This window comes from Cheilinus undulatus, linkage group 12 (genome assembly GCF_018320785.1).
Source record: "Cheilinus undulatus linkage group 12, ASM1832078v1, whole genome shotgun sequence".
NCBI lineage: Eukaryota > Metazoa > Chordata > Actinopteri > Labriformes > Labridae > Cheilinus > Cheilinus undulatus.
The window spans coordinates 1,496,028-1,568,116 of record NC_054876.1 but is presented as its reverse complement, the minus strand read 5'-3'; the positions used below and the strand labels follow the sequence as shown (position 1 = coordinate 1,568,116).

At 40.6% G+C, this 72,089-nt stretch overlaps 3 protein-coding genes across 3 annotated transcripts; 1 reads left to right on the top strand and 2 right to left on the bottom strand.

Moving 5' to 3' along the window:
• Nucleotides 1–11,597: 11,597 nt before the first annotated feature.
• On the bottom strand, nt 11,598–12,348 carry LOC121518751 (histone H2A). Its single transcript, XM_041801315.1, has one exon. It carries the CDS (start codon nt 12,291–12,293, stop codon nt 11,907–11,909), a length of 387 nt encoding a protein of 128 aa, XP_041657249.1. The 5' UTR covers nt 12,294–12,348; the 3' UTR covers nt 11,598–11,906.
• A 9,469-nt stretch (nt 12,349–21,817) lies between these two features.
• LOC121518366 (histone H2B 5) lies at nt 21,818–22,588 on the top strand. Its single transcript, XM_041800623.1, has one exon. It carries the CDS (start codon nt 21,870–21,872, stop codon nt 22,248–22,250), a length of 381 nt encoding a protein of 126 aa, XP_041656557.1. The 5' UTR covers nt 21,818–21,869; the 3' UTR covers nt 22,251–22,588.
• Nucleotides 22,589–30,651: 8,063 nt separating this feature from the next.
• Nucleotides 30,652–59,029, bottom strand: si:ch73-261i21.5 (zona pellucida-like domain-containing protein 1). Its single transcript, XM_041802005.1, has 11 exons — nt 58,936–59,029; nt 55,696–55,922; nt 55,432–55,616; nt 44,837–44,909; nt 44,646–44,743; nt 44,392–44,472; nt 38,221–38,392; nt 36,006–36,120; nt 33,222–33,224; nt 31,929–31,945; nt 30,652–30,795 (listed from the first exon to the last, which is right to left on the bottom strand). Exons 1-11 carry the CDS (start codon nt 59,027–59,029, stop codon nt 30,652–30,654), a joined length of 1,209 nt encoding a protein of 402 aa, XP_041657939.1.
• Between the last annotated feature and the right edge of the window lie 13,060 nt (nt 59,030–72,089).

Here is a 72,089-nt window from a genome sequence, read left to right as displayed (position 1 = left end):
AGCACACTCACTCTGAACGGAGTTTGACACTTTGACAGTTTAGAGGGTTTGGGCTGTGCAATGAAATAGTTTGGAGTATATCACTCCTCTTCCTGTTAAACTCTAACCTTTATCACAGCAGTCTGGTACTCTACATTTAGTTTGTTTCTACTTCCTCTTTTTTCTCCCTGAATACCTGCAGTTTAGTTCTGCTTAAATCTCCCAAAATATTTTCTAAGTAATATCAGGGTGTATGACCAAACTCTAAGAATTACTGTCTATTTTGTTTGTAAAATAAATCGACAGTTTAAAGCAGGGGTGTCACACTCAATCACAGAAAGATTTAGGTCTGACCTGAGGGTCTAACAGGGTCCACATTAAACTGTCAGCCTCATTTTTCACTGGTAGAAAAAGTTAGCAGTGACGATAAATGATTTTGAGATTTAGAAAGTCAAAGATAATCAGTTAAAAGACTCAAAATCTGAGATAAAAAGTCAAACTTATTTGTTCAAAAGGTCAAAACACAAAATTAGATGTTAAAATAATGCTTTTAATAGGAAAATATATGATATAAAGTCACAATCATGGCTTTAAGGCAAAAATATGACTTAAAATTGAAAATGTTGCATTTTAAAGGTTCAAATATGATCTAAAGGTCGAAATATTAAATTCAAAAGGTCAAAATATGAAATAAAAAGTCAAAATTATAAATTGAAAAGGTCAAGATATAAGGTAAAAAGTCTAAATAATCAATTGAAAATGGTAAAAATATGAAATAAAAGTCTAAATAATGCAATGCAAAATTGAAAATACAAAATGAAAACACAACTGAACTTGTTGTCCCATATTTCTTTTAATGTAGTTTTTTTGTTGTTGTTTTGTTCACATTTTTATGTCTTTACAATATTACATATCATCATGGCTAAGTTTACATTTTTATACTGGAGGAAATCTGCAGATCTCATATAATATTGCTAAGAGAGATTGTCAGGGGTTTGGTTTAATGTTAAATACATTTTAAATGTCATATCTGATCTAGCTGCATGCAGCGAGTCAGTACAGACTACAGACCTGCATACATGAGCTCAGACCTTTACTGAATAAAGGAGTCATTTCATTCAAACTGAGCTGTATGTTACTAAACTGTCAACCAACGTGGTATTTTCATATATCCTGTTTAGGTAGAGTTTATAATGAAGTGAAATGCAGCAGCTGAAGAACATGCACAATAGAGAGCTAAACAAAAATTCACTGATTAATGAGTAAAATTTATCTCAGTTCAATCAAAACAAACAAAACAATAAACAAGGTCAGAGGGATGTTTCTGAAATTCCTATGTTACTTTTTTGTTTTTTTTTAAGTAGTAAAATCTTAAACGTCCAGTAATTCAGAGACCACTCCCATCTATTAAGAGACCACTCCCATCTATTCAGAGACCACTCCCATCCATTCAGAGACCACTCCCATCTATTAAGAGACCACTCCCATCCATTCAGAGACCACTCCCATCTATTCAGAGACCACTCCCATCATTCAGATACCACTCTCATCCATTCAGAGACCACTCCCATCCATTCAGAGACCACTCCCATCCATTCAGACACCATAGCCAATAATACAGAGACCTCTCAAATTCATTCAGAGACCACTCCCATCCACTTAGAGACGACTCCTATCCATTCAGAGACCACTCAAATCCATTCAGAGACCACTCCCATTCATTCAAAGACGACTCCTATCCATTCAGAGACCACTCAAATCCATTCAGAGACCATTCCCATCCATTCAGAGACCACTCCTATCCATTCAGAGACCACTCAAATCCATTCAGAGACCACTCCCATCCATTCAGAGACCACTCCCATCCATTCACAGACCACTCCCATCCATTCAGAGACCATTCCCATCCATTCAGAGACCACTCCCATCCATTCAGGGACCACTCCCATCTATTCAGAGACCATTCCCATCCATTCAGAGACCACTCCCATCTATTCAGAGACCACTCCCATTCATTCAAAGACGACTCCTATCCATTCAGAGACCACTCAAATCCATTCAGAGACCACTCCCATCCATTCAGAGACCACTCCCATCCATTCAGGGACCACTCCCATCTATTCAGAGACCATTCCCATCCATTCAGAGACCACTCCCATCTATTCAGAGACCACTCCCATCCATTCAGACACCATAGCCAATAATTCAGAGCCCTCTCAAATTCATTCAGAGACCACTCTCATCCATTCAGGGACCAGTCCAAATTATTCAGAGACCAAACCCATTCATTCAGAGACCACTCCCATCCATTCGCAGACCACTCCCATCTATTCAGAGACCACACCCATCCATTCAGAGACCACACCCATCCTCTCCTGCATTTGCCTCTGCCCTGAGAGCTCCGGCTTTAGTTATGCTGGTGCTGGAGCCAACGGAACAAACAGGTAGTGCTCAGGACCACTATGGTCCACCACCCCACTACAGCCTGGTTCAGGACCCTGGAGGGGAAAATCCTCCACCTCTAAAGACCGCTCTGAGGCAGCAGTACTGTGGGAATCTGTGTCACTTTCTGGCAAGGGTAGTCACTGTCACTTCCACTTCATCTGGAAACCCCTGTCCTTTTCCCCTCCCTCCTCTCAGTACCAAACTGACCACTTTCTGTGCATTTTTTGAAATCTTGAAGTGGGTGGAGTTAGCTCTGAGCTGGGGGTTCACCTACACTTAAAATCTATTTTTAGCTCATGATTTGTACGATTTTCTTTAACAGTAGAAAAAAGAGTTTGTGTTTGTTTTATAGCTGTTTCCCCAAACCTTTTCAGAGTCCTTCATGAACGGGATCACAAGAGATCTGGTTTAAGAAACCAGAGCTTTACAGAACTGCACTGGATTGTGAGATTTTGGCTGTGACATGGTTTATGTGAGATTTCTAGCATAGTTTTCTGCCAACTATTCTACCTTAAACTGTATTTTGACATACAGTTTCAACTTATTTATTCTAACTTACTGTTAAACGCCTTGTTTCTGAAAATGACACCTTCTGTTTTACCTAATGATAATTTTACAGCCTCACACCCTTTTATTGTCTGTCAGGGTTCCTACACACTTTCAAAAACACAACATTTGACTTTTTAAGTCCTTTTAAGACCTGAACTCAGACAGATCCTAACCTCTCAGTGAAGGGCTTTGAGGCTGAATTTACTGATTTACTCGGTTGTTTCTGAAATGCCAAATGATAAAAGACACAGAAGTTTGGGACACTTTATCACATTTTCTCCATTTAGAGTAACCTGAAAGGGCCTTTATTATAATGCATGCAGGCAAAGGGAAGAACCACATTTTGTCCCGTGGATGGGCAGCCTAAAGGGGACTTTACCAAGTCACATAATAAAAACAAAAATAAAACCAATAATCTGCTGCCAAAGGGAAACTATTGTCTATTTACATCAGTGGGATTGTCAGTAGCTTTATCTCAAATCAAACATGCTTGACCCACTGTTGTTGGCCCTGTGACCTATTTAGGGTCCTGACTCACCAGTTTAGCACCACTGTTCTATGAATCACCAAGTGAATTAGCAGGAGATTAAACTGAATGTTAGAATCAGTGAACGTTTATCCAACAGTGACAGTGAGACAGTAAATCTGGTGTTTCTGTTCACCGTCTCTCACTGATGCCTGACCAGCAGGTCTATTAACTCACATTAATGGTTTACAGGCTGTCAGGACTCAGGAGAACACGTGACCCCATCCAAAACTGTTACCTAATCAGCACACTGCATGCAGACTCCACCTCTGTTCATGTAACAGTACTGCCCCCTGCTGGAGGGATGTTGAAGTCATTGTGTTTTCTGTTTTATTGCTCTGGGCTGTTAGTTTATTCTTACACTCTAAAAAACAACACGTTAAATCTACTCAATAAAACTGAGGTAACAATTGACACTCAGTTTAACTGAGTAAATGCGAACCAATATTTGGTGTACATAGCACCTAAAATTTACAACTAGATCAGCGTTACTCAACCCTGCTCAACCAAAGAGCCAAACTGTTGAAAAACACATTTGCAATGTAAAATCGAAGTGGTGAAAAGTGGCAAATAAAATAAGTGAAAGGTGGCAACAGTGGTCAAAAAGCAGCAAACACTGGGAGAAAAGTGGCAAAAATGGGGAGAAAAAGAGCAACAATTGGTTGACTTACAGGTGTCAAAAATGGTCCAAAAGTGGCAAAAACAAAAAAAAAAAAAGTGAAGAGTGACTTAAATAGGCAACAATCAGCAAAAAGGTGGAGAAATGGGCAAAAAGTGGCATTTAATTGCCAAAGGAAGCTTAAATGGGCTAGAAGTAGCAAAAATAGGCAAAAAGGGGCAAACACTGGGAGAAAGGTGGCAAAAATGGGGAGATAAAGGGCAAAATGGGTTAGAAGTGGGAAAAATAACTTCAGGTGTCAAAAAATGTCCAAAAGTGGCAAAACCGTGACAAAAAATAGTGAAGAGTGACCAAAATGGGCAACAATCAGCAAAAAGGTGGGAAAATGGGCAAAAAGCATCAAAGAATGGGGAATAGGTGGCATTTAATCGCAAAAGGCAGCTTAAATGGGTGAAAAGTGACAAAAACTGTGAAAAAAGGTGCAAAAATTGCCGAAAGCAGGATAAAAGTGTCAAACAGAGGTGGCAAGAATGGGCTAAAAGCAGTAAAAATTGAATAAAAGTAGCAAAAAATGCAAAATTGGGCAATGGAAATATATAGACTAAAACCAGAGGTTTGACAATGAAAGCCGACTGTTTAAGTGTGGGAAACAAACTGATGTATGTGACCTGCGGTCACATTCTGAGGTCGAATTTCCTTTTTATGGTTTTCTGGGGGAATAATGTTTCAAATGAAGACATAAAAGAGCCACAAATCATCACAAATGAGCCACACGTTGAGTTTAACTGAACGAGAACATACTATAACAGGGTGAATGTCTCCTTAAAATTCTAAAATGATTTTACAACTTAATAAAAATTAGCAATAGTTACGGGGTTTTTAGTACCACGAGGGATCTTCTGATGAGTTTGTTACTCGTTAGGTTTACACAATAATATTTGTTTGTCTTTTCTGCTCTAATCAGATGTAGCTGTGGTATAGTGGTAAACCTGACCGGCTCGGACTGGCCCCGGACTTGGAGGTGCTGACCCTCACCCCAATCACTCCTAGTGCCAGGTGGAGGTCCCCGGTTTAGAAGCTAGCAGAACCACATCATCTGCAAAGGCAGAGCTAGAATTCTGAGGTCCTAACTGATGCCCTGCTCCTCCTGCGCCTCAAGAACCTGTCCATAAAAATCACAAACAGAATCCAAGGGGCAGCCCCGGTGGAGGCCGTTATCATCATCACCGCCATTATTATCAGTAACAGTAGTAGCAATAGCAGGAGAAGATGTAGTACAGGTAGTTTTGGGTGGTTTTAGTTTTGGCTTCCCATGAAAACAAGATTAAATAACTGCGATGCAGCATTCCATGCTGTCCACAGGTTTTGTCATGTGCAGAAAATCGAGACTCTTCTTCCATGTCTTTAGTGTGCTCTTCCCTTCCCATCAAACAGCTCTCACTGAATTTAAGTAAGGAGCAGAGGGAGTCACAGCTCATGCTTTAGTTAGTTTGAACAGTGAGAGAATAGCAGGAAGCTGTTAGTAAATAAAAATATAAAACACAGACAGATGGTTGGTTGGATGGTTGGATGGATAGACGGACGGATGGATGGATGATGGACGGATGGATGGATGGATGGATGGAAGGATGGATGGACGGACAGTTGGATGGATGGATGGATGGATGGATGGATGGATGGATGGATGGATGGATGGATGATGGACGGATGGACGGATGGATGGATGGATGGATGGAAGGATGGATGGACGGACAGTTGGATGGATGGATGGATGGATGGATGGATGGATGATGGACGGATGGACGGATGGATGGATGGATGGATGGAAGGATGGATGGACGGACAGTTGGATGGATGGATGGATGGATGGATGGATGGATGGATGGATGGATGATGGATGGACGGATGGATGGATGGACGGACGGATGGACGGATGGATGGATGGTTGGATAGATGGATGGATGGACGGACAGATGGGTGGATGGATGGATGGATGGATGGATGGATGGACAGATGGTTGGATGGATGGATGGATGGATGGATGGACGGATGGATGGATGGTTGGATGGATGGATGGATGGATGGATGGACGGATGGATGGATGGATGGATGGATGGACAGATGGTTGGATGGATGGATGGATGGATGGATGGATGGATGGATGGATGGATAGATGGATGGATGGATGGATGGATGGACGGATGGATGGATGGATGGACAGATGGTTGGATGGATGGATGGATGGATGGATGGATGGACAGATGGTTGGATGGACAGATGGTTGGATGGATGGATGGATGGATGGATGGATGGATGGATGGATGGACAGATGGTTGGATGGATGGATGGATGGATGGATGGATGGATGGATGGATGGATGGACGGATGGATGGATGGACGGATGGATGGATGGATGGATGCATGGATGGATTTTGAGCCATTAATTGTGTATCTCTTTCTAAATTTAAACATCGTAAATGAACCCTGACATCGTAGAAATATCTTCAATGAAGGGAGAATTAAGGCTGTTAGATGAGGCTGTTTATTGCCAGCTCAATATTCTCCTTGGGGGTGTCCAAACTATGGCCCAGGGTCCACATGTGCCCCTCATGTCCAATTCTGATTGGCCTTCAGCAAATTCTAGAAATTAACTGAAACATGGCTCACATCTGAACACTGAATCTGTGCTCGGCTGTACTGCACTTCATAGTTTCAGCAGAAGACGGCGCTATCATGCTATTTCTGTAAACAAACATCTCAGCAAGAAGAGTTTATTGATGTGTTTTTTTGTGAATAAACTAAGACAACACTGTAAAATTCAGAATAATAACATTTTGTTTCCTAACTCCCTGAGTTTTGGCAGCAATAGTAGCACCAATAATATTCCAGGGGCTGAGCCAGTGGCAGCTAGGGGCCAAACAGGGCCCCCTGAAATCTGACTGGCATCCCCAAAAATCTGGAATTGTCTATTGGCCTTGTTAGCCATTAAATCAAGTGTTTAGCGCTAGTTCAGGCAGGCTAAGGAGTGGAGCTCTGCCCTGATCAGCTGAGGCTAATCATTCTCATGCTGCCCACTTAATCAATGTCACATACCTCACCTTACGGATACTAAAGTGGCCCCAGCATCCTTTCATTTCTCTTCATGTGGCTCTGAGTTAAAAATGTTTGGACACCCCTGTCCTGAATGAAGACAAACACAGAACCTGTGGTGCAGGTCAGTGCTATTTTACTCATAATTCTGGTTTTAGAAAGGTTCCTTTTGCTGTGACTTCAGTAAAATAATGTCCAATGAGAGGATGTCAGATGTTTAATCCCTTATGTATTTATTTCTAACAGACTAGAGATCAGAAACCTGATGTAAACTCTCAGTAAGTCCTGGTTCACATCATATCCTGGAGCAGAGCTTCATAATTCAAGATTCCTGATGATTTAACAGAGGATTTAAGAAGTCCTGCTGCTCAGCATAAACAGAACATCACCATGACTGACTGAGGTTAGTTCACTGTTAAAGTCCCTGTAAAGAGAAACAAAAAGTTTTTGTCTTAACACTCTAGAAATGTTGGAATCTGGTTGCTGTAAACATGTGAAAACTCCGAGATCTACATGAGACTGAATTCTGGATTTAGGCCATTTCATCTCTTTCCTGGCTTGGTCTCATGTGGGCGGGGCCAATATATGGGCTCACGATGTCATGAGCCCACAGTAGAGAATGACCCCGCCCCTCTAACACTTCAATATTGTGGAAGGAAGCAGTCACCTGGAGCAGGGACTTCTGGGAATATTTTGTGCAAAGGAATTCAGTCTTGTACTCTTGTACCGTTCTATAATGTTCATGTTTCAGTTCAAAGTTATAGTTCTGCATGTTTTGTTTATTGGTTCATGTTTTTAGGGGAAAATATTTTTCCAAGTATGACACCATGAGTGAGGGGGTTAATGCTGCAGACTACCCTGCCTCTACGTGTCCTCCTCTGTGATTCTAATTTAAAGATAGCTGCTCATACATACAGAGAGAGTGCTTGTTAAACTCATTTCACTCATCTATGAGCCACTCCTCATTGCAGTTAGCCACAATCTAAAATAACAGAGCAGTTTATTTCAGTACAGTCTGTTGTCACAGTGGTCTATGGACCATTTAAAACATCATAGCGGAGATTTGAACAGACGTTGTCTCTTCACCTAAGGTCAACAAAAGGTCATGAGACAGGCTAATGGGATGAGTGCTTTCCTCTGTTCAGATTGTAACATTTTTAAAACCTGAGATGATCATACTCCTCCTGAGTGGGCGTGGCTTCAGCTCATTAACAGGCACGCCCACACCATCCTGGAGCAGATTTTACTGCCTCATTTTTCATGATTGGAAGCTTCATTTTAGAAACTTGGAGATACTTTATGTGACTGAAATTTGACCTGGGGGTTCATAACACAGTGATCTATCATACCACAAACCTAAATACAGATTTAATTTTACTTTAAAAGGTCTTTAACCCTAGGAACCTTTGATTTTTATCAACTGTGACTGTCAGGTATACATTTACTGTCCATCCACACATATAATTCCATAAAACCATGATTTTCAGAGGTAAAAAAAAAAAAATCTAAATCAAGGTTTATAATGGTCAAAATATGAGATTTAATTTGAAATCATGAATTTAAAAATGTAAGATAAAATTTTAAATTGTGAGTCTAGTAGGTAATATAGGATTAAAAGTGAAAGTAAGGTTTTAAAGGTCAATATATGACTTAATATTTAAAATTGGGACTCTAAGCTCAAAATATGACATTAAAACCTAAAATTATGAGTTAAAAAAGTCCAAATTTGAGATAAAATTCAAAATCATGAATTGAAAAGGTCAAAATATGACTTAATATTCAAAGCTGTGAAATTTAAAGGTCAATATATGAAATAAAAAGCCAAAATCATGAAAATATTCCCTGAACACAATTTTTTCCCCACATTCCTGACTTTTTATCTAATTATTTTAATTTTTTCTACATTTTATGACAAGGATATTTCAAATTTATATATATATATACTGAAGGAAATGTGCAGACCTTACTGGGCCAGGTAGAGCTGGACCAGCTCTTGAGTTTGACAACTCTGTTCTAGAGAGTCAGCCTCTACTTAATGACATTTATGGACCTTGTTCTGGTCAGTGATCAATAATTAATGATCAATAACATGCATCATTGGTGGTTAAACAGTTTGAAATACCTCTGAACATCTCATCATTTCCTCTAGTTTATGAAAATGATTCAATAATGTAGTATCAAACCAGATCTGATTATTATTACTAAACATTCTCATGTTGGGATCATTTTTGGATGTTGACCTTTTTTAACCTTTCTCAAAGCTGTTTGGTGATAAAATGTTAATAAACGTGATACAGTGCTTAACAAATGTAGTAGACCACCTGTCATACCTGTCTCAGAGACCATCCAGCATCATGAAGTGCTTTAATGCCGACTCTCTCATTTTCAGTCAGCTCTCCACGTTTTACCATTTTGAACAGGAATGAGGAATTTCAAACTGAATTCACCCAAATTTGAGCCGGCTCACTGGACTTCTCTGAGAAGTCAGAAATGAATCAAGCATAACATTCAACCACTAAAACTCATTTTTCTGTTCAGGAATGACAGTAAATAACTATAATTTCACATATTAATCAGAAATATTAATGTGCTTTACTATTTTTCAGGGTTTTTTTGTAAATCAGTGAATTTAAAAATTCATGGATAACAATAATAATTCTATTTTAGCATTAAAAATATCATTTGGGTTAAAGAGCTTCTACATATTGGTGTATTAACCATTGCAGAAACATAAAAATGATTTTGGTAATTACCAATGCTGTTAATTTAGGGCAGCTGTGGCAGAAACCTTACTCTGGTTAGGGTTAGGGTGGTCTGATACATTTGTTAAGCACTGTGCATGAACATGTCAAACATGAAATAATTCTTTTGTGGACCAAAATATAATAAAAATAATTATCTTTAACCAAAATGAAGGAATGTCTTTAGTTTACATCATAAAACACATTCAGTCAAAAATGACCCCACTCATGGACGAGTGGAGGTGTTGGTAGTTACTGGTTATTATTATTGGTAGGTCATGCATCTAAGGGTTAATAATCATTTCACTGAGAATCAGGCCTGCACAAACTGTCCAGAGCTGTTTCTAAAGATCAGTTAGATTTATGAACTAAGATGTTAATGCTCAGCCTCATGAGCAGCTCTAAACATGAACTATTCATTCATGCAGCATCAAGCACTTGAGACAAATGAAAACTCCACAGATTAAATATCTGAGCGTTATCTGAGGAGTTCCTACATAGTTAATGAATCATTATTTAAAGTAATGAATGTGCATCCATTCATCCACTCTTTAAAGCTCAGCTCTCTGTTGGCCATCCCTGAGGTTTAGCTAGAGCACAGGTGTCAAACTCAAGGCCCGGGGGCCAAATCCGGCCCGTGGAACAGTTAAATCCGGCCCACAAGCTGATCTGATATTTCTGTCCTAACTGGCCCATCAGTCTGAGGTCTGCAGATTTCCTCAAGTATAAAAATGTGAACTAATCCTGGTGATTTAAGATTTCCCTGTTAAGTCAAAAAATCTGAAAAAGTAAGGAGTAAAAATATTTAGATAAGAATACAAGAATGAGGAAAAGACATTCATTTGTATTTTAATTTCAGATTTTCAATTTTGCATCTCAGTCAGGACTCAAACTTAGGACTCTGCCTGTTCATTTCATACTTTGAGCATTTACACTCATGATTTTGACTTCTCATAATATTTTGAGCTTTAAGATTCAGAATTCTGATTTTTAAGTGATATTTTGACCTTTTTTTACCCAATTATTTTGTATTTTACTTCATATTTTCAACTCCAAACTTTGACTTCATAGTCCCATAGTTTGACCTTTTGGACTCTCAATTTAAAATTTTGAATCATATTTTGACCTTTGAACTCATAATTTTGACTTCTTTCTAATATATTTGCCTTTAAAAAACATTAGTTTTCAATTTCAATTTCATGTTTTGAATTTTTTGAACTAGTAAATGTACTTTTCTCAGACTGTGAGCCTTTTAACTTATTTTTTTTAATTTTAAACGTTAAATTGTAAATCATCAGGACTAAGTTTGTTTTTTTTTTTTTTACAGGTGAAACAAGGTTGACAGTTTCTGGTTAAAAGGTGACCCTGTTAGGCCCTCAGGTTAGTCCTGAATCCAGAACCCGGCCCCTGCTGTGACTGAGTTTGACACCCCTGGTCTGGAGGAACATCACACAGACCTGCAGACTTCCATCACACACATTTCTGTGCAGAGAACAAATATGATCACGTGACTGATCAACGTGGACCCACCATGACCGAGGAGCAGAAACCCTGCTCCACAAAAAGCTGCAGCCCATTCATTCTCCTCCGAGGCCAGAGTCCCCGGATGTCAACAACAGAAAGAAAGAGTGCTAGTGAAGAGCTGTGCCAAAGGGCTACAGGACATTTATTGAACAACAGCACACAAATATCACAACAATGGAACAATTTAGCACGTTTGTAGCAGCACTGTGCATCTAAAACAACCTCCGCGTCAAAAATTGGTCCGTACTGAGATCAGCTTTTTTCAGGCCTTCATCAACCCAGCCTCCATTTTCACAGTGCAGTCAAAGATGAGTCCGGATGAGGAGCCAGAGTCTTCATCATGAGAACAACAACAGCAAACACGGCCTCCTGTGTGAGAGCGCGTTTATCCAAAAAACGAACACTGATATGAAAAGGGGGGCCGGGGGAGTCTCTACTTGCTCTTGGTGGGTTTCTCGGTCTTCTTGGGGAGGAGGACAGCCTGGATGTTGGGCAGCACGCCTCCCTGAGCGATCGTCACTCCCCCCAGCAGCTTGTTGAGCTCCTCGTCGTTACGCACGGCCAGCTGGAGATGCCGGGGGATGATTCTGGTCTTCTTGTTGTCCCTGGCTGCGTTACCAGCCAGCTCCAGGATCTCAGCCGTCAGATACTCCAACACAGCCGCCAGATACACCGGGGCCCCGGCGCCGACGCGCTCCGCATAGTTTCCTTTACGCAGCAGTCTGTGGACACGACCCACCGGGAACTGCAGCCCTGCACGGGAGGAACGGGACTTGGCCTTAGCGCGGGCTTTTCCTCCGGTTTTTCCTCTGCCAGACATGATCACGCGACTAGAGCTGATAGAAACTGGACACAGTGAACCCGAAGGGAAGAGCTTGGACCTTTACGTAATTTTTTTTGTGCGTAAAGGGGTATAAAGCGCACCGGCTGCTGTGATTGGTGGATGGACTCTGGAAACGCACGGGCCAATGGAGCAGTGTGTCCTCTCCTAATGACTGTCCTCATGTCCACGAAGCTCCAATCACAGAGAGGGAATGGCACACTCTAATTAGCACAGGGGGATGGGAAGTCCAGCTGGTTTTGGAGATCCGGGTCATTGGACTCAGCTCAGCAGTGAGACTCAGGCAGGGGTGTCGGACTCAGTCACATCAGGGGCCGGATTCTGAACTTGGGTCTAACCTGAGGGACTAACAGGGTCTATATTTAACCATAAACCATATTTAGCCAATCTTATTTTCCCAGAAATTCATTATGGGTAAAAATAAATAAATAAATAAATAAAAACTTTTGATTTTGTGATTAAAAAGTGAACATGGTAAATTAAAAACTCAAAGTCTGAGAAAAAAGTCAAACTTATAAGTTTAAAAGGTAAAAACATGACATTTAAAGTCAATATAATGTTTTTAAAAGGTAAAATATGAGTTAGAATATTAAAACCATGAATTTTTAAAGTAAAAAACTGAGATAAAATTAAAAATCATGATTTTTAACAGCCAAAATATAAATAAAATTAAAAATCCTGAGTTTTTAAGGTAAAAAAAAGAGATAAAAGTTAAAGTTAGGAGTTGAAAAAGATCAAAACATGAAATAAAAGTCAAAATCATGACTTTAACAGGACAAAATATAATTTAGAATTTTAAATTATGAATCTAAAAGGTTACAATATGAAATAAAAAGTCAAAATTATAACTTTTAGTCATAACTTTGAGATGCAAAACTTAAAATAAAGAGAAAACACAAATTCTTTCCCATGTTCCTGACTTTTCATCAAATTATTTTTACGGTCTATTTTTTCTCATTTTTATGACTTAAGAAAATTATAGATCATCAGGGTTAAGTTTACTTTTTTATACTGGAGGAAATCTGCAGACCTCATACTGGTGGACCAGTTCTAATAAAAGTATCATGATCTGGTGGGCCGGGTGTAACTGCACCGTGGTCCGGATTCGGCCCCCGGGCCTCGAGTTTGACACCCCTGGTTAGAGTCTGCCCTCTCAGCTCCCAGGCAGCTGCTCATTTCTGTCCCAGAGAGAGACTGGATTAGACTCAGGTGTTTTATTTTGGACTGGAGCACCCACTTCAGAGAAAGTGGAGAATTTTTAGTCATTTCCTGTTAGAAGACGTGATAAATACGACCTCTTCAACTTTAAGAGCTCACCACGCTGCTCATCATAGGGAGTTTTATATTCTAGATTTATGAATTATTATGAAACATTTCCCCATAAACGCTGTGACTGAATGATTGTCCCACATCTGTATTCCTTTTAAAATTTAATTTTATTATCACAGTAATGTTTTTAACGCTTTTCTTTTAATGTTCCTTATTTTGCTTTATTAACTGAATTATTTAATTTGTTGTTTTTTTCCTTACTCATGTTTTGCAAATGATTCCTTTCTGGCCCTTCTGTTAATTTTCCCTGAAGTCTTTGTTTTTATTTCATATTTCAAATTCAACATTAATAATTAAAAATTAACACACTCTTTAGCTGTTTGGAAAAGAAAACATTTATTCAAAATATTTTAGAAAAATATTTTTCCCAAATTATTTGGGTGAATCCACAACATAGGGGAGAAATACACTATATTGCCAAAAGTATTCGCTCACCTGCCTTGACTGGCATATGAACTGAAGTGACATCCCATTCTTAATCCATAGGGTTTAATATGATGTCGGTCCACCCTCTGCAGCTATAACAGCTTCAACTCTTCTGGGAAGGCTTTCCACAAGGTTTAGGAGTGTGTTTATGGGAATTTTTAACCATTCTTCCAGAGGAGCATTTCCTGGCTCTCAGTCTCTGCTCTAATTCATCCCAAAGGTGTCCTATGGGGTTGAGGTCAGGACTCTGTGCAGGCCAGTCAAGTCCATCCACTCCAAACTCTCTCATCCATGTCTTTATGGACCTTGCTTTGTGCACTGGTGCACAGTCATGTTGGAACAGGAAGGGGCCATCCCCAAACTGTTCCCACAAAGTTGGGAGCATGGAATTGTCCAGAATCTCTTGGTATGCCGAAGCATTCAGAGTTCCTTTCACTGGAACTAAGGGGCCAAGCCCAGCTCCTGGAAAACAAGCTCACACCATAATCCCCCCTCCACCAAACTTTACACTTGGCACAATGCAGTCAGACAAGTACCGTTCTCCTGGAAACCACCAAACCCAGACTCATCCATCAGATTGCCAGATGGAGAAGTGTAATTCATCACTCCAGAGAAGGCGTCTCCACTGCTCTAGAGTCCAGTGGCGGCGTGCTTTACACCACCGCATCCCACGCTTTGCATTGACCTTGGTGATGTATGGCTTGGATGCAGCTGCTCGGCCATGGAAACCCATCCATGAAGCTCTCTACCACTGTTCTTGAGCTAATCTGAAGGCCACATGAAGTTTGGAGGTCTGTAGCCATTGACTCTGCAGAAAGTTGGCGACCTCTGTGCACTATGCGCCTCAGCATCCTCTGACCCTGCTCATTTTACGTGGCCTACCACTTGGTGGCTGAGTTGCTGTCGTTCCCAATGGCTTCCACTTTGTTATAATACCACTGACAGTTGACTGTGGAATATTTAGGAGCCAGGAAATTTCACCACTGGACTTGTTGCACAGGTGGCATCCTATCACAGTACCACGCTGGAATTCACTGAGCTCCTGAGAGCGAGCCATTCTTTCACTAATGTTTGTAGAAACAGTCTGCATGCCTAGGTGATGATTTTATACACCTGTGGACATGGAAGTGATTGGAACACCTGATTTACATTATTTGGATGGGTGAGTGAATACTTTTGGCAACATAGTGTATTTTTATGCAGTCTACTATGCAGATTGTTTACACATTTTTGGGCGAAGAATTGAGGCTGAAGTAAGACGTGGTGAGAGAACATCCAGGCAGGAAGGAGTGGTCGATGTCCTTATCCAGGTTCACAGTAAATGATCTGTTGAAAAAAGAACAACGTCTACACCTTTAGGACGGGGTAAGGGGTGGATGTGGCAGGGAAGCTTGGCCTGGCAGGTATGATTGCAAGAACACTTGGTCATGCTGTGGATGATGGTCTGCACAAAAGAGATGCCATCAAACCCGACCTTAGCTGCAGAGCAACACGTGTTTGTCCACGCAGGGGCGTAGAAATGGATTTTGGGCCCCCAGAAAGGATGGGGCCACCCTTAACCAGCTAAGCAACATACGTTGCATCATTTTTACAAATATCTGTGCATTTTCATGTATTTTGAGTCATAATTTCCTCATTTATGAGCTTTGATTAAATTAAATTTATTTGCATTATTTTGCAGCGCTGGACTATACCATTTAGACATCTATGGGGGGGAGCAGGGCCCCCTCAGTATTTTATTCTATTCTATTTGATTCAAATTTCAGTCTGCTGACCGATTCAATACTGACACTAGTTAAGAAGAAAATAAATAAATGAAAACGCGCTTTTCATTGCAGGCTTCCCAAGAGCCCCTCCCTACTTGGGGCCTGGGTAGTCAGTCCAAGTGTCCAGCCTGAGCCCTCCACATCCAGTCCCTGGTCGTGACCTAATTCACATGATAAATCCTTTCAGCAGCGATACTCAACTCATGGCTCATGGGAAACTAACACCAGTAGCTGTCATATCATTTGTTTTCTGCTAATGTCCCTTTGGGGCTTCTGTATCTCATGAACGTCTGCCATAGTGGACTGCATCAAGAAGAACACCTTCCTCCCAAGAATGGTTACAATCAGCCACAAAGACTAAATGATCACAAAGTAAAAGCGTAAAATTCAGCCGTGTAGACAACAATGTCCAGAGAGATAGAGGAGGGTTGGACCGTCCGTCTAGAGCAGGGGGGTCAAAATCAAGTCCCAGGGCCTAAATCCAGCCTGTGGTGCAGTTTTACAGCAAGATCATATTTTAGTTAGAACTGGTCCACAGGTCTGAGGTCTGCAGAGTTCCTCCAGTATAGAAACGTAAATGTCACCTTAAAGATTTAAAATATCCTGTGTTAAGTCATAAAAATGTGAAAAGTAAATGATGAGATAGAAAGAAAGGAATGAGAAAGAGAAATTACTTTGCGTTTTCATTTCATATTTTGATTTTGCATCTCAAGATTATGACTTAAACTGAGCATTTTGACTTTTTGTCTCACACTGTGGACTTTTAGATCCCAGTTTTAAATTTAAAGTCGTATTTTGACATTTCAAGATCAAGATTTCAAATTTAATCTCATATTTTGCCCTTTTAAACTCCTACTTTTGACTTTTGATCCCATATTTTTACTTTTTTAATTCACAATTTAGAATTTCATTCCATATTTTGACCTTTAATTTTCACAGTCATAACTTTTGTTATTTCTCGACCTTTAACACTCATGATTTTGTATTTTATCTCATGGTTTTCTATTTTTTATCTCATACTTTGACCTTTAAACTCATGATTTTGTATTTTATCTCCTAATTTGACCTTTAAACTCATGGTTTTGTTTTTTATCTCATACTTTGACCTTTAAACTCATGATTTTGTATTTTATCTCCTAATTTGACCTTTAAACTCATGGTTTTGTTTTTTATCTCATATTTTGACCTTTAAACTCATGATTTTGTATTTTATCTCCTAATTTGACCTTTAAACTCATGATTTTGTATTTTATCTCATACTTTGACCTTTAAACTCATGATTTTGTATTTTATGTCATACTTTGACCTTTTAAACTCATGATTTTGTATTTTATGTCATACTTTGACCTTTTAAACTCATGATTTGGTATTTTATCTCATACTTTGACCTTTTAAACTCATGATTTTGTATTTTATCTCATACTTTGACCTTTAAACTCATGATTTTGTATTTTATCTCATACTTTGACCATTTTAAACTCATGATTTTTATTTTTTTCTCATACTTTGACCTTTTAAACTCATGATTTTGTAATTTATCTCATACTTTGACCTTTAAACTCATGATTTTGTATTTTATCTCATATTTTGACCTTTAAACTCATGATTTTGTATTTTATGTCATACTTTGACCTTTTAAACTCATGATTTTGTATTTTATGTCATACTTTGACCTTTTAAACTCATGATTTTGTATTTTATCTCATACTTTGACCTTTAAACTCATGATTTTGTATTTTATGTCATACTTTGACCTTTAAAACTCATGATTTTGTATTTTATGTCATACTTTGACCTTTTAAACTCATGATTTTGTATTTTATCTCATACTTTGACCTTTTAAACTCATGATTTGGTATTTTTTATCTCATACTTTGACCTTTTAAACTCATGATTTGGTATTTATCTCATACTTTGACCTTTTTAAACTCATGATTTTGTATTTTTTATCTCATACTTTGACCTTTTAAACTCATGATTTTGTATTTTATCTCATACTTTGACCTTTAAACTCATGATTTTGTATTTTATCTCATACTTTGACCATTTTAAACTCATGATTTTTATTTTTTTTCTCATACTTTGACCTTTTAAACTCATGATTTTGTAATTTATCTCATACTTTGACCTTTAAACTCATGATTTTGTATTTTATCTCATATTTTGACCTTTAAACTCATGATTTTGTATTTTATGTCATACTTTGACCTTTTAAACTCATGATTTTGTATTTTATGTCATACTTTGACCTTTTAAACTCATGATTTTGTATTTTATCTCATACTTTGACCTTTTAAACTCATGATTTGGTATTTTTTATCTCATACTTTGACCTTTTAAACTCATGATTTTGTATTTATCTCATACTTTGACCTTTTTAAACTCATGATTTTGTATTTTTTATCTCATACTTTGACCTTTTAAACTCATGATTTTGTATTTATCTCATACTTTGACCTTTTAAACTCATGATTTTGTATTTTTTATCTCATACTTTGACCTTTTAAACTCATGATTTTGTATTTTTTATCTCATGCTTTGACCTTTAAACTCATGATTTTGTATTTTATCTCATATTTTGACCTTTTAAACTCATGATTTTGTATTTTTTACCTCATACTTTGACCTTTTAAACTCATGATTTTGTATTTTTTATCTCATGCTTTGACCTTTAAACTCATGATTTTGCATTTTTTTTCTCATGCTTTGACCTTTAAACTAATGATTTTGTATTTTTTATCTCATATTTTGACCTTTAAACTCATGATTTTGTATTTTATCTCATGCTTTGACCTTTAAACTCATGATTTTGTATTTTATCTCATACTTTGACCATTTTAAACTCATGATTTTTATTTTTTATCTCATACTTTGACCTTTAAACTCATGATTTTGTATTTTATCTCATACTTTGACCTTTAAACTCATGATTTTGTATTTTATCTCATATTTTGACCATTTTAAACTCATGATTTTGTATTTTATCTCATATTTTGAGCATTTTAAACTCATGATTTTGTATTTTATCTCATGGTTTTATACTTTATCTCATGATTTTGCATTTTATCTCATACTTTGACCTTTAAACTCATGGTTTTGTATTTTATCTCATGCTTTGACCTTTAAACTCATGGTTTTGTATTTTATCTCATGCTTTGACCTTTAAACTCATGGTTTTGTAATTTATCTCATGCTTTGACCTTTAAACTCATGATTTTGTATTTTATGTCATATTTTGACCTTTAAACTCATGATTTTGTATTTTATGTCATACTTTGACCTTTTAAACTCATGATTTGGTATTTTATCTCATACTTTGACCTTTTAAACTCATGATTTTGTATTTTATCTCATACTTTGACCTTTTAAACTCATGATTTTGTATTTTTTATCTCATACTTTGACCTTTTAAACTCATGATTTGGTATTTATCTCATACTTTGACCTTTTAAACTCATGATTTTGTATTTTATCTCATACTTTGACCTTTTAAACTCATGATTTTGTATTTTTTATCTCATACTTTGACCTTTTAAACTCATGATTTGGTATTTATCTCATACTTTGACCTTTTTAAACTCATAATTTTGTATTTTTTATCTCATACTTTGACCTTTTAAACTCATGATTTGGTATTTATCTCATACTTTGACCTTTTAAACTCATGATTTTGTATTTTTTATCTCATACTTTGACCTTTTAAACTCATGATTTTGTATTTTATCTCATGCTTTGACCTTTAAACTCATGATTTTGTATTTAATCTCATACTTTGACCATTTTAAACTCATGATTTTTTTTTCTCATACTTTGACCTTTTAAACTCATGATTTTGTAATTTATCTCATACTTTGACCTTTAAACTCATGATTTTGTATTTTATCTCATATTTTGACCTTTAAACTCATGATTTTGTATTTTATGTCATACTTTGACCTTTTAAACTCATGATTTTGTATTTTATGTCATACTTTGACCTTTTAAACTCATGATTTGGTATTTATCTCATACTTTGACCTTTTTAAACTCATGATTTTGTATTTTTTATCTCATACTTTGACCTTTTAAACTCATGATTTGGTATTTATCTCATACTTTGACCTTTAAACTCATGATTTTGTATTTTTTATCTCATGCTTTGACCTTTAAACTCATGATTTTGTATTTTTTATCTCATGCTTTGACCTTTAAACTCATGATTTTGTATTTTATCTCATACTTTGACCTTTAAACTCATGATTTTGTATTTTATCTCCTAATTTGACCTTTAAACTCATGGTTTTGTTTTTTATCTCATATTTTGACCTTTAAACTCATGATTTTGTATTTTATGTCATACTTTGACCTTTTAAACTCATGATTTTGTATTTAATCTCATACTTTGACCATTTTAAACTCATGATTTTTATTTTTTTTCTCATACTTTGACCTTTTAAACTCATGATTTTGTATTTTATCTAATGCTTTGACCTTTAAACTCATGATTTTGTATTTAATCTCATACTTTGACCATTTTAAACTCATGATTTTTATTTTTTTCTCATACTTTGACCTTTTAAACTCATGATTTTGTAATTTATCTCATACTTTGACCATTTTAAACTCATGATTTTTATTTTTTTTCTCATACTTTGACCTTTTAAACTCATGATTTTGTAATTTATCTCATACTTTGACCTTTAAATTCATGATTTTGTATTTTATCTCATATTTTGACCTTTAAACTCATGATTTTGTATTTTATCTCATACTTTGACCTTTTAAACTCATGATTTTGTATTTTATCTCATACTTTGACCTTTTAAACTCATGATTTGGTATTTTATCTCATACTTTGACCTTTTAAACTAATGATTTTGTATTTTTTATCTCATACTTTGACCTTTTAAACTCATGATTTGGTATTTTTTATCTCATACTTTGACCTTTTAAATTCATGATTTGGTATTTATCTCATACTTTGACCTTTTTAAACTCATGATTTTGTATTTTTTATCTCATACTTTGACCTTTTAAACTCATGATTTTGTATTTTTTATCTCATGCTTTGACCTTTAAACTCATGATTTTGCATTTTTTATCTCATGCTTTGACCTTTAAACTAATGATTTTGTATTTTTTATCTCATATTTTGACCTTTAAACTCATGATTTTGTATTTTATCTCATGCTTTGACCTTTAAACTCATGATTTTGTATTTTATCTCATGCTTTGACCTTTAAACTCATGATTTTGTATTTTATCTTATACTTTGACCATTTTAAACTCATGATTTTTATTTTTTATCTCATACTTTGACCTTTAAACTCATGATTTTGTATTTTATCTCATACTTTGACCTTTAAACTCATGATTTTGTATTTTATCTCATGGTTTTATACTTTATCTCATGATTTTGCATTTTATCTCATACTTTGACCTTTAAACTCATGATCTATATTTTTTATCTCATACTTTGACCTTTAAACTCATGGTTTTTATTTTATATCTCATATATTTGCCTTTTGAAAACATTATTTTGACTTCTGATTTTGTGTTTTGACCTTTTAATCTACTATTTTGACTTTTTATTGCAGATTTGAGCCTTTAAACTTATTTTTTAATTTTTTTATTATCTCAAAATCATTTCATCAGTTTTTCTCCCCCTTAATCTATTACCTGTGAAAATTAGGTCGACAGTTTGTGGTTAAATGTTGACCCTGTTGGGCCCTCAGGTTAGACCTGAATCCAGGTTTTGGCCCCTGCTGTGACTGAGTTTGAGGCCCCTGGTCTAGAGTGAGTCCTGGGTCTGTGGTGTACTGATGGGGGAGCAGGATAAACATGTGAAATCAAAACGGACCAGGAGGGAAACTGGCTCAGTTTCAAGATCCGGATCCTGTCCTTTCAATCAAAGAGTCGATTCTTTGAGCCGGTTCGTCCGCGGACAGCACATCCCTATTTACACAGCGATGTTATAAATACAGGGCAGTGAGGGGGGCGGTATCCTCAGCTCTGTCTCTTCCTGTTAAACACTGAATCCATAGAGAAAGACAAAATGCCTGATCCTGCAAAATCCGCTCCTGCGCCCAAGAAGGGCTCCAAAAAGGCCGTGACCAAGACCCAGAAGAAGGGGGACAAGAAGAGGCGCAAGAGCAGGAAGGAGAGCTACGCCATCTACGTGTACAAAGTCCTGAAGCAGGTTCACCCGGACACCGGCATCTCCTCCAAGGCCATGGGCATCATGAATTCCTTCGTTAACGACATCTTCGAGCGCATCGCCGGGGAAGCGTCCCGCCTGGCTCACTACAACAAGCGCTCCACCATCACCTCCAGGGAGATCCAGACCGCCGTGCGCCTGCTGCTGCCCGGGGAGCTGGCCAAGCACGCCGTGTCCGAGGGCACCAAGGCCGTCACCAAGTACACCAGCTCCAAGTAGAGAGGCTGGACCCGGAGGATCCGTGACCGAATCACCGGAGGAAAAACCGCGTCTGTGATTGTTGCACCACCGCTGCTTCCTGTCAGAGAGAATGATCCAATCAGGCCTTGTGTTCAGTGTGCGGACTGCCACCAGGACTGTGCCCTGCCATCTTGTTTTACCTCGTCGTTTTGCTCTGTAACGTTTTGAAAACATGAACTGAATGGATGTGGGTCCTGCTGTGGACCGAGGACGCCTCTTTGCTTTGCACCATCGTCCTCATGATTTGTATGCACCTTCGACAACGACCAACAGATTGAATTCAATGTAACCACAGAGAAATTAAAGCTGTGATTCAATCCATGTGTCCGATTCTTCTCTGGAGCCAGACCGGTCCTTGTTTGAGAGGGGCCAGACCGGTCCTGTGTATGAGAGGGGCCAGACCGGTTCTCAGTTTGAGAGGGGCCAGACCGGTCCTGTGTTTGAGAGGGGCCAGACCGGTCCTGTGTTTGAGAGGGGCCAGACCGGTCCTTGTTTGAGAGGGGCCAGACCGGTCCTGTGTTTGAGAGGGGCCAGACCGGTTCTCAGTTTGAGAGGGGCCAGACCGGTCCTTGTTTGAGGGGCCAGACCAGTCCTTGTTTGAGAGGGGCCAGACCGGTCCTTGTTTGAGAGGGGCCAGACCGGTCCTTGTTTGAGAGGGGCCAGACCGGTCCTGTGTTTGAGAGGGGCCAGACCGGTCCTGTGTTTGAGAGGGGCCAGACCGGTCCTTGTTTGAGAGGGGCCAGACCGGTCCTGTGTTTGAGAGGGGCCAGACCGGTCCTGTGTTTGAGAGGGTCCAGACCGGTCCTGTGTATGAGAGGGGCCAGACCGGTCCTTGTTTGAGAGGGGCCAGACCGGTCCTTGTTTGAGAGGGGCCAGACCGGTCCTTGTTTGAGAGGGGCCAGACCGGTCCTGTGTTTGAGAGGGGCCAGACCGGTCCTTGTTTGAGAGGGGCCAGACCGGTCCTGTGTTTGAGAGGGGCCAGACCGGTCCTGTGTTTGAGAGGGGCCAGACCGGTCCTTGTTTGAGAGGGGATGCTGCAGGCTGGATAACATGTCCCGTTTTTATTTTGAAATGAGATACTGGGTTCAAACATCATTTATAACCCGGCAGCAGTGGCCTCAGTAAAACAGGGAATTATCCTTTAATTTAATTGTAATCAAACGTTCAAAGTGATCATTTATTAAAAACATTAAAAAGTTCCTTTTTATTCAAGGATCATTTATCTGAATAAGAATGAAAGGAAACCTGTTTGAAACCATGGCAACAAAAACTCCAGACACCCAGTACTGCATGATTAAATAATTTAGACCACAGGTGTCAAACTCGAGGCCTGGGGTCCAAATCCGGCCCCTGGTACAGCTACACCCGGCCCACAAGACCATTAAAGTTTTTCTGATTGCTTAAACACGATTTTGAAAACAGGGCTCATTTTGTCAAAACACTACACACAATTCACACAACCACACACACACATAGCAGAACACCTCAGGTCCTTTTTCAGAATGAAACACTTTTGTAAAAACTATACACTGATTTACAAAAACCATGTTTTGTTAGCATATGTAACACACACGTTTATGACTTCATTCTGTCTGAAGCAGTTACACACTGCTGTTGCTGACATAAAACACTTTCAGCCGTTCTACTTCTCAGTGATCAGAGTGCTGTAAGTGAAGCACACAGAGAGAGAGCACATGAACAATAAACACCACACAGACTGATGAAAATATCATTTATTTCTCTCCATATAATCAGTCAACATGTCAGCATGGAGAATCACAGCAACACATGCCCCATGTTCATGCTACTGCAGTACAGTGCATCACACTGTAAGCTCAGTAAGTCTCAGACAAACATAAAGTGTCTGATCCATCCTTGCACAGCTGCGGCGCTGATTTGGTCACAGGCCTCCTCCATGGCTGAATGAGGGGTACCTGAGCCTGGGGCAGAGATCGTAAACCCTCCACTGCCATGCTGAGAGAAACTCTTTGATGGGTTTAGATGTTTTTGATGAATTTGGTCCTCTTCTTCTTTGAGCATGTTCTCTATTTGCTTCATGTCTTCCTCTTCCTCTTCCTCTTCCTCCTCCTCCGTGGATTCCCTCTCTCACCCTCACTCTTCGTCTTCTTCTGACTCCTTCCATTTTGGTTGAAGACAGGTGAACTCACCTGCTGCGTTTTTATAGAGCTTAAACCTGATTGGTGTGTCTACAATTAAGCGATCGTGTGTTTGTGCACCTGATGGCTGTTTAACCAGCTGGCTCATAGGTGTCAGTGCTGTGGAACTGCAAGGAAGTGACATCATGAAATACTTCTGTGTCTAATGTGCACAAGTGTGTTTAGTGGTTTAAAAATCACTGTGTGTATTGTTCTGCAAAAAGTGAGGCTGATATTGTGCTTATAGTGGTGCAAATCTGAGCCGATGGTTTGCTCCTTGAGTGTAAGGTCTTGATCATTTCTGTAATACTTTTGATTTTAGTGTTTATGCAGTCGAAAAAAAAAACTGTAATATTTTAATTCTAACTGGCCCACCAGTATGAGGGCTGCAGACTTCTCCAGTATAAAAATGTAAACTTAACCTCAAAGATTTCAAAGATCCTGAAGTCATAAAGATGTGAAAAAGTAGAAATAATATTAGATACAATATATAAATATTACTATAAGTAGTACTTCTTATGTCATATTTTCACCTTTTAAACTCGTGATTTTAAATTTGTTCTCATATTTTTGCCTTTAAAACTCATATTTGACCTTTTAAACTCATTAATTTGATATTTTAATCAAATGTTTTAATTGACCTGTAAAACACCATGTCCAGTTTTATTTCATCACATGACCTTTTATATTATTATTAAATATTTAGAATTTTATCTCATATTTAAAATAATAAAACTCATGATTTCCAGTTTTATCTTATATTTTGAGGTTTAAATGTGTTATTGTGATTTTTATCTCATATTTTGACTGATAAAACTCATGATTTTCAGTTTTATCTTTAAATTTGAGCTTTAAAACTTATCATTTTGAATTTTATCTTGTATATTTGCCTTTAAAACTCATATTTGACCTTTTAAACTCATTAATTTGATGTTTTAATCATATTTTGACCTGTAAAACATCATTTCCAGTTTTATTTCATCACATGACCTTTTTATATTATTATTAAATATTTAGAATTTTATCTCATATTTAAAATAATAAAACTCATGATTTCCAGTTTTATCTTATATTTTGAGGTTTAAATGTATTATTGTGATTTTTATCTCATAGTTTGACTGATAAAACTCATGATTTTCAGTTTTATCTTTAAATTTGAGCCTTAAAACTTATTATTTTGAATTTTTTCTCATATTTTGGCTGATAAAACTCATGATTTTGACTTTTTTAATCTCATATTTTGAAGTTTAAACGTATGATTTTTACATTGTTCTCATATTCTAGGCTTTAAAACTTATCATTTTGAATTTTATCTTGTATATTTGCCTTTAAAACTCATATTTGACCTTTTAAACTCATTAATTTGATGTTTTAATCATATTTTGACCTGTAAAACACCATTTCCAGTTTTATTTTATCACATGACCTTTAAAACATTATTTAGAATTTTATCTCATATTTAAAGTGATAAAACTCATGATTTCCAGTTTCTTGACCTTTAACACTTATAATTTTAATTTTATCTGGTGTATTTGCCTTTAAATCTCACCATTTTAAACTTTTCTCGTATTTTGGCTAATAGACTGTCTAAGAGAGGAACTGGTCCAAACAGGGGGGACTTTTCTGAGTCAGCAACTCCACTCATGGTGTAAAAGTGTCTTTGCCCAAAGGCATTCTGGGAAAACTCTGCAGACTGAAAAAAAACACCCAGGCAACCGCAGTGATGAGTGGATTAGGAATGACTGTGAATAAATGTAAGCACAATGGCTATGGCTACGTTCACACTGCAGGCCTTAATGCTGACCTTTTCTCAGATCAGAGTTTTTGTTTGCCTGTTCACACTGCAGTCACCTTCCAAAAGATCGGATAGGTTCTGATTTAGAGCCACATGCTAAAGTGGCCTGAATCTGATTTGAAACGGTCAGATTCAATGTGACTTTGCTGTTCACACTGTCAGAAAAAAATCAGATACGAGTCACATGTGAGCAGAAAAATCAGATTCAGGTCACTTTCAACTGCAGTAAGCCTAAAAGGCCTTCAAGTGACTGAGAACTGTTTAGGAGATGTTCAGTTAACTCAGAATAGAGCTGAAACAGCTGTTTTTGGTTCTTACTAGGGCTGTAAAAAATTCCAATTATTTAATTGTGATTAATCTCATAATTTCTGTAGTTAATTGGATTAATCACGCCGTTTTAATAGAAATTAGGAATTCCGCTGTTTTGCGCTCAGGACTGTGTTTTAAGTGTTCTGGACTGTCTCAAAGTCGGGGTCACTGACTCTGTTAGGCCCCTCAGACCGGCAGGGCTCCGGGACAGTTCCGGTTCCTGAACCTAAATTTGAACCGGCCGGAGCGTTCAAACCAGGAAAAACTCGGTTCTGAACCTGAAAAGTTGGTTCTCGGCTGGAACCAAAAATAGCTGGTTCTTTCTTGGGAACCGTGACATCATCAGTGGGCGTGTCACTTTCTAATTTGTGAAGATGAGAGAAAATGTAGAGAAAGCGGTCTGCTGGGAAGACTAAATGTTGGGTTGTGATCTGGGCAGTGACAGAATTCCAGGTGGAGCTGAAGAGTAGAGCGAGGAAGAGCAGGTTCATGCTGAACACGAGGAAGAGATGGCGAAGGCCGGTTCACCTGAACACCAGACCAAATCATTAACTCCAGAAACTGAAGAAGGAAGACCGGGACTGCATGAAAGGTTTGGGCAAAAGTGGAGCTGGAGGTGGTGATACATGACCATCATGTCCTCCCTCTTTGGTTCTGATTAAACCGGTGTGAACACGGGCTGGTTCACCAGAAGGCACCAAGGTTCTGAGACTCCAGACTGGAACCAGAGCCAGAACCAGTACCAGAACCATGTCTGTCTGAAAACACCCTGTTTGAATACAGACCTGCTTTTAGAGGTAGATCATAACATCAGCGTTACCACATTTAAAGGAATTTGTGATGGATCTTAAAGGGAATTATGTAAAAAGGTCAATGTTTGATCATTTCAGGACTTCTGACTCGTCCGCTGAGCTGTCAGTGAGTTTTTACAGGTAGATGAGACATTAAGAAGCAGTGGTGGACTTACTCTACATCACTGTGACTGCAGGAAGACGCTGATGTAGCGTGGTCATAGTGTGATAAAAGAGATAGTAAAGCACGAGATTAAACACAATACAAAATAGGGGGGAACTGCTTGTGACCCTTGATTAACTGCAACCAAAACAACAAGTTTATTTTGGTCTCAGAGGTCCCCAGAGGGAGTTTGTCGCTGAAAAACACTCCAGTGTTGGATTTGTGGCTTAAAGCTCCTCTGTTTCAGCCCTGCTCAGAACCAGCTGTTTATGTGTCTGTGGCTTTAAATGATAATGAGCTGTCTGGCCCCGCCCCCTCAGGAAATGGATGTGGATTAATGGATGTGGCGCTCCTGATCCTAATGGGAGATCAGGAGATGAGGGTGTAACTTTCCTCCAAGTGGGGCGGGCCAACCAAACCTGGGGGCGGGGCTAACCCCTTACATGACATCATGAGTGGAAAATCTGAGAACGGCTCGTTTCAGCACACATTTTCTGAAAGGTGGAGAAAGAGAGGGGGGTGGGGGAATGGATTTTTCTGATTGTTGAGGGGAGGGTGGACAGGCCAGGGGCACGCCTTCTTAGAAAAGCCTGAAAAAGTGATTTTTCCATAATATTTCCCCTTTAAGTCAACTTTACTCAGTTTTTTCAACAAGCTTCACCTGTTCAGTCTAACAGGGTTTGAACAAATATTTTCATATTTTTGGTGTCAGTCAATTAAATAAAGAAAAATCTAATTTTTCACAGATTTTGTTGATTTAAGAAAGATTACATTACTGGCAGCTTTACAGATAATAGTGACAAATTCAGAAAGGAGATGATTCTAGAAACTTTCCAGTGAGACAGGAGAAGTTAGACCGTGTGCAGACTCTCCACTTACTAGTCAGTCTGTTAATCTGTAGAATCTAGATTAATTCATAACGTTATAAAAAATACAGAGCACAGAGAATTTTACATTTGTTCCAATCAAAGTTACAAAGACACTTTACCTGGTTGTGACTGTGAGAGAGGGATGGTCCAGATATAAACATGGATATATTTCAGATTCTCCTGGGAATCGTTTGAGAGGAACAGCCTTTTCAAAAAATCTCAGAAGGTGATTGGAGGAACGTTCTGTCAGTCACATTCATTATAGGCCAATCAGAGCCACGAGGAAGCAGACATGAACAGCTCCAGTACCAACCTGAGCTCTACAGCCCTGATCATCAACCGGCGGCCCCACAGCTTCCCGTCTGGCCCCTGAAAGATCATTAAAAGAAATTTGAGCTTCACTGTCATACTTAGCAGATATTTAAAAAAGGGTTAGGTTTGGCAGAAGTGCTGCAAAAATGACCAAAAAAAGTGGTGAACAGGTGTTGGAGAGTAGAAAAAATAGGTGATGAGTGACAAAATGGATCGTGAGGTGGCAGAAAGGGACAAAAATTAGCAGAAAATGTTGTAAAAAGAGGTTCGAATGTGGCAAAAATTGGTAAAGATGAAAAAAGGGGGAAAAGTATCAAAAATTAGTTACAAATGACAAAAAATATTGCAAAAAAGTGATGAAAAGGGGTTTTAAAAGTGGCAAAAATTGATAAAGGAGTGGCACAAAGGGGATAAAACGTACAGGAAAAGTGGTCTGAATGGGTTAAAGAGGCAAAAAGTTTCAAAAATGGGTTAAAAGTGGCAAAATTGGTTGAAAAGTTGCAAAAGTTGTTGAAGAAAATGTAATGAAAAGGGGTTAAAAAGTAACAAAAATAGAAAAAAAGGGTCAAAAATGAGTTGGTACTAAATCACAGTTGGGGAGGGCCATTCTCTGGGGTTTTCAGGGGCCAGTCCAATTCTGTTGTCTCCTGCTGCATCATAGATAATAGGGATAGATCTCACTGGTAATGCCTACAAATGTCCTGAGTTTTGAAAGAAAATACAAATACTACTACAATAACATTTCAATCAGACCAAAATGTTTATTTAACTTTCGTGGATTTGAAAGTCCGGCCCCCAGAGTTTCTGTCGAGACTAAATCTGGCCCTTGTGCAAAAATACTTGATGACCCCTGCTCTACAGGCTAACGCTGCTGTGTTTGACCATCGGAGCTTGTTATTGGCTAAAACTCATGCTGGAGCTGGTCGGGGATGTGCAAAAACATCTGCTCTGCCAAGAGAAGCTCTAGGTGTGGCTCTTTGCTCTTGTTTTAATAAAGAAATGAGGTTTAGGTCTGAGTAAACGGAGGTTTTTCTACAGCTACATGCAAGCTTCCAGAACGGTTTAACCTCACCGGCATCTTCTGCTCCGTCTGTCTTAAATGATGCTGATTGGTCAGATCCGTTTTCAGACCTGGCACATGTAGATCGGAGCTTTACTAGATGGATTTGCCTGACAGACATGGAGTCTCTTTAATACTGTGAGTTCTCTGTGACGTCCTGAAGCTTTTCCTCCCTGACTCACCAGCTGTGCAGCAGTTATACTGTTGAGCTCATCAGGGAGTGGCTCTAGAGTCAGTAAGAAATAACAACTGATATTTTTTGTTAGAAACCTTTATTGGCAACAGAAAAAACACGTTAACCTTCAGTAGATATAAAAACAATAGTATAAAAAACATAATAAGCTGCACCATGAAACAGGTCCAGGTCTGAGGTCGGGTGTAGATGCTTGGTTTGAGAGCATGAGTTGTAACATTAGTTAACACCCCGCTATCAGCCTGACACTGATGTTCACCTCTGTGAACAATGGGGTGTGTTTTTTTATTCCAGTAACCTTCAGTCTAGAAAGCAGGCTGTAAATACTCTTGGATTATGATGTGGACTCTTAAATATTCTCCAAACACACCTTCAACCACGCTGAAGTCCATGATTTCAGAGAAGACTTGGCCCAGGAGAAAGTTTGTCAAACCTGAAGTAGTAACAGATGCCAGAGAGAGGACTCCCTGATTGGTAGGTCAGTCAGCCAATCAGAGAGCCAGAAAAGAGTCATCTAAAATACAGGGGACTGGCACGTATGTGTGCACAGTGAACTAAAAACTGAACATGATTTCAAAGAATTCTGAGTTCTCTTTTTTATGAATATTTTTAAAATAATACAAAAATCCAAAGGTCTGTGGCTCATACTCATCACATGCTAAATGCACGTTCCCATCTTAGGTATGAGTTCGTCATCATGACAAAGTCTGGCTCAGGTTTTCTGGAGCCTTGTCAGCCTCTCAGGATGGTCTTGTTGAAGCTGAAGTTGGAGTTGTACATGTGGTAAACGATGAAAGCCACCAGTGTGAGGCAGATGACTCCAACAATACCGGCTACCACTGAAACAGCCACCACCGTGCTGTTGAGATGAGCCTGCTGAGCATCTGCAGGGAGGAGAGACACCAAAGATAACACCAGGATTTAGAACAACCGACAGTCTGACCAGTGTAATTAAACTCATTCATGCATGTCTTTGGCTGCAGACCAAGTTCTGGTGGTCAGGGAGACTGAAATCTTCCCACTGTCACCGCCCAAGCATCCTCTCCCTACAGCACTGATCATCAACTGGTGGCCCGGGGGCCAAATCAGGACCCCCGAAGCTTCCTGTCTGGCCCCCAGAAGATCATTAAATTCAGAAAAGCAGGAAAAGAAGATGTTGTGGTTTAAAGAGGATCTTTTGGCTTTAAATGTCAGCAGCTGTTAAATCCTCCCAAAGGCAATGAATATTCAAACAGTTTTAGCACAACTTCACATTTGAGCTGTTTTACAGAAATTCACTAGTCAGCCATTATTAGTAAATATTTAAAAAATGTGTTTAAACTGGCAAAAATGGCCAGATAAAGTGATGAAAAGGGGTTAGAGGGGCAAAAATGGGTGATAAGCATCCAAATGGGTTGAAGAGTGGCACAAAGGGACAAAAACTTGCAGGAAAAGTGGTGAGAAGAGGTTAAAACGTGGCAAACCATTAGTATTAAAGGAAAAAGGGGCAAAGAGTAAATCAAAAATGGGTGAAAAGTGGCAAAAATGGTGACAAAGGAATGAAAACTGGAAAAAATAGACAAAAAAGGGCAAAAATAAAAAAAGGAGGGATAAGACAGGAAAGAAAAGTGGTTTAAAAGTGTTAAAGAATGGCAAAAAGTTGGGTTATAGAGGCAAAAATGGGTTAAAAGTGTTGAAATGGTGCAAAAATAGCCAATGGCAAAGTAGTGAAAAGGCAGAAAAGTGGGTTAAAGAGTGATAAAATGCAAAAAAGTGCCAACAATTGGTTAAAGGTGTCAAAACGGTGAAAAAATAGCCAATGGCAAAGTAGTGAAACTGCAGAAAAGTGGATAAAAGAGTGATAAAATCACAAAAATGGGTTAAACATGTCACCAAATGTTGCAGAAATGGCAGAATGAAGCAGTGAAGCAGTAAAAAGTGTTAAACATGAGTTCATATTGGTGCTAAATCATAATTGTTGAGGGCCAAATCTCGGGGATTTTCAGGAGCTCAGACAATTCTGTGTGCACGCCTGTCTCCCAGGGGTCTACGGCGTTATATATTGGGATATATCTTACTGGTAATGCCTAAAAATGTCCTGCGTTTTGAAAGAAAATACAAATACTAATAAAATAAAATGTTAATCAGAACAAAATATGGATCTGACTTTTCTTTATTTGGAGGTCAGAGGCCAGAGACTCTGTCAAGAATAAATCTGGCCCTTGTGCAGACGTACTTGATGACCCCTGCCCTACAGTCACTTATTCATATCAGCTGTTAAACATGAGTCTGGGTCTACTCCAGGTTCCTGCCTGTTGAAAGAAAGGTTCTATGACGCTGGAAGTTTCTCAGTGCTGAGCTCATGGTGGCTAACACGAGGTCTTTATAAGAATATATCAGAGTACAGTCCACACTCTAAAAAGTTTATTTTTTCAAGTATGGAAGTAGATCAGGGACACAGGTGAAGAAATAAGTGATGCTGGGCACTTCTAGATTAAAGTCTAAGAAGTCTTAAAGACGCTGTAAAGTCAAATCCAAACTTTGTGCCCTTACACACTAGAAATGTTTGAATCTGGTTTCTGTAAACATGTGAAACCACTGAGATCTACATGTGACTGAATTCTGGATTTAGACTGTTAGAAAGTTTTTCACCTCTTTCCTGGCTGGGTTTCATGTATTTTTTTTTACTTTACAGGGTCTTATTCATACGTCTAAACATACTTTTACAAAAACAGAACTTAGACACTGTTTATGAGCTAGAAGAGAAAGAGTCTCTTTGTTGTTGAATCCAGTAATGAAGTATAGTTTCACATTTTCATCGATATAAGGCATAGATATGCTGTTTGTCTTAAATACTCAAACATTAACTTTAACCAGAGAGACACAACAGCGCTCCTCTCTCTTCCTCTCCGCCTGATCACCTGCAGAGATGCACAGGTGAGAGATTTAACCTGGATAACGGGAGAGTGAAGGGAGACTGATCACTCGTTTATTGATCATGGGCAGCTTTCTGCAAATGATAAATTCACCTGCTAAACGTGACGGACACTGCAGTGCATTTTTGTCTCAAATTAAGAAATTAATATCATCATGTGATCATGTGATGCTTCCCCTCAGAAAAGTCAGTGCATTTGTTTACAGAGACGTTATTTATCCCACTACACCAATCAGTGACGTCCCAGGGTAATAAAGGAATTATTGGAGGCCAACGGGTAATCCTGTGTGAATAATGTTCCCACAGAGGAAGGGTCCTGGACTTTGAGAAACAGACTCAGTCAGGTAAGTCCCACCTGTAGAGCAACCACACACAACAGATGGTTTACTGACTACAGTAGAAGAGGACTTCCTGGTTCAGTGTGCTCCTTTCAGTCCACTTAAGCCGGCCTACCCTAGATCAGGGGTGTCAAACTCAATCACAGAAGGGGCCGGATTCTGAATTAAGGTCTGACCTGAGGGCCTAAGAGGGTCCACATCAAACCACTGTTGACCTCATTTTCACCTGTAATAATCTATGGGTTAAAAGTTAAGACTCATAATCTGAGATAAAAAAAAGTCAAACGTATTAGTTCAAAAGGTCAAAACACAAAATCAAATGTTAAAATAATGCTTTAAAAAGGCAAATATATTTAAAAGAAAGTTACAATCATGTTTATAAGGCAAAAATATGACTTGAAATTAAAAATGGCGCACTTTAAAGGTCAAAATCTGAGGAAAAAAAGTCAAAATCATACATTGAAAAAGCCAAAATTACTGGATAAAGTCAGATAGTTAAATTGAAAAGCTCAAAATATGAGATAAAAATGAAAATAATAAATTGAAAAAGTCAAACTATGACACAAAAAGTCAAAATAATCAATTGAAAATGGGCAGACAAGAGAAAAAAGTCAAAATAATAAATGTAAAAGGTCAAAATATGTAATAAAAGTCTAAATAATAGAATGAAGCAATAATTGTGCAATGCAAAAATGAAAACATGACATGAAAACACAAATTAATTTCTTTTCCCACATTTCTTTTTATCTAATTATTTCTACTCTTTATTTTTTCTCATTTTTATGACTGAAGGAGATTTGCTATGAACAAGCTTATGTTTACATTTTTATACTGGAGACCTTATATTTTAGGGCCAGTTATAATAAGAGCAGGATATGATCTTGTAACTGTACCACGGGCTGGACTCGGCCCCCGGGCCTTCAGTTTGACACCCCTGCCTTAGGGGGTGTAAATGTTCAAGATGAAGGTATGAAATAGAGTCTGAGTAATGACCACAAGATTGAGATGAAGGTACAAGCAGCCGCAGTGAGCTTCCTCTGGATGGTGGAGGGACTCAGCTTTAAGAAATAAGGTGGAGAGCTCAGACACGTGGAGGGAGCTCTGAGATGAACTGCTGCTCCCTTGTATTAAAAGGAGACGGGTGAGGTGGTCCAGGTATCTGATCAGGATTCCTCCTGGCTGCCTCCCCGACCCAGAACTCACAGAGGGAGCCTCTTTTAACGACACCTTTTAACCCCCCAGTAGGTTAACTTTCTTAGTCTGTGTCCGAAACCATTCACTCATTCCCTACTCCCTATCCACTGTATAGTGAGCAGCATATAGTGGACTATATAGTGGACTCAACTGCAAAACACAAAAATGATTTCGGACACACTGGCTGCGGGCGATGACGTCATCGCCGTCTCACAATTTAAACGTTTAGCAGCAACGGCTCGTAAATTTCCTTGACAACGGCTGAGGATCGAAATTAACGGTAGAATTTCAATAAAAACCGCTACAAAATGGACCGTATTTTCCCCAAAATAGATATACTAATAGATAAAAAAGTTGTCTCTATGTGACAACATAATATACATTTTTGTGTGTATTATCACTTATTTTTGAATGAAGCTGATGGTCTCAAGTCTTGTAATCATCATAGGGGGAAAAAGTTACTCCGTTTTGATTCTTGATATTATCTTACAGATTTGTCAAAACCAATAAACAAAAAAGCATTTTAAAAAGTTTTTAAATATGTTCCTGTGCTCCTCTCATTCGTCCGTCATGTTTGAGAGCAGCGACCGCGATGCATTATGGTAAATATTGCTGAGCTAGTGACCATCGGTTGCTCACTACTTTTCACAATGCATTGTGGGATAGAATGAGTGCACTATATAGTGAATAACAATGCTCACTCAGAATTCGGACACCACTACAAAATGGCGTATTCACTATATAGTGAATAGGGAGTGATTTCAGACACAACCTTAGTCTGCTGCCAGCAAAAAAGGATGGCTGCTGCAAAGCTGCAGAAACGCACATGGCGAATGATCAATATGAGTTAGCAGCCCAGGACTAGACCACTACCCCGATGGACCACCACCAGTCAGACGTTGTTACCTGTCTGTTTGGACTGAGGCTTACACTTTTCATGAATTTAAATCCTAGAAAACCATAAAAGCCCATGGAGCAGTTCTGTATCGAAGAGATGCAATTTCTGCAAATTTAACCAACCAGAGGACTCAAACACAGAGCTAAGGCGACACTTTAGACAAAACACAAAGCTCTATGAAATCATCTGTGCAGGTATGAGGCTACTATAGCTCCATAGTAATGAGGTTAAAATATATTCCATTATCAGTCTTTCCTGAGGTACTCTTTAATGCAGCTTTTATTGTCAATTTTTTAGTTTTAAGCCCAGAGAAGAAAAAGCAGGTTTGTGCATGATCATTGAAAGATGGCGCCAGCTGTCTAACGTGCCCAGATGCATCTGTGGTTTCATTTTTTCAGCAGGCTAATGATTTCTCCTCTATTTAGATGTTAATCAATGAAGACAATGTATGATTATGTATTAAATGCTGGTGCGCAGGTGTGCCACGTCTAGTCAAGGGCCAATCTGATCCAATAATAAAACCCGATCTCAGTCCAGTCCTTGCTTGTTCGTATCATCAGGGAAACCAAATGTGAATGTTGTCATGTGTTCTGTTTTGTGAAAAGCAGAGAAACGTACCTCCAGGAGCCGTCAGATACCCTGTGGAGAAACGAACACATGCATGGTTTAGTACAGGTTTAAGCACGTTGTCATCACTGGATTATGTCTGAACTTTAAGCCTATGAAGTGTTTCCGTTCTCACCACGGTCCACACGGGTGGTGATGGGGCCTGAGGTGATGGTGGCCATGTCGCTCACGGTGGTGCCCTGGTCATTCCTGGCACTGCGGCGTCTTCTTGAGGTGGTGCTGGTGCAGTTCTGCAGGGGAAATATGGAGTCTTCATTCTGATTGGCATGATTGTTGAGTGGGGTGCTAGCAAACCTGTGCAGTGAGCTGCAGCACTGCAGAGAGCCCATGGAGATCCTCCATTGAGGGTCCTTATGTAAAAAAAAAATCAGCACGATGCACTTTGTACATGAGGTAGTACTGCCCCTCAACAGTAGGTGGCAGTATGTCAGAGGTGGATGTTGACATGTAGAGGTGATGAGGGACGGACAATTTATCATGTAAAAGTGAGAAAACATTGGAATTTTTTATTTTTGAGGTGCTAATTGCATCTTACAGTAGGATGCGCTATAGCAAAACCATGAAATTAACACTGATATTTGTAGAGAGGCAGACCCTGATCATACATGTCAAATTTGAAGGCAATCGGGTGTTTCATGTGAGAGTTACACCTGCTTCCTGTGTGATGGTGAAGGATCAAATGGCCGCCCTGGCCACTGGGGCATCTATTAATGAATTGATGAATGAATGAATGAATGAATGAGCATGATAGGTTGAACACAGTAAGAATAACAAATAACCCACTTCCTGTCCAATGGCAAAGGATCAAAATGGCCGACACGTCCACTGGGGTGTGTGTTGATGAAATCGTCAGTGTTAGGATAGATATTGAGGAGTTCAGGTAAAAATCAGAGCATGATAGCTTCAACACAGTAAGAATAATACAGAAAGGACCCATTTGCATCACTTCCTGTTGGCAGTAGAGGGCGCCATGATGAGTTGTTTTCATGTGGGCGTGTTCAGTGTGATACTGTTGTGTTGCCATAAAACTTTGAAGACCATGGAATGATGTCCCCCACAGTCATACACGTTTTCAGTGAATAATTGTCCAAAAACAGGCCTTCTTTTGATCGGTCGCTGATTGGTCCTGTCACTTTCTAACCGGGCCCAAACGGTTCAGATGGGAGCTTATCAAAATCGATTCGCCAGTGAAAAACAAGGAAATGGGCGTATCCATCTGCTTGGCAAGGTTAGGACCAGAAGGCCTGGCCCACAATCTCTGTTCCAGTTCATCCCAAAGGTGCTGGATGGGGTTGAGGTCAGGGTTCTGTGTGGACCAGTTAAGTTCTTCCACACTGAACTCAACAAACCATGTCTCTATAGTTCTTCTTTGTGCACTGAGGTACAGTCATACTGGAATAGAAAAGGGCCTTCCCCAAACTGTTGCCACACAGTTGGAATCATAGCATTGTCCCTCGTCTTGGTATGCTGAAGCCCAGCCCAAACCCTGAGAAACAGCCCCATACCATTATCGCTCTGACAGCAAACTTCACAGTCGGCACAGTGGAGTCAGGCAGGTAGCGTTCTCCTGACATGGATACCAGCACCCCCTCGAGAAGACGACATTGGATATTCCACAGTCAACTTAAAGCTGACAAACCGTCTTATTGCAAAGATGGCATCCATCACAGTACCATGCTTGAAGTCTCTGAGCTCTTCAGAACCACCAATTTAGGATCACAGATGTTTGTAAACGGAGACTGCATGGTGAGGAGATGATTTTATATACCTGTGGGTCTGATGGAAACACCTGAATTCTACAGCATCAATCATCACAGGCCCCTTATCATCTACAACAAGAAACATGACAACTACAGTGTCACTAGTTGTTGGTAGCACCTGCTGAAGTGGGTGTTAATCCTCTACATTTTAAAGTGGCCCATTAAAGGATAATTTCCCTGTTTAATAAACAGCGATTTGAAAGACCATCTTGCATACTCAATTCTGCAAAAAAGCTGACTTTAAGTGTTTGCATATTCCCTGCTGCTGGGAATAAGGACTGATACAAATTAACAGCTGACTTAGACGAGATTTACCATGACCACTGGGCCACAGGCTATAGGCTGAGACAACCACACAAACTACTTTTACCCTGTTTACTTTCTTGTTCCCTCTGTCATTCAGAGTTCGATATACCCCATGAAGACTAAAACGAGAGTGGGTTAGTAGGTGGGTGTATACATTTACTACATTTGTAGTGTTATAGAAAGCAGGAATGAAATGAACAGTAGAGCTGTCGTGTGATTGGTTAACTCCTCTGTGCTGTGATGAGCTGAGCGTTGGAGGCTGACCTGGACGAGGCTCGGGCAGAAGGAGCTCACACACAGCCTGGTGGCACAGTGGACGTAGTAGGTGGAGAGGGTTTCCTCTAGGCTCTGAATGAAGCGGAACGCCTCGAAGGAGAAGCGCGCTTCTTGCTGCTCTCCGTTGACTCCAATCATCGTCTGACCGTCACGGTTACAGCTGAGAGAAGACAAAACGTCTTTTAGGTTTCAGTCTGATGACAGATTCAGAGATTCTGATCAACAGGACATCACTAATGATCGACTATGTCTCACGTTTTTATTTTTTAGAGAGTATAGTTACCCACCCCTGCTGTGCTGTGATTGGATGAGTGGTTATACTGAGAGCAGATGTGTAGGAGATGCTGTTTGTATTAAATCCTCAGTGATGAGCCATAATCTTCAACATTTTCTCTGCTTGCATCAAAAGAAATATGCAAACCCTTGTTTTGGTATCATAAACCTAGCCAAGAAGAGCTGGAGCCTTAACCTGACAAAATATCCTCCTTAATGTTAATCACTGTGATGTTCCGTTGTGTTTCCAGCCTGCGGCTGAGAGTGCAGCTCCTGGAGCAGGGATGTCAAACTTATTTACAGCAGGGGCCGAATTCTGAATTTTGGTCCAAACTGAGGGCCGAGCAGGGTCCACATGTAACCATGAACTGTCAACCTCATTTTAACCAGCAATGAATTATGGGAGAAAAAAACCTTAGCACTGATGATGAATGATTTTGAGATTGAAAAGGTCAAAATGATACATTTAAAGGCACAAAATCTGAGATAAGAATTCAACCTTTTAGCTTAAAAGGTTCAAAACATGGCATTTAAAGTCAAAATAATGTTTTCAAGGGCCAACATATGAGATAGAAAGTTGAAATCATGATTCTTAACAGTAAAAATATAATATAAATTCAAAATCACTGGTGTAAAAAGTCAAAACGTGAGAAAAAAAAATCAGAATCATGAGTTTAAAAGGTCAAAATATTACTTGAAAATTTAATGTTGAGGATCTAAAAGGTCAAAAAAATAAGATAAAAAGTCAGAATTGTGAATTGAAAATGTAAAATAAAAGTCAAAACCATGACTTTCCATCTTAACTGTGAGGTGTAAAATTAAGATTATGAAATGTAAACATATATGTCTTTACCCCATTTCTGACTTTTTATCTAATTATTTTAACTTTTTACTTTATCTAATGACTTAAAAAGGCTATTTTAAATCCTCAAGGTTAAGTTCACATTTTTAAACTGGAGTAAATCTGCAGATCTCAAACCAGTGGGTTAGAATAAAAATATGATATGATCTGGTGGGCCGGGTGTAACTGGCCCCCGGGCCTTGAGTTTGACACCCCTGTCCTAGAGTAATGTCACACACCTGGGCCCAGTGTGTAGAGGTTATTTAAGCTCCTACAGTCACACTCTCTCTGACCTGGCCTCCACACAGCTACACCTCACTTCTGTGTAGTTATGGATAAGGTTGAGCTTTAGATATGTTTGAATTTCCCCAACATTTACACACATTTTCTCCACTCATGCACGTCACACACCTCTGATTTTACTATCATACTTTATAGTACGGCTGAATGATTTGCAAAAATAATCAAACTGCGATTTTTTTCCAATAATTGGCTGATCTGGTTCATTGTCTGAATTCAGTAAAGTTATTAAGGGACTCTTCATGATTGGGAGGAAGGGCAAACGGTTGAATCCTGTGTTTTCTGAGTGCTTTTCTAGTTTCAGATTGTGGTGTACTGTGATGACAAATACCTCCCAGACAACTTCAATAACTCTGACAAGAGCTCACACAGAAGGTGTCAGCACCACTTATTTATTTGGGCCCACAGGTAAAGCCACATACAGGCACTGTGGTCTGCAACACTGACCCCCTCACTCATGGTGTCCCACTTCAAAAAACACTTCTCACTAAAAACAACTAATAGACTAAACATGCATCATTTTTATAATGTTCATGTTCATTGCAAAGTTGTTATTATGCACGTTTAGTTTATTAGTTGATGTTTTTAGTGAGAAGTGTTTTTTGAATTGTGACACCATGAGTGAGGGGGTCAATGTTGCAGACCACCCTGTCTGTATGTGACTAAATAATAGTTGCTCATGCATTTCTTTCCAATCTGATACCAAGTAAAATTCAGGCTGCTAACGCAGATACTGATCTGAAACCGATACTTGCTGTGAATTCTTAATCTTATTTAGGTTCAGCTGTGTGCGTAGATTCTCAAAACAGCCTACACTAAAACTAAAGAATGAGCAGTTTTCATACACTTGCCATTTCATATAAAAAGCTGTTACTCATTGAAATTGCTATTAAAATACATAATTTAATGACAATAAAATAAATGTCACAATAATTGCATAAGTTCGTCACTACTACATTTCAAAATATTCAATTAACCATCAGTCAAAACAAATGAGACTGAAAATAATACAAGAAAAATATTTTATAGAAACAATGTTATTATCTATCTTATTTAAAATGTTAAAATGTTTTTCAGTTTTATCTTAGCTTTTTTTTTTTTAGCCCTCAATGGCTGTTTTATTGCAAGTATAATGTATATTTTAGTAACACCTAGCCTATGTAATCCACTTTAAATGTTTTACTTTACAGGTAGCCTTACCTGACTAAATCTAGGCCTACTGAATAGATGTGAGGTGATCTCAGGGACATAGATTTTTACTCAAAGCTGAGCTCATGCAGTTGTTTATTGTGGCATTTATTTATTTCATTACTAATTTAATAACCATATTTATATTAATGAACATTTGTATAGAATAGGATTCTGTAGCTTTAAGAATGCAGGGAACTCCCGTTGTTTGATCATTAAAATAAAACCTAAGTCTAGTAGACAGACGTATATCACTACACATCTCCAACAGCTCCTTATTCTTTCTGCTCTTTCTGTACCTGGATAGTTTCTGCCTGCAGCACCAGGACCCCGAGAGTGACGTCTGTCTCGCCCTAGCAGCACCTGTCTCTCTCCTCTCCTGCTCTCTGGATGGCCTCATCATATTCTGTTTATGGTTGATTCTCAGATGTTTAACTATCTTAATACTTAACTGTTTTCTCACATACATCTCGTGCCGCGTCGTTGCTGTTTGTGGAGCTGAAATATGTCCCCACATGACTGCGTTTTAGCGAGCAGCAGCCCGTTGTGACCAGTGACGCTCTTATAGAGCCGTATTACCCATGTGACTGACAGGCGGAAGAAGAAGTAGTTCCTACTAACTGGGAATCATTACAACAAGTTTGCAATAGTGTTTTTACTCTCCACTGTATTCCTGTTAATGGCAAACTACACATTTGTCCACATTTATTAAAATATCAATATTTTTGTATGAGAATCGATTCTAAAACATAAGTCTCTGGTTTCGATCTGCACATCACTACCTGGGAGCCATTTTGCACCACTGCTTGCCACAATCTGAAACTAGAAAAGCAATCCGGAAACACGGACTCCCACCATTAACCACCATTTCACCCAATAGTGAAGAGTCCTTTAACAACATTCCTGGATCAGCCAATTACACCCTCCCTGCTGGAGAGGAATCATAGTTAGACAAAGCATTGGCTTTGTCACATGTGGAAACCATGATGGAAGCATTACCTGCCGGTGCCAACAGATGCAGATCACAGTCTCATACATGGTTTTATGAAAATTTTGAAATAGCCCCTCCCCTTAAAGAACTAAACATACTAAGTTACCTCAGTTTAACATGATCATTGCATCTTTCAGCTGAATAGTACAAACAACTAATCTGTTTTAGTAATGTTAACGTTTTTTGTCAAAACATGAAAGACTAAGGAATGATTACTAAAAAGTTTAAGTTCTTTACTGTAAAATATTACAGTTAAATATAGTGAAATCCTGGTAACTTTTTACAGTGAAAGCAACAAACTGGCAGAGCTATTTGTGAAGGGGAGCTGCAGGTGTGAGGCAGGGCCGGTTTAAGCCATTTGGAGGCCCAGGGCAAAGAAGAAACATGGGGACCCTCCCCCTTTAGCTTAAAGTATCAAAAATTAGAGGAAAAAAATAGAAAGCATCCCTTTAAGTTAACAGAGTCACATAACTACAGTACATGTCAAAATATGAAATATAAATATCCAGACACCCATAATTCAACAGCTCTTTGAAAGGCGGGGGGGGGGGGGGGGTGATGTATCCGCATACCCCTCAGAAAGTAGGTAGTTGCGCCCCTGTGTCTTGTGTATGAGTCTTTAATATCTGTAGCAGAGAAACTACTCTATTTACACTCAAGTACAACTAAAACAACCTGCAGACAGGCAGGAAAACATGGAACATGGCACAAACATACACGCCACCCACAGAAAAGCAGAATGTCTGCAGGCACTCAAGCAATATATGCAGTATGGCAGAGGTTTTAACTTATTATTTTGAATTTCAGCATTGGGCTGGTTTTTGGGCTAGTTTTATCGGTCATTGGGCTGGTTTTGTCACACAGACCTGGCAACCCTGCCGTAGGGACACAGGAGGGTTAAAGTGCTATTTTGACATACACTATATTGCCAAAAGTATTCGCTCACCTGGCTTGACTCACATATGAACTTTAGTGACATCCCATTCTTAATCCATAGGGTTTAATATGACGTTGGTCCACCCTTTGCAGCTATAACAGCTTCAACTCTTCTGGGAAGACTTTCCACAAGGTTTAGGAGCATGTTCATGGGAATTTTTGACCATTCTTCCAGAAGCACATTTGTGAGGTCACACACTGATGTTGGACCAGAAGGCCTGGCTCTCAGTCTCTGCTCTAATTCATCCCAAAGGTGTTCTATGAGGTTGAGGTCAGGACTCTGTGCAGGCCAGTCAAGTTGATCCACACCAAACTCTCTCATCCATGTCTTTATGGACCTTGCTTTGTGCACTGGTGCACAGTCATGTTGGAGCAGGAAGGGGCCATCCCCAAACTGTTCCCACAAAGTTGGGAGCATGGAATTGTCCAGAATCTCTTGGTATGATGAAGCATTCAGAGTTCCTTTCACTGGAACTAAGGGGCCAAGCCCAGCTCCTGGAAAACAAGCTCACACCATAATCCCCCCTCCACCAAACTTTGCACTTGGCGCGATGCAGTGCAATGCAAAGTGTCGGATGCAGTGGTGTAAACCATGCTGCCACTGGACTCTAGAGCAGTGGAGACGCGTTCTCTGGAGTGACCAATCACGTTTCTCTATCTGATAATCTGATGGACCAGTCTGGGTTTGGTGTTTGCCAGGAGAACAGTACTTGTCTGACTGCATTAATTTTGACATTGAAAAAATTAAAAAGGTAAGTTTAAGGGCTCACAATCTGAGAAAAGTAAAATTATTAGTTCAAAAAGCTCACAACATGAAATCAAAATGGAAAAATAATGTTTTTAAAGGCAAATATATTAGAAAGAAGTCAAAATTATGAGTTTAAAAAGTCAAAATATGAAATAAAATTTGGAATCATAAAATTAAAAGTCAAAGTATGATTCAAAATTTTAAATTGTGAGTCTAGAAGCTCAAACTATGGGATTATGAAGTCAAAGTTTGGAGTTGAAAATATGAGATAGAATATATCAAATTATTGGTTAAAAATGTAAAAATATCACTTAAAAATTAGAATTCTGAATCTTAAAGCTCAAAATATCATATGAGAAGTCAAAATTATGAGTGTAAATGCTCAAAGTATGAAATGAAAAGTCAGAATCCTAAGTTTGAGTCCTGATTGTGAGATGCTAAATTGAAAATGTGAAATTAAAACACAAATTAATTTCTTTTCCCACATTCCTGACTTCTTATCTAAATATTTTTATTCCTTACTTTTTCAGATTTTTTGACTTTACAAGGAAATCTTAAATCATCAGGATAAGTTCACATTTTTATACTTGAGGAAATCTGCAGACCTCAGACTGATGGGCCAGTTAGAACAGAAATATCAGATTATCTTGTGGGCCGGATTTAACTATTCCACGGGCCGGATTTGGCCCCCGGGCCTTGAGTTTGACACCTGTGCTCTAACGCCTCTAGATCCACAATCAGTTTAACACATACGGTAGATTTTGGACCACTTTGACATAAACATGACTACAGAGTAAAACCTTCTGTAAGGATGCTTTTCATCTCTCCATTAAGTTTAGAGACTGAAACAGACAAACAGAGGTGGATTACTCTTCAACTCACCCGACAAAGAGATCATAGAAGGTGGTATTGAGGGGGAAAGGTGAGGCAGTGGCGTAACATCGGTCAAGGAGCACGTTAAACCTGTGGAAGAGGTCTGGGTCAGAGCACAGATCGATACAGAACAGTCCTCTTAAAAGAACTTATTGAATTAGAAGATGCCAGACTCTGATAAACAACATCAGCATGTTCTTTATGAAGCGAACGTTTGAAATGTTTGAGACTAAAAGCAGTCTGTCATTCAGACGTGTGTGTACCTGTTGGTGAGGTTCGATGCTTTCACTTCTACATAGATCCTGGTCTTCAGCTGCAGGCCTCCTGGAGGGATCTGCAGACTTCTGGAGTAGTTTTCATCCTTTTAGGTAAAATGAGGATGTAGTTTAGGTGAACAGCTCAGACTGAATGCTTTAGTATAACCTCCCCTCCTGACAGGGTCCAGGGCCCTTACCGAGTACATCCCCATGCTCAGCGTGCTGATGAAGCTGCCGTTAGTGTCTTTGACCGCCAGGTTGACAGAAGACCTGTTGGACAGAAAAACTTTCTTTAGCAGCTGCTGACAAGTCTGGAAAAACCCAGTGTTAAGAAGAAAAACCAGGCCAGCTCCATCTGATACATGAGGGGATTCAAACCTCCATCTATGAGCAACCAACATCACTGTCCCTGCCATCTAACAGAAAATAGACCAGTATCCTGGTGCTGGATCCTGCCTGATCCTGATTAATGCAGCTAGATCAGGTATCAGCAACAATCCATGAGGCTGATCTATACAGTTCAGTTCTATGCTGCTCTGTGTGTACCGCAGGAAAAAGAGACTGGACTGATGAAATGGACAGAGTATGGGTGTAAGGCTTCGTCCATGTTTGTTTCAAACATAGAGAGTAAATGAGCCTTCAGGGTTCACTGTGACAGCAGAGGGCGAGTGATGATATCAGAGCTGTATACAGATTTAAAGGTGATCAATATAACAGTGGCACATCTTCTACATACTTTTTCTACAACACTTTTCCCTTTGGGGGTCCTAGGGCAGGAGCCTGTCCCAGCTGTCATTGGGCAAGAGGCAGGGCACACCCTGGACCGGTCGCCAGCCAATCAGAGGGCTGACATATTACCAAAGACAAATAATAGGCAGAAAAGGGCTAAAATGGGTTGAGTGGGAACAATGGGTTGGTAGAGAATAAAGTAGGAAAAAATAGGTGTAAACTGACAAAACTGGGTTAAAAGTCACAAACTAGTTCACAGTGACAAAAGATAGAAGGAAAGAGGTAAAAATGGGTTAACAAAGGCAAACAACAAGGCAGAAAGTAGCAAAAAATGGTTAAAGTGACTTAAGATAGGTGAAAAGTAACAAAATGGGTTAGGAGAAGAAAAGAATAGGCAGAAAATGGAGAAAATGGGTTTGAAAAGGCAAAATGGGTAATAATAGACAAACAAAGAGGCAGAAAGTAGCAACAATTGTTAAAAAGAGGCTTAAAGATAGAGGGAAAGTGGGAAAAAAACTGGTTAAAGAGGCTGAAGATAGGTGTTGAATGACCAAAATGGGTTAAAAGAGGCGAAAAATAAAATTGTCAGAGGCCATTTTCTGGGTTTATCAGGGTCCATTCTCTGGGTTTATCAGGGCCCATTCTCTGTGTTTATCAGGGTCCATTCTCTGGGTTTATCAGGGGACTTTCTCTTGGTTTGTCAGGGTCCATTCTCTGGGCTTACTAGGGTCCATTCTCTGGGTTTATCAGGGCCCTTTCTCTGGGTTTATCAGGGGACTTTCTCTGGGTTTGTCATGGGCCAATCTCTGAGTTTACTAGGGTCCATTCTCTGGGTTTATCAGGGGCCATTCTCTTGGTTTATTAGGGGCCATTCTCTGGGTTTATCAGGGCCCATTCTCTGTGTTTATCAGGGCCCATTCTCTGGGTTTATCAGGGTCCATTCTCTGGGTTTATCAGGGGCCATTCTCTGGGTTTATCAGGGCCCATTCTCTGGGTTTATCAGGGCCCATTCTTTGGGTTTATCAGGGCCCATTCTCTGGGTTTATCAGGGGACTTTCTCTTGGTTTATCAGGGTCCATTCTCTGGGCTTACAAGGGTCCATTCTCTGGGTTTATCAGGGCCCATTCTCTGGGTTTGTCAGGGGCCAATCTCTGAGTTTATCAGGGTCCATTCTCTGGGTTTATCAGGGCCCTTTCTCTGGGTTTGTCAGGGGCCAATCTCTGAGTTTACTAGGGTCCATTCTCTGGGTTTATCAGGGGCCTTTCTCTGGGTTTATCAGGGCCCATTCTCTGGGTTTATCAGGGCCCATTCTCTGGGTTTATCAGGGCCCATTCTCTGGGTTTATCAGGGCCCATTCTCTGGGTTTATCAGGGGACTTTCTCTTGGTTTATCAGGGCCCATTCTCTGGGTTTATCAGGGCCCATTCTCTGGGTTTATCAGGGCCCATTCTCTGGGTTTATCAGGGTCCTTTCTCTGGGTTTGTCAGGGGCCAATCTCTGAGTTTACTAGGGTCCATTCTCTGGGTTTATCAGGGCCCTTTCTCTGGGTTTATCAGGGCCCATTCTCTTGGTTTATCATGGCCCATTCTCTGTGTTTATCAGGGGCCATTCTCTGGGTTTATCAGGGTCCATGCTCTGGGTTTATCAGGGGCCATTCTCTTGGTTTATCAGGGGCCATTCTCTTGGTTTATTAGGGGCCATTCTCTGGGTTTATCAGGGCCCATTCTCTGGGTTTATCAGGGCCCATTCTCTGTGTTTATCAGGGCCCATTCTCTGGGTTTATCAGGGGACTTTCTCTTGGTTTATCAGGGTCCATTCTCTGGGCTTACTAGGGTCCATTCTCTGGGTTTATCAGGGCCCATTCTCTGGGTTTATCAGGGCCCATTCTCTGGGTTTATCAGGGCCCTTTCTCTGGGTTTGTCATGGGCCAATCTCTGAGTTTACTAGGGTCCATTCTCTGGGTTTTTCAGGGGCCATTCTCTTGGTTTATCAGGGGCCATTCTCTGGGTTTATCAGGGCCCATTCTCTGTTTTTATCAGGGCCCATTCTCTGGGTTTATCAGGGGCCATTCTCTGGGTTTATCAGGGCCCATTCTCTGGGTTTATCAGGGGACTTTCTCTTGGTTTATCAGGGTCCATTCTCTGGGCTTACAAGGGTCCATTCTCTGGGTTTATCAGGGCCCATTCTCTGGGTTTGTCAGGGGCCAATCTCTGAGTTTACTAGGGTCCATTCTCTGGGTTTATCAGGGCCCTTTCTCTGGGTTTGTCAGGGGCCAATCTCTGAGTTTACTAGGGTCCATTCTCTGTGTTTATCAGGGGACTTTCTCTGTGTTTATCAGGGCCCATTCTCTTGGTTTATCAGGGCCCATTCTCTGGGTTTATCAGGGCCCATTCTCTGGGTTTGTCAGGGGCCAATCTCTGAGTTTACTAGGGTCCATTCTCTGGGTTTATCAGGGCCCTTTCTCTGGGTTTGTCAGGGGCCAATCTCTGAGTTTACTAGGGTCCATTCTCTGGGTTTATCAGGGGACTTACTCTTGGTTTATCAGGGCCCATTCTCTTGGTTTATCAGGGTCCATTCTCTGGGTTTGTCAGGGTCCATGCTCTGGATTTATCAGGGTCCATTCTCTGGGTTTATCAGGGGCCATTCTCTTGGTTTGTCAGGGTCCATTCTCTGGGTTTATCAGGGCCCATTCTCTGGGTTTATCAGGGCCCATTCTCTGTGTTTATCAGGGCCCATTCTCTGGGTTTATCAGGGGACTTTCTCTTGGTTTATCAGGGTCCATTCTCTGGGCTTACTAGGGTCCATTCTCTGGGTTTATCAGGGCCCATTCTCTGGGTTTATCAGGGCCCATTCTCTGGGTTTATCAGGGCCCTTTCTCTGGGTTTGTCATGGGCCAATCTCTGAGTTTACTAGGGTCCATTCTCTGGGTTTTTCAGGGGCCATTCTCTTGGTTTATCAGGGGCCATTCTCTGGGTTTATCAGGGCCCATTCTCTGTTTTTATCAGGGCCCATTCTCTGGGTTTATCAGGGGCCATTCTCTGGGTTTATCAGGGCCCATTCTCTGGGTTTATCAGGGGACTTTCTCTTGGTTTATCAGGGTCCATTCTCTGGGCTTACAAGGGTCCATTCTCTGGGTTTATCAGGGCCCTTTCTCTGGGTTTGTCAGGGGCCAATCTCTGAGTTTACTAGGGTCCATTCTCTGGGTTTATCAGGGCCCTTTCTCTGGGTTTGTCAGGGGCCAATCTCTGAGTTTACTAGGGTCCATTCTCTGTGTTTATCAGGGGACTTTCTCTGTGTTTATCAGGGCCCATTCTCTTGGTTTATCAGGGCCCATTCTCTGGGTTTATCAGGGCCCATTCTCTGGGTTTGTCAGGGGCCAATCTCTGAGTTTACTAGGGTCCATTCTCTGGGTTTATCAGGGCCCTTTCTCTGGGTTTGTCAGGGGCCAATCTCTGAGTTTACTAGGGTCCATTCTCTGGGTTTATCAGGGGACTTTCTCTTGGTTTATCAGGGCCCATTCTCTTGGTTTATCAGGGTCCATTCTCTGGGTTTGTCAGGGTCCATGCTCTGGATTTATCAGGGTCCATTCTCTGGGTTTATCAGGGGCCATTCTCTTGGTTTGTCAGGGTCCATTCTCTGGGTTTATCAGGGCCCATTCTCTGGGTTTGTGAGGGTCCATGCTCTGGGTTTATCAGGGTCATTCTCTGGGTTTATCAGGGCCCATTCTCTGGGTTTATCAGGGTCCATTCTCTGGGTTTATCAGGGGCCATTCTCTGGGTTTATCAGGGCCCATTCTCTGGGTTTATCAGGGGACTTTCTCTTGGTTTATCAGGGTCCATTCTCTGGGCTTACAAGGGTCCATTCTCTGGGTTTATCAGGGCCCTTTCTCTGGGTTTGTCAGGGGCCAATCTCTGAGTTTACTAGGGTCCATTCTCTGGGTTTATCAGGGCCCTTTCTCTGGGTTTGTCAGGGGCCAATCTCTGAGTTTACTAGGGTCCATTCTCTGGGTTTATCAGGGCCCATTCTCTGGGTTTATCAGGGCCCATTCTCTGGGTTTATCAGGGCCCATTCTCTGGGTTTGTCAGGGGCCAATCTCTGAGTTTACTAGGGTCCATTCTCTGGGTTTATCAGGGCCCTTTCTCTGGGTTTGTCAGGGGCCAATCTCTGGGTTTACAAGGGTCCATTCTCTGTGTTTATCAGGGACTTCTCTGGTTTATCAGGGCCCATTCTCTTGGTTTACCAGTGTCCTTACTCTGGGTTTGCCAGGGCCAATTCTCTGGGTTTAACAGGGTCCATTCTCTGGGTTTATCAGGGGCCATTCTCTTGGTTTGTCAGGGTCCATTCTCTGGGTTTATCAGGGCCCATTCTCTGGGTTTATCAGGGTCCATTCTCTGGGTTTATCAGGGTCCATTCTCTGGGTTTATCAGGGCCCATTCTCTGGGTTTATCAGGGGCCATTCTCTGGGTTTATCAGGGCCCATTCTCTGGGTTTATCAGGGCCCATTCTCTGGGTTTATCAGGGCCCATTCTCTGGGTTTATCAGGGCCCATTCTCTGGGTTTATCAGGGGCCATTCTCTGGGTTTATCAGGGCCCATTCTCTGTGTTTATCATGGCCCATTCTCTGGGTTTATCAGGGCCCATTCTCTGGGTTTATCAGGGCCCATTCTCTGGGTTTATCAGGGCCCATTCTCTGGGTTTATCAGGGCCCATTCTTTGGGTTTATCAGGGCCCATTCTCTGGGTTTATCAGGGGACTTTCTCTTGGTTTGTCAGGGTCCATTCTCTGGGCTTACTAGGGTCCATTCTCTGGGTTTATCAGGGCCCTTTCTCTGGGTTTATCAGGGGACTTTCTCTTGGTTTGTCATGGGCCAATCTCTGAGTTTACTAGGGTCCATTCTCTGGGTTTATCAGGGGCCATTCTCTTGGTTTATTAGGGGCCATTCTCTGGGTTTATCAGGGCCCATTCTCTGTGTTTATCAGGGCCCATTCTCTGGGTTTATCAGGGCCCATTCTCTGGGTTTATCAGGGGCCATTCTCTGGGTTTATCAGGGCCCATTCTCTGGGTTTATCAGGGCCCATTCTTTGGGTTTATCAGGGCCCATTTTCTGGGTTTATCAGGGGACTTTCTCTTGGTTTATCAGGGTCCATTCTCTGGGCTTACAAGGGTCCATTCTCTGGGTTTATCAGGGCCCATTCTCTGGGTTTGTCAGGGGCCAATCTCTGAGTTTACTAGGGTCCATTCTCTGGGTTTATCAGGGGCCAATCTCTGAGTTTACTAGGGTCCATTCTCTGGGTTTATCAGGGGCCTTTCTCTTGGTTTATCAGGGCCCATTCTCTTGGTTTATCAGGGCCCTTTCTCTGGGTTTGTCAGGGGCCAATCTCTGAGTTTGTCAGGGTCCATGCTCTGGGTTTATCACAGTCAATTCTCTGGGTTTGTCAGGGTCCATTCTCTGGGCTTACTAGGGTCCATTCTCTGGGTTTATCAGGGCCCATTCTCTGGGTTTATCAGGGCCCTTTCTCTGGGTTTGTCATGGGCCATTCTCTGAGTTTACTAGGGTCCATTCTCTGGGTTTTTCAGGGGCCATTCTCTTGGTTTATCAGGGTCCATTCTCTGGGTTTATCAGGGGCCATTCTCTGGGTTTATCAGGGCCCATTCTCTGGGTTTATCAGGGGACTTTCTCTTGGTTTATCAGGGTCCATTCTCTGGGCTTACAAGGGTCCATTCTCTGGGTTTATCAGGGCCCTTTCTCTGGGTTTGTCAGGGGCCAATCTCTGAGTTTACTAGGGTCCATTCTCTGGGTTTATCAGGGCCCTTTCTCTGGGTTTGTCAGGGGCCAATCTCTGAGTTTACTAGGGTCCATTCTCTGGGTTTATCAGGGGACTTTCTCTTGGTTTATCAGGGCCCATTCTCTTGGTTTATTAGGGCCCATTCTCTGGGTTTATCAGGGCCCATTCTCTGGGTTTCTCAGGGTCCATTCTCTGGGTTTATCAGGGGCCATTCTCTGGGTTTATCAGGGCCCTTTCTCTGGGTTTGTCAGGGGCCAATCTCTGAGTTTACTAGGGTCCATTCTCTGGGTTTATCAGGGGACTTTCTCTTGGTTTATCAGGGCCCATTCTCTTGGTTTATCAGGGTCCATTCTCTGGGTTTGTCAGGGTCCATGCTCTGGATTTATCAGGGTCCATTCTCTGGGTTTATCAGGGGCCATTCTCTTGGTTTGTCAGGGTCCATTCTCTGGGTTTATCAGGGCCCATTCTCTGGGTTTGTGAGGGTCCATGCTCTGGGTTTATCAGGGTCATTCTCTGGGTTTATCAGGGCCCATTCTCTGGGTTTATCAGGGGCCATTCTCTGGGTTTATCAGGGCCCATTCTCTGGGTTTATCAGGGCCCATTCTCTGGGTTTATCAGGGCCCATTCTCTGGGTTTATCAGGGCCCATTCTCTGGGTTTATCAGGGGCCATTCTCTGGGTTTATCAGGGCCCATTCTCTGTGTTTATCATGGCCCATTCTCTGTGTTTATCAGGGCCCATTCTCTGGGTTTATCAGGGGCCATTCTCTGGGTTTATCAGGGCCCATTCTCTGGGTTTATCAGGGCCCATTCTTTGGGTTTATCAGGGCCCATTCTCTGGGTTTATCAGGGGACTTTCTCTTGGTTTGTCAGGGTCCATTCTCTGGGCTTACTAGGGTCCATTCTCTGGGTTTATCAGGGCCCTTTCTCTGGGTTTATCAGGGGACTTTCTCTTGGTTTGTCATGGGCCAATCTCTGAGTTTACTAGGGTCCATTCTCTGGGTTTATCAGGGGCCATTCTCTTGGTTTATTAGGGGCCATTCTCTGGGTTTATCAGGGCCCATTCTCTGTGTTTATCAGGGCCCATTCTCTGGGTTTATCAGGGCCCATTCTCTGGGTTTATCAGGGGCCATTCTCTGGGTTTATCAGGGCCCATTCTCTGGGTTTATCAGGGTCCATTCTTTGGGTTTATCAGGGCCCATTTTCTGGGTTTATCAGGGGACTTTCTCTTGGTTTATCAGGGTCCATTCTCTGGGCTTACAAGGGTCCATTCTCTGGGTTTATCAGGGGCCAATCTCTGAGTTTACTAGGGTCCATTCTCTGGGTTTGTCAGGGGCCAATCTCTGAGTTTACTAGGGTCCATTCTCTGGGTTTATCAGGGCCCTTTCTCTGGGTTTGTCAGGGGCCAATCTCTGAGTTTACTAGGGTCCATTCTCTGGGTTTATCAGGGGCCTTTCTCTTGGTTTATCAGGGCCCATTCTCTTGGTTTATCAGGGCCCTTTCTCTGGGTTTGTCAGGGGCCAATCTCTGAGTTTGTCAGGGTCCATGCTCTGGGTTTATCACAGTCAATTCTCTGGGTTTGTCAGGGTCCATTCTCTGGGCTTACTAGGGTCCATTCTCTGGGTTTATCAGGGTCCATTCTCTTGGTTTATCAGGGGCCATTCTCTGGGTTTATAAGGGGCCATTCTCTGGGTTTATCAGGGTCCATTCTCTTGGTTTATCAGGGGCCATTCTCTGGGTTTATCAGGGGACTTTCTCTGGGTTTGTCAGGGTCCATTCTCTTGTTTTATAAGGGGCCATTCTCTGGGTTTATCAGGGGCCATTCTCTGGGTTTATAAGGGGCCATTCTCTGGGTTTATCAGGGTCCATTCTCTGGGTTTATCAGGGGCCATTCTCTGGGTTTATCAGGGGCCATTCTCTGGGTTTGTCAGGGTCCATTCTCTGGGCTTACTAGGGTCCATTCTCTGGGCGCACCAGGGTCCATTCTCTGGGTTTAACAGGGTCCATTCTCTGGGTTTATCAGGGTCCATTCTCTGGGTTTATCAGGGGCCATTCTCTGGGTTTATCAGGGGCCATTCTCTGGGTTTATCAGGGGCCATTCTCTGGGTTTGTCAGGGTCCATGCTCTGGGTTTATCACAGTCAATTCTCTGGGTTTATCAGGGCCCATTCTCTGGGCTTACTAGGGTCCATTCTCTGGGTTTATCAGGGTCCATTCTCTTGGTTTATCAGGGGCCATTCTCTGGGTTTATCAGGGGACTTTCTCTGGGTTTGTCAGGGTCCATTCTCTTGGTTTATAAGGGGCCATTCTCTGGGTTTATCAGGGGCCATTCTCTGGGTTTATTAGGGGCCATTCTCTGGGTTTATCAGGGTCCATTCTCTGGGTTTATCAGGGTCCATTCTCTGGGTTTATCAGGGTCCATTCTCTGGGTTTATCAGGGGCCATTCTCTGGGTTTATCAGGGGCCATTCTCTGGGTTTGTCAGGGTCCATTCTCTGGGCTTACTAGGGTCCATTCTCTTGGTTTATCAGGGGACTATCTCTGGGTTTATCAGGGGACTTTTTCTTGGTTTATCAGGGTCCATGCTCTGGGTTTATCACAGTCAATTCTCTGGGTTTGTCAGGGTCCATTCTCTGGGCGCACCAGGGTCCATTCTCTGGGTTTATCAGGGTCCATTCTCTGGGTTTATCAGGGTCCATTCTCTGGGTTTATCAGGGGCCATTCTCTTGGTTTGTCAGGGGCCATTTTCTGGGTTTATCAGGGCCCATTCTCTGTTTTTATCAGGGCCCATTCTCTGGGTTTATCAGGGGACTATCTCTGGGTTTATCAGGGGACTTTTTCTTGGTTTATCAGGGTTCATGCTCTGGGTTTATCACAGTCAATTCTCTGGGTTTGTCAGGGTCCATTCTCTGGGCTTACAAGGGTCCATTCTCTGGGTTTATCAGGGTCCATTCTCTTGGTTTATCAGGGGCCATTCTCTGGGTTTATCAGGGGACTTTTTCTTGGTTTATTAGGGGCCATTCTCTGGGTTTATCAGGGGACTACCTCTGGGTTTGTCAGGGTCCATTCTCTTGGTTTATTAGGGGCCATTCTCTTGGTTTATCAGGGGCCATTCTCTGGGTTTATCAGGGCCCATTCTCTGGGTTTATCAGGGTCCATTCTCTGGGTTTATCAGGGTCCATTCTCTGGGTTTATCAGGGGCCATTCTCTGGGTTTGTCAGGGTCCATGCTCTGGCTTTATCACAGTCAATTCTCTGGGTTTATCAGGGTCCATTCTCTTGGTTTATCAGGGGCCATTCTCTGGGTTTATCAGGGGCCATTCTCTGGGTTTATCAGGAGACTTTTTCTTGGTTTATTAGGGGCCATTCTCTGGGTTTATCAGGGGACTTTCTCTGGGTTTGTCAGAGTCCATTCTCTTGGTTTATTAGGGGCCATTCTCTAGGTTTGTCAGGGGCCATCCTCTGGGTTTATCAGGGGCCATTCTCTGGGTTTGTCAGGGGACATGCTCTGGGTTTATCACAGTCAATTCTCTGGGTTTGTCAGGGTCCATTCTCTGGGCTTACTAGCGTCCTTCTCTGGGTTTGTCAGGGTCCATTCTCTGGGTTTGTCAGGGTCCATGCTCTGGGTTTATCAGGGTCCATTCTCTTGGTTTATCAGGGTCCATTCTCTGGGTTTATCAGGGGCCATTCTCTGGGTTTGTCAGGGTCCATGCTCTGGGTTTATCAGGGTCCATTCTCTTGGTTTATTAGGGTCCATTCTCTGGGTTTATCAGGGGACTATCTCTGGGTTTGTCAGGGGCCATTCTCTGGGTTTATCAGGGCCCTTTCTCTGGGTTTGTCAGGGGCCAATCTCTGAGTTTACTAGGGTCCATTCTCTGGGTTTATCAGGGGACTTTCTCTTGGTTTATCAGGGGCCATTCTCTGGATTTGTCAGGGCCCATACTCTGGTATTATCAGGGGCCATTCTCTGGTTTTAAACAGGGCCCAGTCAATTCTGTGGGAAGGAGAAACAATCAAAGCCTGTCAGTGATTAATTAAAACACTTTAGGCCATGTTCTTTGGTCCATGCATTAACCCTGAAAGATTCCCTGCAGCTCTGTGAAAGGCATTCAACTTACAAATTTATGTCCCATTTAGTCAACAACAACAACACCTTTAAAACAGACCCCCTCTCTCTATCATCACCCTGGACTCTAGTCTAATCAGGTATTGAATTGTTCATGTGTACTGCTCTGGAGCACCACACCATAGATCTTGACCGTTAAACCAGATGTGTTTCTTACACGCTCATCTGAGTGTTGTTGACCAGGTACTGCAGCGGGTAGCGGCAGGAGAACTGGTACATCACCTCTTGGTGGTAGGTGATGGCCCCCGTGCTGGGGTCCTTGGAGCACACCATGCCGGAGATGTTGATGTACTGGACGTTGGAGAAGTCTGCGAACTGCCCAGTCCCCACCTCCTGGGTGACCTATGAGGAAACAGCTGGTTCAGTCAGACTCTGGTCTACAATAAATGGATCTGCTCCAGGGTCCAGGTCTAGAACTTACTGTGAGCTTGCTGGAGCAGGCAGAGATGCCCTCCTCTGTGATGGAGAAGTTGAATTTGACCACAGGAGGGTCAGCGGTCCAGTCAGCGACCCCTTTACACTGGTGTTTGGAGTGCTCTGAGTTCAGGGACAGCAGGGACTCGTTGTAGCCGTTAAAATAGACGGGACAGAGGAGGATCTGGAGGTCGACGGTCTGAGAGCCACAGGAGACCTCGATGTCTGAGTTAGCTGAACAATGAGACCACAGACAGGGTTTTCAAATGGGGACAAATCCTTCATCTCTCATCATTCATCTCATCATTCCTTCATCCCCTGACCCTCGTCTATCTGTCCTCAATAATGAACAGCTATTCTAAATCCATTTCTTTATTGGTGGGTTATGTGGTTGCATCTTTTTGTTCTAGTCTATTACTTCTGTGTTATTAATTGGCAGCTTCATCTGTGCAGCTCTTAGAGTCCATGACAAATTTCGGGGACAATAAAGTGTATCGTATCGTATCGTATCGTATTGTATCGTATTGTATTGTATCGTACTTCAGTTGTCCGGTCACTGTGATTGGACAATAATGAATGTTAATTTTTAAAGTCCTTCCTTTGCCAAATGCTTTGAATGGCAGATTCCCAACTGAATGTGAAGTATGTTCTATGAGGTATTTATCAGTTAATCTGGTCTGCCAGGTCGAAGGTAGTTTGATAAATGGCACCTGCTGCAGATTAGACTCAAAGCCCTCTTCATCAGTGTTTTTTCATCAGCTAAAATTATGATTAAAATGTTAGCTGACTGCCTTTTTTCCATGAGACTAGTGATTAAAGATCTTTGATGATCAAAAACTCAAACAAAATGTAAGCTAGTTTTCATCAAGGTGACTAAACAAGATGAAAATGTATTTTTGGGCTTTTAAACGTACATCCATCAGAAAGCATCACATCTGTGGAGCTCTTCTTCCTCTCAGCTGCAGAGATCACAGGCTCTGCAGAGCTAACACAAGGTTGATTTGGCACCAGAATAAATGTTTTGACTTAAAATGAAAGACTGAAATAAAATGTTTTTTACTGACTGACACTGAACTACACCGCTTTCCACATTATTATGCAAATTGGATTTTAGCGTCATAAAAACTGAATTTTTTGTTTTTCAGTCAAACTCGTGGATGGTTTTGTGCCTCAGGGCTCTTTGGATCACTGAAATCAGTCAGACACCTGTGATCACTAGTTTGCCAGGTGAGCCCGATTAAAGGAAAACTACTTAGGAAGAACATTCCACATTATTAATCAGGCCACAGGTTTCAGCAGTATGGGAAAGAAAAAAGATCTCTGCTGCTGAAAAGCCTCAAACAGTGCAATGCCTTGGACAAGGAATGAAAACATGAGATATTTCAGGAAAACTTCAGTGTGATCATTGTACTGTGAAGAAATCTGTGGCTGATTCAGAGCACAGACGGGTTCATGCAGATAAAGACATAATGAGATGGTTTCTGATGGACAAATACTTTGGATTAAGAGAGCAGCTGCTAAAATGTCATTACAAAGCAGCAAACAGGTATTTGAAGCTGCTGGTGCCTCTTGAGTCCCACCAACCTCAAGGTGTAGGATCCTCCAGAGGCTTGCAGTCATGCATAAACCTACTATTCAGCCCCCCCTAACCAATGCTCACAAGCAGAAACAGTTGCAGTGGGCCCAGAAATACATGAGGACTCATTTTCACACAGCCTTGTTCACGGATAAGTGCCGTGCAACCCTGGATGGTCTAGATGGAGGAGCAGTGGATGGTTGGTGGATGGCCACCATGTCCCAACAAGGCTGTGATGTCATCAAGGAGGGGGCGGAGTCATGTTTTGGGCTGGAATCATGAGGAGAGAGCTGGTAGGCTCCTTTAGTGTCCCTGAAGGTGTGAAAATGACCTCAGCAAAGTATACAGAGTTTCTGACTGACCACTTTCTTCCATGGTACAAAAAGAAGAACCGTGCCTTCTGTAGCAAAATTTTCTTCATGCATGACAATGCTCCATCTCATGCTGCAAAGAATCCCTCTGTGTCATTGGCTGCTATGGGCATAAAAGGAGAGAAACTCATGGTGTGGCCCCCATCCTCCCCTGACCTTTAACCCTACTGAGAACCTTTGGAGCATCCTCAAGCTAAAGATCTATGAGGGTGGGAGGCAGTTCACATCAAAACAGCAGCTCTGGGAGGATATTCTGACATCCTGCGAAGAAATTCAAGCAGAAACTCTCCAAAAACTCACAAGTTCAATGGATGCAAGAATAGTGAAGGTGATATCAGAGAAGGGCTCCTATGTTAACGTGGAACTTGGCCTGTTAAGATGTTTTTGATTGAAATAGCTTTGATTTCAGTAAATATGACCTCCTAATGCTGCAAATTCAACAAGTGACCATTTTCAGTTCTTTACAACCAATAAAATCTTTTAAAACTTTGTTGCTCCAACGGTTGATGATCTGAAAATGAGTCTGGCCGTCGTTTGCATCAACTATTTAGGAAGATCAGGGAAAAATATCATTTGCATAATAATTTGGAACATAAATCTACGAAGGCTAGAAATGACTAAAATGTGCTTAAAACTAATGAACATTTTATCCTTTGTGTGTTTTCTTCCATCGGGTTTACAGTCTGATCAACAGCAAAGATTTAGGCTGAACGGTAGACTTGTGTTTGGGCTGACGGTGTGTTTTAACCCCCTGAAAATGGAGTTTGGTCAACAGGTTCCAGGTTCTGAGAGCAGCCTTGATGTGTGAACTTCTGATTCCCTCTGAAACTGGAGACTTTGACTCACGGGATCATGACTGCTCCAGCTTTATGGACAACAACAACAGCTGGCTCTGTGTGTGCTGCTCACTCCCAGTACATACTGTATGTTCTGCACATCTACTCTCTGTGTTACAAGCACCAACGTTCGTAAAAGCTATGAATGTGAGATGGTCTTGTTTGCTTCAGTAGCTCCTATAGAGACATGATCAGGATTCATTTCAGTCTTTAAAGTTAGAGAAGCTCCAGGCAGCAGCAGGAAAACATCCACTTCATCTTTCTTTACCTTATGTCTAACTTCAACAGCTCAGTTTTCAACCTGTCACCTCCTACCGTCTAACATAGCTCGGCCCATACAGACTCCTCAGATAGCCGCGCTGCCTCTGAGCTCACTCAGACTGCTGCATTGTTAGAAACAGGAGGGGGTAGGGTGGGTGGGGGATGGGGGACAGCTGGTGGGTGAAAAGGATGTGTGAGCTGACCTGGACTTCTGAACGTGGAGTGTCCGATGCAGGCATTTTGACCGTGGGCTAAGAGGAGAGTGGCAAGTTGAAACGTCAGAAGCAGCAGCAGCATTGTTCTAAAAACTGAGGAAAAACAAAGAAAGGTGGACATGAGAGGAGGCCAGGAGCTCAGAAAGACACAGAAATGTTTACAGAATATACTAACCTTGGTTAGTGTCAGAGAAAACTCAGAGAACTTTCATTTATCTTCATTGTTGGTTAATGGACTTAAGTTTTTATATAAAACCATAAAATAATTCAGACTCATTGATGGCACTGAGAGGATCAGCAACCTGAGCTCTGACTTTAACATCACAGTACCGTACATCCATGTCTAATGTTGATTCATGTTTGCATCTAAAATATAAATCTTGAACTGATTCTGGATCAGCTGCAGATTTATTCTTCCTTTAAAAGGAGGAAGCTTGTAAACGTGAAGTGAAATAAAAAAATAATTTTGAAGTTAATTTTCTGTAAATATTAGTGGAGCAAACTAAAGTCATTTAACCTGACACGCCAGATGGATTTGTTTCACACATCCACCTGGTAAACCTTCCATAGACAGCGTTTGGGAAAGAGCAGAGCCTTTGAAAAAAAAAAACTTGGAGCATGATTGGATGAACGTTCTGTCTGTCACATCTTTACGGGCCAATCAGAGCAACAAAACACGTAACGTAGCCGCTACTGAGAAATAAACTCCATAGAGAACTGCATAGCATGAACCATGGCGACTGCAGACACGTCAGTACACAAAGAAAACAACTCCCTGCTGTTCTTTGTTCTTCTTTTAACAAGAAATGTCGTCAAGTTCTGATAAAACTGCACTTTAGCAGCATCCACGCTAATCTCTTCCTCCATAATTGCACCAGCCTCTTGCTGCTGCTTGCTTACATCACGACTCTGCCGCGCCTGAAAGTACCGCCCCTTGTCGCTGATTGGTCCTGTCACTTTCTAACCGCGCCCAAACTGTTCAGATGGGAGCTTTGAAAGATGGATTCACCAGTGAGAAACACGGAAACGGGCGAATCCATCTGCTTTACGATGTTAGTTGCCATCTGAAATGTTGCATTACTGCCTCCTGTTGGCTCTGAATAAAACTACAATGTCTGACTACACTGCTTGTAAATTAAATGACAAAAGTTGTAACACATTCCCTTTTCCTCTCCCCATCCTCTCATAAATCTAACTCCAGTGTGAGCACCAGAAACAATCTCCATTTCTAAGAAGGCTGAGAACCTAAGTTTATCTTGTATATCATAACGTTACCCTCAGGCAACAAGCCAGTTTTATTGTCATTAAACTTCCCCCTATAGTTTCTTGGTGTTCTTTTTTTAATATAATATCACAAGAACTAATTGTTAACAATAATAAAAGGGTTAGCAGTGGTTGTGATATTTTATAGGGGGGCGGGGCATCACTTTTTGGAGCCAAAACGGCATAGGACGCGGCGCCAGAGATCGTCAAGTTAAATACTGTTATTTCACATGATTGAATTGATAAAACTTCATAAATAAAAACATGTGCATGTGCATCAATATGTTAGGAAGTATCTTTTATTGTTAATAGACGTATTCTGGTATTTTTTAGTTACAAAAAATGAGTTTTTTGGTTCGTTGCCTGAGGGCAACATTGTGCAGTTAGGCCACTACCGTTAGAGTCATTTTGCTGAAGCAGTGGTTCTCAGCTCTGGCCCTGAAGACATCCCACCCTGCAAGTTCAGATGCTTGTCTTCTTCATTACATCTGAACCAAATGATCAGTTTGTTGTAAATCCAATTAATAAAATAAATCAATGAAAAAGAAGCAAAAAAGGGTCCCAGGGACCAGGACTGAGAGGCACCATGTTACAGTTTTCAGAACACTGTTATTAGTGATTAGTAATATAATAACCAGTATTTTAAATTGGCCATTAGCCAGTTAGAGATCACTTTTGATATAACTGAGTTAGCTATGGCTTATGTGTAGATGCCGGTGTTCTGAGTCCTTTTTTTGGAGGGCTGAAGAAGTCCTACTGTGACTCTGTATGATTGACTGTCTTTTATAGGAGATGGTCTGTTTACATCCACCACTGCAACTGCACTGCATCCACAGCAACAACTTTTCTCGGTTCTACACCAAATAACGTTGCAAAGAAACACTGGGGCTGAAACATGTTCAACTATCACATTATTCAGACACACAGAATCACTTCTACTGACATGAGCAGACTAACTCCCCCATGCAAACATGCATTCAGACCTACAAAGGCATTAAAAAGGACAGTTGTTTCCTCACACTAGGCTTTGCCTACTTATAAAAAAATGTAATACAGGGTTAAAAACATGGAGTCTTCATGGGGGAACCATTCTGTCCTTCAGTAATTGATCTGAGTCCATCTTTATTGGGGAAAGTGCTGAACATGTGTTTAATGCAGTTTAAGCTCTAAAAAGCAAGAAACTTCACAGTTAGGTTCAGATTAATTTTTCTTTTGCCATCACATGTGTAGAAGGTCAGTTAGATAATAAATATTTATTCCCTAGAGTAGCAGTATACTGTATAGGTGACCACAATACTACTACTATCATAGTAGTAGTATACAGTGGTATATCAAGAAATAAATAGTAAATGGGATGGAATAAATGCTTGATTATAGAATATATGAATATAACATTGATTTTGATGTGCTGCTTGTTAAAATATAATGTAATTTATTTTATAAACTGCTTATTTGTTTTATGTTGTGTATATTCTAAACCATCATGTTTTGGTACCCTTATTGAGGCAACGAACCAAAATCTGGAGTGTGGGTGGTGGTGGGAACATTTTTTTGGTTGATCTCTCAGTAAGGACCCCCAAGCTACCAAAAAGTAGGGTGAAATTTTTTTCTCAAAAAAATAAAAAGTCATGCAATAGAGGGTTAAGTTCCTCATCTCATGTATTTTCCTACAAAAACAAGCAATAATATCCTAATCTATAACCAACACGACATTAGATCAGATATTAGATAGTACATACTGACAGATGTGAAAAAATATTTAATTGTAGTGATTTTGACTCGTTTTACAAATTGGATATGAACTGTTGTATTAAAGGTAGTGATCATTTTTATATAATTCTCATATTTAACAAGAAAAACTTACAAAAATAAGGATAATAGGATTATTTTTGTACACTATTCTAAAAATATGCTACTAGAATGATTGCCTGACGTTTAGTGTATAAAATCTCTGCTGCAAATAAAGTTTCAAACTGGTACTGTGAAACAAATTGCAGGTTAAAGAAATACTACACCTCATGCAGCAGGCCATATTGCAATCTATTTTGTGATTAATCGCCCAGCCCTAGCGTCTACAAACCAGAGAACAACGTCCAGAAGTCCAACACTGACTGGGTAACTGATGTAGTCCACAAACACTTTGTCTGGCCAGAACTCAGAGTCAAAGAGCAGCATGACAGATTTTCTCAGACTTCTCTCTCCTCCGTTCACTTTAAACATCACGTGACTCTTGAAGGCATGTCTTTAAATCTGCACCTTTAGTGGGTGATCATCAAACTGGCTCAGTAACAAAGCCTCAGGAACTCACTGGCTTTTCTGAAACACACTCAGCAATGATTCATTCACTCTTTTCAACTTCACCAAACTTTACAAGTCCACTCATCATCCAACTCTTCTTCATGTTTGTCTGAGAAACCTCAGAAAGCATCGCCACTGTCCAGTCAGGTAGGTTCCTCCCTCGCTCTTTTCACAGTAACTAGAACGTTTGTCTGGTGTCCTCCTCCCTGCTGCTCCTTTCACTCAGGCTCCTCTCCATCTTCCTGGTCCAATCAGAACTAATGCTGGACTAAAGATCTGGACACTTCCAGGTTAAAGCTGCTGCTATGACACTGAACTTTAACCCATGTTGATCTCCAGCTCTATATTTTTGTAAGGATTTGACTTCAACCAGGGTAAAACTAAGTCTGCACCTGCTGAAATTTCACAGACACAAAAATGAACTGTCCTGAATATGCTGTTATATGCATATTTATTTTATTGTTCTTTAAACTTAACAAATATATATATATATGTTCTATTTGATTGTTGTTAAGATTGCAGTGAGGTGAGATCCTGCAGGATCATCAGAACCACCGGTTTACTGCAGAGGGATAAAAATACGTTTTCTTACCTTGTGTGGATGACAACCAGAGCTCTGCCACACCTCTCTGCTCCACTTCTTTCCTCTGAGTGCTTCACCTTCATCTCTCCCCGTCATTTATACTGACCTCCTTTCAGCCAGCAGGAAGCAGAGAAGAAGAGTACGGGGCTGCCTGGATCGTCTAACAGACACAGAACAATGGCTGAGCCTAAATGTGGCGTTCTCCGTCTGCAGGAACATTATGTCAACATGCTTTAAGTCGTCATAGGAGCGGTGACCTCAGCTGTCTCACATCCTCGTCTATAACCTCAAAAATATCAGAACAGATAACGAGAGGAGCACAATACAATACTTTGTCTTTATTATAACAATAATAATGATCTTTTGTTTGCTCTGTGATTGGTCCACTCATCCACCAATCAGAGAGCACTCTCTCATTTCAACTGTTGCTACTCCAGTCTTTTTATTTATTTATTTATCTAACCTTTATTTGGCCAAGTAAGTCCCAGTGAGAATAGAGTTTCTTTTTCAGAGGAGAGCTGACCAAGACTGCAACACACATTTGAAACAACCAATCCACTCTAACTCATACAGACCAGTGATAACAACAACGACAGACCGTCAGTTAAAACAGCGGCAGTCAGCTGGTCCTTCTCTGAGCTCTAGGTCCTCAACCTTTTCAGACCCCCAGAATAAAAGGTGGCAGAGACCCGGGACCCCCGCTGTACCTGAAGATGGTTGAACAGCCATGAACGTTCAAGAACAGTCATGTGGAGACAAGGCCGGACATAAGGGGATAAAGGGGGAGATTTCTGAGGCCCAAACAAACTGGGGGACCAGGGAGGTCTGCAAAATCATGGTCCATTGTAAAGTTAGGCTGTGATATCCATAATTTTAACTTGAATTATAACCACTCTTATCAAATACACTTTTTTATTGCATTGCGCCATAGTGAGTAGCCTTCTTCAAATGTAAATCCCTTTGCTTAAAAACAGAATTAAAATGGGTTGAAAATAGCAAAAATAGGTGGGAAAGGTGGTGAAATGGGATTTTTACAATTAGTAAAAATGAGTTAGAAGTGGCAAAAACAGGCAGAAAAAAGCAGTGGAAAGGGTTTAAAATGGCCAAAAATGGGTTTGAAGTGGCAAAAATGTGCTAAAACTTACAAAACTGGTGTTAAAAAGTGATAAAATTGGTGTAAAGAGTCAACAGTCTAATTTAACAAATATTGTTAGTGTTTTTAAGGCATCTGGTGACCCCCTCTCAGTGTCTCGTAACCCCTAAGAGGGTCCCGACCCTTAGGTTGAGAACCTCTGCTCTAGGGCACAGTCATGTTGGAACAGAAAAGGACCAATCACAAACTGTTGCCACACCGCTGGAAGCATAGCCTTGTCCAGAATGTCTGGGTCTGCTGAAGCATTAAGACTGGCCTTACTGAAGATAAGGGGTCTAGACCGGACCCTGAAGAACAGCCCCATACCAGTATCCCTCCTCCACCAAACTTTACAGTCAGGCAGGTAACGTTCTCCCAACATCCTCAGCCATCTGACTGTAAACAGAGAAGATGATTGGTCGCTCCACAGTCCACGGTTGGTGTGCTTTACTCCACTCTGTGTGACGCTTGGCCTTGGACTTGGTGGTGTGAGGCTTGCATGCAGCAGTTACCATGGAAACCCATTCATGAAGCTCCTGCTGCAGTTGTAGTGTTTACATTAATGCCAGAGGAAGTTCAGAACTCTTCAGCAGAGACTTTTACACACCACGATCCTTAGCAGTCGCTCTGTGATTTTACATGCTTTTATGCTTCATGGCTGAGTGGCTGTTGTTCCTAAACTCTTCCACTCTCTAATGATCCCACTAACAGCTGACTGAAGAAAATCCAGCAGGGGTGAAACTTCACCAACCGTCTGAGTGCAAAGGTGGCATCATCACAGTGCCATTCAGGATCACAGCTAGGTGATGATTTTATTCACCTGTGGAAACAGGTTTGATTGAAACACCTGAATTCAATCATCAACAGGTGTGGACAAATTCTGTTGTCTATGTGAATCTACATTGTAATCCAGAAGTCTTTTACATCCTGATTCCTAACCTGAAGGTTCCCATGCTGCTGAACAGGATGAAGAACACGTCTGGTTTTATCTCTTTCTGTAACTCAACACTTTATTAATGTGGGATTTTCACTGATCCTGATGCTACTGTGTCTTTGTCTTTGAGGCTGAGTTTATAATAAAGTTGAAACAATGAAGCGTGAATATAAGTGAGGCAGTCACTGTTTTATTATTGTTTTAAATGGGAAGGAGCCCAGCAACAAGAGATTTTGTCAAAGCTCCATCAGTAAGCAGGGAGGGTCAGGCTGATGAAGGGTTAACAGCCTCCTGACGCCTCAGCTTTCTTTCCTGTATGAGTGGGATCTGATCATTTCAAAATCAGCCTTGTCTCAATAAAAGGAATTAAAGTTGACAAAACTCATATCAATATCGACAAAAATGCTCTAAAATTAACAAAAGAAAAATGACCTAAAATTTCAGTGCAAAGTTCTTTAACATATTTTTAAAGTTTCACATAAAAGGTACCACAAACTTCTTCATATATATTTACTCAAATATTTCAGTGAAACTTTATGATGAAGTCTGAATTTTAATTTTGAAAAATCACACAAAAATTATAATCAATTCCTATTTTTTAAATCTACCCCAACATCTCAAACAAATTCCCCAAAACATACAAATATATTTCTGAAGACTCTATGAAAATGATGGAAAATTCCCCCAAACTCCTTAAATATTCCCTGAAATTTCCATAAAATTCTAGGATTCCCAATCACCCTGCCTCCCAGTTCCCAAAATTCAAAGGTACATTTCCCAAATAGAGAATACACAAAAATTTCAAAGCAAATTTCCCCCAGAAAAAGTCAAATAAAATTCCCAAAAATGATTTCCCAAATTTACAAAAGATGTTTGAGAATGTCCAAAGTCACCTAATCATAAAAATACCTCAAAAAAAAAATCTTAAATTGAAAAACTTCCAGGTAAACTCAGGGGGGAAAAAAAACAAAAACTTCAATGAAAACACCTAAAAATCTCCCAGTTATCTTTCTTAAAACATGAAAATTCCTGAAAATTTCATTTGAGTTTCTCCTGTCTTGTCAGGTGAGTGACTTAAACTTCACTGGATGTTCTCCACAATAATCTAAAAGTCTCAGAGTAGAACTGATCACTATGTCCTCATATGTGGCTACTGGGTCTTCACAGACAGGGTGATCGTTGTTTCCTTCTTCTTCTGTGCTTAATTATTGCTCCACCTGAAGAAGAAGGGTTTATAATCAGCACTACGTCACAGAGAGCTTTAAATCCCCAGGTAACCTCTCCTAAAACGTTATGTAACAACCTTAACGACCCACTGAGCTCATTAGACATTTTTATGCAAGAGAACCAAAAAAGACGAAGTTCAGATCCACAGAGGAGACGATTTTTCTGGTCACATCCCCCCTCATGCCAGGGGCTACGAGTCTTTGTAGAGAAATTAGGTCTCCAACACATCATGTCACATTTGGAGAGAAAGGCACACCCTGCCAAACAAAACCTTACTACTGTCACCTGAACCTCCGATCCCCCCACATCCCCTCCAGGAAGGCAGAGACCCGGTCCCAACAATGGGGCTGAGATGAGCTTACACTCAGCTTAGCATTAAGGAGGTGTCCTGTCCGTCACGTCTCCATTCAGCAGACATAAGTGTACCTGAGTGGAGAACATCTGAGAGCCACTTCCCTTAATCCTGCATGCTACGGCTCCAGGGACAAACAGAGATGGACCAAACAAACATTAAATCTATCTGAGCCATGTGGATCCTGCTCCATGTTTTCATTCTGCTGCATTAAATCAACACATCAGGATGAGTCTAGTCTCTAACAGACCCCCCACTGCACATTTATGAATGCTCTTTTTAACCATGTAAAGCTGGTGGATTTACCAGATCCATCATCAGACAAGTCCATGTCAGTCTGAATGTGTGCCTGGTCTGAGAATGGACGGACCAATCAGCATCATTTGAGGAGGATGAGGCGTTAGGGGTGCAAAAAACGTCACCCAGTGAAGACGCCGGTGAAGACGTGGCTGTAGGCGCAGATTTATCAGAGCTGGACGATATTTCTTTCGTACAATTAGAGTTTTTTGCAATGAGACCCCCCACACACACACACACTCACACACACACAAATTCCTCAGCACACACATTCACACCACACTATGACATCCCCAACACACCCAAGTACTTGTTGTTGTAGATATTTATAACGTTGGCAGGCAGTGTGGGATATGATACAGTAGTGGAAAACTGTTGACCCCTCAGTGGTGGATATACAGTATATGAGAGAAAATTACCTTTAAGAAATCACATTTTGAAGGGATTTCAACAGAAAGGAATGACAAAAATAAAAATAAATCAAAATGCAATGGCAGTGTGTTCAAAAAAACGTGTTTTTAATGTGAGTAAAAGGGGTAAAAATACCTTTAAGGACACAGGAAGGCTTATTTTTTTAAAACAGTTGAATGAAAGACTTTAACTTTTTTTTCCTGAAATACCAAAATTCATCCCAAAATACACACCGTTATTAAAATGTATGCCATATGCATCAATACAACCAAAGCTATCCACAAGAACAGGGTAATAAACCATCACAGGAGGGTTGAATCAGGAACCAGCAGACTTGAGGGAAAATGAGACCCCATCATTGTAAAAGGTGCTAACGTTTGAAACATTCAGAAACAACTGAGGAATAATATTTGTGTCAAATTTAGTCATGAAATGTATGTCCACTGAACTGCATTGTCTGTATTATAGTTTATATTAGTGCAGATATTCTGAATATTTGATGTGGAGTGTTGGTGACTGTAGTTGGACTACAGGACATAAACTCAGTGATGGCTCTAATAAACTTTGACGTCTCTGTGGTTTCTGGTTCCATCTCTTCAGGGCACAACCTTAATCTCCATTTAATTCCTGATTGAAGCCGGTCCCTTCATTGTAGAGAGGAAACATGACCTGTGTGGTTCTGCTTTAACATGTTAGACTTCACAAAGACTGTTCTCATTCTGCACATGCTGTTCCAGCAGGAACATCAGGAGTTATTTTTCTACTCTCTATAGCTGCATCATGAAGAACTGCTGACTCAGAAGTGTTTTTCTGTAAAGTTTGGTGTTTTAACCCTGATCCTTCTTTACTTTCCACAGCTAACCTGACACACACTAAAGAGCTGTGAAACAGCTGTTTCTAATCCTCACATCCTCATCCCCTAAGTCTGCAGATGTGCTGAATCATGCCATAAAAATATGGACATTTTAACTGCTTTATGAGAGTGCATGAGAGATTTATCTTCATCTTATTACATCTCTTCTTATTACTACATGAAGCCCTCGGTATGTTCGTATTTTTCATTTATGCATTTTGACTGTGTGACTTGAGATTTTCTGAATTTTCAAAGGGTGTCCAGACAGAAGAACGTCTGAGAAAGACTGGTCTAGATCTGCCCCCCTCTGGAATTAAGTTTGGTCAAGAATTGGTTGACTGAATGTTTATTGTGTACAGAATTTCTGTTTAAAATAAAGCTTTTATTAAATAATGCTGGTTTATTAGTAGAACATTATTTTATGAATCACCTGTGGATGAGAGATAAAAAAAAGGCCTTCTGCAAAAGGCCAAAATAATCACAGGTGTTGATCGTATTCTCAGGATTATCAGTCTTCTGTTTGGTGAGTGAAGCTGAGTAAAGTGTCACTGTTGTACAGGAAGACTCTTCATGAAGTTAGGTCTGCCGTACCGTGCACTTCCTGTTTAATTCCAAAGTAACACTTTGTCTTGTACCATGCACTTCCTGTTTAGTGTAAAAGTAAAAGTTTGTCTTGTACCGTGCACTTCCTGTTTAATTCCAAAATAACACTTTGTCTTGTACCATGCACTTCCTGTTTAGTTTCAAAGTTAAAGTTTGTCTTGTACCGTGCACTTCCTGTTAAGTTTCAAAGTTAAAGTTTGTCTTGTACCATGCACTTCCTGTTTATTTTCAGAGTAAAAGTTTGTCTTGTACCGTGCACTTCCTGTTTAGTTTCAAAGTTAAAGTTTGTCTTGTACCATGCACTTCCTGTTTAGTTTCAAAGTAAAAGTTTGTCTTGTACCATGCACTTCCTGTTTAGTTTCAAAGTTAAAGTTTGTCTTGTACCGTGCACTTCCTGTTTAGTTTCAGAGTAAAAGTTTGTCTTGTACCGTGCACTTCCTGTTTATTGTCAAAGTTAAAGTTTGTCTTGTACCATGCACTTCCTGTTTAGTTTCAAAGTTAAAGTTTGTCTTGTACCGTGCACTTCCTGTTTAGTTTCAAAGTTAGTTTGTCTTGTACCGTGCACTTCCTGTTTAGTTTCAATGTAAAAGTTTGTCTTGTACCATGCACTTCCTGTTTAGTTTCAGAGTAAAAGTTTGTCTTGTACCGTGCACTTCCTGTTTAGTTTCAAAGTTAAAGTTTGTCTTGTACCATGCACCTCCTGTTTAGTTTCAGAGTAAAAGTGTGTCATGTACCGTGCACTTCCTGTTTATATTCAAAGTAAAAGTTTGTCTTGTACCGTGCACTTCCTGTTTATTTTCAGAGTAAAAGTTTGTCTTGTACCGTGCACTTCCTGTTTAATTCCAAAATAACACTTTGTCTTGTACCATGCACTTCCTGTTTAGTGTAAAAGTTAAAGTTTGTCTTGTACCGTGCACTTCCTGTTAAGTTTCAAAGTTAAAGTTTGTCTTGTACCATGCACTTCCTGTTTATTTTCAGAGTAAAAGTTTGTCTTGTACCGTGCACTTCCTGTTTAGTTTCAAAGTTAAAGTTTGTCTTGTACCATGCACTTCCTGTTTAGTTTCAGAGTAAAAGTTTGTCTTGTATTGTGCACTTCCTGTTTAGTTTCAAAGTTAAAGTTTGTCTTGTACCGTGCACTTCCTGTTTATATTCAAAGTAAAAGTTTGTCTTGTACCATGCACTTCCTGTTTAGTTTCAAAGTAAAAGTTTGTCTTGTACCATGCACTTCCTGTTTAGTTTCAAAGTTAAAGTTTGTCTTGTACAGTGCACTTCCTGTTTAGTTTCAGAGTAAAAGTTTGTCTTGTACCGTGCACTTCCTGTTTATTGTCAAAGTTAAAGTTTGTCTTGTACCATGCACTTCCTGTTTAGTTTCAAAGTAAACGTTTGTCTTGTACCGTGCACTTCCTGTTTAGTTTCAAAGTTAGTTTGTCTTGTACCGTGCACTTCCTGTTTAGTTTCAATGTAAAAGTTTGTCTTGTACCATGCACTTCCTGTTTAGTTTCAGAGTAAAAGTTTGTCTTGTACCGTGCACTTCCTGTTTAGTTTCAAAGTTAAAGTTTGTCTTGTACCATGCACCTCCTGTTTAGTTTCAGAGTAAAAGTGTGTCATGTACCGTGCACTTCCTGTTTAGTTTCAAAGTTAAAGTTTGTCTTGTACCATGCACTTCCTGTTTATTTTCAGAGTAAAAGTTTGTCTTGTACCATGCACTTCCTGCTTAGTGTCAAAGTAAAATTTGTCTTGTACCGTGCACTTCCTGTTTAGTTTCAAAGTTAAAGTTTGTCTTGTACCGTGCACTTCCTGTTTAGTTTCAGAGTAAAAGTTTGTCTTGTACCGTGCACTTCCTGTTTATTGTCAAAGTTAAAGTTTGTCTTGTACCATGCACTTCCTGTTTAGTTTCAAAGTTAAAGTTTGTCTTGTACCGTGCACTTCCTGTTTAGTTTCAAAGTTAGTTTGTCTTGTACCGTGCACTTCCTGTTTAGTTTCAATGTAAAAGTTTGTCTTGTACCATGCACTTCCTGTTTAGTTTCAGAGTAAAAGTTTGTCTTGTACCGTGCACTTCCTGTTTAGTTTCAAAGTTAAAGTTTGTCTTGTACCATGCACCTCCTGTTTAGTTTCAGAGTAAAAGTGTGTCATGTACCGTGCACTTCCTGTTTATATTCAAAGTAAAAGTTTGTCTTGTACCGTGCACTTCCTGTTTATTTTCAGAGTAAAAGTTTGTCTTGTACCGTGCACTTCCTGTTTAATTCCAAAATAACACTTTGTCTTGTACCATGCACTTCCTGTTTAGTGTAAAAGTTAAAGTTTGTCTTGTACCATGCACCTCCTGTTTAGTTTCAGAGTAAAAGTGTGTCATGTACCGTGCACTTCCTGTTTATATTCAAAGTAAAAGTTTGTCTTGTACCGTGCACTTCCTGTTAAGTTTCAAAGTTAAAGTTTGTCTTGTACCATGCACTTCCTGTTTATTTTCAGAGTAAAAGTTTGTCTTGTACCGTGCACTTCCTGTTTAGTTTCAAAGTTAAAGTTTGTCTTGTACCATGCACTTCCTGTTTAGTTTCAGAGTAAAAGTTTGTCTTGTACCATGCACTTCCTGTTTAGTTTCAAAGTTAAAGTTTGTCTTGTACCGTGCACTTCCTGTTTATATTCAAAGTAAAAGTTTGTCTTGTACCATGCACTTCCTGTTTAGTTTCAAAGTAAAAGTTTGTCTTGTACCATGCACTTCCTGTTTAGTTTCAAAGTTAAAGTTTGTCTTGTACAGTGCACTTCCTGTTTAGTTTCAGAGTAAAAGTTTGTCTTGTACCGTGCACTTCCTGTTTATTGTCAAAGTTAAAGTTTGTCTTGTACCATGCACTTCCTGTTTAGTTTCAAAGTAAACGTTTGTCTTGTACCGTGCACTTCCTGTTTAGTTTCAAAGTTAGTTTGTCTTGTACCGTGCACTTCCTGTTTAGTTTCAATGTAAAAGTTTGTCTTGTACCATGCACTTCCTGTTTAGTTTCAGAGTAAAAGTTTGTCTTGTACCGTGCACTTCCTGTTTAGTTTCAAAGTTAAAGTTTGTCTTGTACCATGCACCTCCTGTTTAGTTTCAGAGTAAAAGTGTGTCATGTACCGTGCACTTCCTGTTTAGTTTCAAAGTTAAAGTTTGTCTTGTACCATGCACTTCCTGTTTATTTTCAGAGTAAAAGTTTGTCTTGT

Excerpts from the sequence above, each read along its gene's own strand:
- LOC121518751 (XM_041801315.1), bottom strand. The coding sequence starts at position 12,293 with ATGTCTGGCAGAGGAAAAACCGGAGGAAAAGCCCGCGCTAAGGCCAAG.
- si:ch73-261i21.5 (XM_041802005.1), bottom strand. The coding sequence starts at position 59,029 with ATGCTGCTGCTGCTTCTGACGTTTCAACTTGCCACTCTCCTCTTAGCC. Across the intron at positions 55,923-58,935 it reads CTCCACGTTCAGAAGTCCAG|CTAACTCAGACATCGAGGTC; the intron begins GTCAGCTCACAC and ends CTCATTGTTCAG. Across the intron at positions 44,473-44,645 it reads GCATCGAACCTCACCAACAG|GTTTAACGTGCTCCTTGACC; the intron begins GTACACACACGT and ends CCTCTTCCACAG.
- LOC121518366 (XM_041800623.1), top strand. The coding sequence starts at position 21,870 with ATGCCTGATCCTGCAAAATCCGCTCCTGCGCCCAAGAAGGGCTCCAAA.